Source organism: Sphaeramia orbicularis, chromosome 9 (assembly GCF_902148855.1).
Source record: "Sphaeramia orbicularis chromosome 9, fSphaOr1.1, whole genome shotgun sequence".
Classification (NCBI taxonomy): Eukaryota; Metazoa; Chordata; class Actinopteri; order Kurtiformes; family Apogonidae; genus Sphaeramia; species Sphaeramia orbicularis.
Genome location: NC_043965.1, coordinates 31526726 through 31598814, shown reverse-complemented (window position 1 = coordinate 31598814; position 72089 = coordinate 31526726). Strand labels below are relative to the sequence as shown.

The following is a 72089-nucleotide window of genomic DNA, read 5'->3' as shown; positions in this document are numbered from 1 at the left end:
CACTTCTCACCTGTCACCCCCTCACCTCACAACCAAACACCTTCCATCCTTTTTGGGAAAAAATGAAATAATTTTGTTGTGGGGTCCCGGGGTGGTTTTGTAATTTCATGCCTGTGTATGATAATTTTATGCTGTCCTGCGTCGCGTAACTCAGGGCTGCCAAATGCTGACAGGTGATAAATACGATCTTTTCCGCCCCGTGTGCAACAGACCTGAAAAAAAAAAAAAAGACAGACAGGAGGTGGTCTGGGGTTTGGGAGCTGAGGGTTTGTAGAGGGGGGTTCCTTCTGCAGGAGACTGGATGAGGCCTTGGAGAAAGCAATGCACACACACGGTCACCAACGCTGGAGCAATTTCACGGCATGCCCACCCTACCCCACCATACTTCCACTCACTTACAACCTTCACATACAAAATCTCCCTTATCTCCCTTTCACTTTCCCCCTCTTTCCCCCACATCTTTTTCCATCTCTGTTATGCCTGTCTTTCCCCCTCCCTCTGTCCTCCTCTGCCCAGGAGAGACGGAAAGGACAAGAACCTTCAGGTAGCCTTGAACAGCAGGGATAGTGATCAGTGCATTTTTGCTCTGAGTCACAGGAAATAAACAAGCGGATAGTTTGCAGAGGGGCAGTTTTCCATGTCGTCAAGGAGACATTTATGTGGCAAAGGGGTGGAAGAACAGCGAGAGAGGGAGAGGGGGAAGACGGAGGACAAGGAAGTGACCCAACCGTGGAGGACTGATGGTTTTCTGAGTGACGTAATTATTCGCCTCCTTGCTTCTTGCAGTTAGAATGATGATATCCAGAGAAGGAAAGTCTGGTCTGTGCACACATGTCACATGTACACAGAGTACACTGTGACCTTCACATTATATCTGCATGTCATGTGCATTATACTTTATAGGTTGTGGCAAACACAGCCCAAAGATAGGCCTGTTATACGCTGTATGGTCAGTGCTATCCACAGCAAAACACTGAAGTTCACCTTTTGATATAAATTCATAATTGCGCCACTGTTTTCTTTTTTTGCAGGTATCGGATCCTGATGGAATTTAGACGTAGTAGTAATATGAAAATTGAATCTAATCATTCCTCACAGCATATCTGTAGATTCTGCACCATGTCCAAGAAATCCACTCAATCAATCTGGAGATGTGGGGAAGGGGAGGGGTGTCTGCACCACTGAGGTTCCAAGTCATTAAGCAGCCAGAAATTAATTGACTTCACGGTGCTTATACGGCTGAGCGTGGGTTTAACCCAGGCACAGCAGCCTCTATTAGTATTGTACTGCATGTTCCTAGAGCTGCAAAATTGGAGGAACACAGCCTGTTTCAAGTCAGCAAAAACGTGTCCTGATGTCCCATATAGTATGATTAATAAGGTGATCACATGGTGATAAAGTGGCTCAATGATACATTGTAAACGAAAGGTTAATAATGTACATGCACGCGTTTGATCTGCGCTCATTATACTGTATCGGTATATATGTCGATAAATTTCAATATTACCTGCAATGAAGGCTGTAGTTCGAAAGATACTCACTAGACGGAAATCTCCGTGAAGATTTGGAAAGGTGTTCTTTTTCCTGTCAAGGTGTACATGAATTGACCATGGGCAGCTCGTGGCAGCACACACACATATACAGACACACACACACACACACACACCACACATAAACATGGCCGTCCTCAAGGCTCTCTTTGACCTCTATGTTCGATCTCTCTTTCAGAATCCAATCAGGCTGAAGTCTCCAGAGGCAGAACAGAAAAGAGGAGGAGGAGGAATTGGAGTTAGGTGCACAGAGTCAGAGAGCAACATGCAGCGAACACATACTGTGTATGTTCACATGGGGCATTGGAAAACCAAGCTCAGGGGCAGTGGGTGCTCACCATAGCGTGCTTCATGTTGTGCAGAGTGCCTCAAGGATCAGGACAGTTCACTGAAAAGAGATTTTCTGTTTAGATTTGATGTGGTTTGTTTTTTTCATGCCACTTAGGGAAGGGGACGTGAGACTCAGCTAAGCTCAACAATTTATGAATGAGTAATGAATGGGTGGATGCACTGAAAAGCAGACAGACAGCCGAAAACAAACGGTCAACAAAGAGGAAGACTTTAAAATAGATGTTTTCCCCCAGGCAAATTTCAGAGTAGATTCTTTGAGTTCCTGAGTCACTGCTTCATCTGAACTCAGCCAGGACTGACATTTCATGGGGGGCTGTTTTGAGAAGGATGTTTAGTTCAATTTATTTCTGCTCTGTTCTTCTGTATTTAAGACAAGGCACTTCTATATAAGTCTTCAAAATCAGTCTGTCAGGAAAGGCAAAAAAATGTGAAGGAAGCTAATTTTTTTAGATGGATGTTTGTAATGAATTCTAAATACTGTCATAATCAGAACTTAACTAAAACATCTAAACATCTGTTTTGTTGTGGTGATAAAGTTGTTGTGAGATAAAAACTGCGGCAGTTTGATGAAACATCATCTACTGTTAAATGCTGGATTAGTTTTACCAGGGTTTCTTTCTTTTTTTTTTTTTGGTGAGTGTGTGTATGGGGGCTACTATAAAGTCACATACCTGAGATCGATCGGGTCAAGTTTTTGTGACATTTGGATAAAATATTGTGAAGCTGGATGACAGTTGTGTTTAAGATGGAAAAAGGGACAAATGTCTGAAGAATTACAATGATATTTTAAGTTACTTGCTGAATAATTATTTAGTACTTATTGAATTTTGCACATTTTGGGACAATCACAGGATAAAAAAAGACTTTAGGGACTAAATAATCTTAATATTATTACACCTGTTCAATTGTCATGTATTCAGTGTATTTAGTTCATTAGTATGCTCATCAACAAACAAGTAGAAATCAAGGATATTTTGTGCGAGAAGTGTATTGTTTTCTGTGATGACATTGGACTTGAATGTGGCTCCAACAGCAGCAGTATGTTGGACAAATCATTAAAACTATGTCAAGGAAAAATCCCAGAGAGCTTAATAAAACAGTATGATTAAAATTCAAGCAAGGATGGTAGTTATTCCACACACAATGGCTGTCTGCTTAATATACAGCAGTATGCAGGCCCCAGGTCTCCTCGTCCCAGGCCTCAGTGCTTGTAAAGAGCAAGGTCTTTTTACATTTTCACCAGGTCTGAGAAAACATGCTGCTCACACATTCATGCTCCAAAGCAGATCAGAGTTTGGACGGAGGGTAGTTTCACCTCTGACACTCCACATCCTGCCGTCTGCAGCGAATACAGTAGACCTTTCTTTCTTTCTTTCTTTCTTTCTTTCTTACTTTCTTTCTTTCTTTCTTTCTTTCTTTCTTTCTTTTCTCCTTCTGTCCAAGCAGCAGGTTTCATTTTTACAAGAAAGTCAAACAGGTCTCAAAATGTCAAGGACAACAGAAGTCCCTTGAATGTGAAACTTTACTTTTTCATCCTCTTTTTATAATAATAAACCAGAAACTCGCTGACTGAAAGATTCCACGCTTGGAAGCCAGTTGTATGAAGTACACACAGACTCAATATCGTCAGCCTTTTGGTTTGTGATAGGTTTGTGTATGTATGTGTATTCTATATACTATAAGTCTACTCGGTGTGTGTTCATGTGTGTGTGTTCTGTCAGTTCCTACACAAGGGAACTCCTAAACGGATCGGGTCACTGCTGATCACATGGCAGAGATAATGGTCCAAACAACCTTGACGAGAGTGGAAGAGGTCTCTCTATTTAATTAGAAACTTTAATATTTCATTCTCTGCTATGCCTCATTAGAGCCCTTCCATCACACCCTCCCTGGCCCATACGCACTACCACACGGTTTTTCTGTCTCAGAGGATTCTCATTGGCCAGATTTTCTGTTTCAGCACAGAAAATCTTGCTAAAAAAGAATAGAAATGCAGAGCTTTTCTTTTTTTGTACACAGTATGTCAGATGGTGAGTGATTTTGTTTTTTTCTCAGTGTTAGGACAAATTGATTTGTTTCAAAAGTGTTGACTGACTTGCATCAACAGTGAGTTGTGCTTTCATTAGAACTCAGAAAGTAAAAAATGAAAGGCTGTTCTTCAGTGGGGAAATAGACCGGAAGACACTGTAATAAGACTGTGGTTGGAGCTGATATGTCAGAGTAGAAAGTAGAAAAGCCACCTTTGCATGATCTACCTCTGCACTACGGTGGTCAGTCACACACAGTCACCGATCAGGTATTCCACTCAGCAAACAGTTTTATAACCAACTCCACCACGGGACCAATAAAACACATCTATTCTTCCTCCTTTTTATCTTTTCGTCACCGGGTACTCAAGCTTAGTTAGGAGAGGGGAGGCTTTACCCAATCACTTTCCATGGTCCCAGAAGCCCCCCCAGCCTTGGTAATGGGAGGCAGGAATGTGATGACAGGACACTTTAAGGGTGATTCTGTTCAAGGGCACGTCATTCTGTCACTGCCAACACCTTAATCCTGATCAAGGTGTCTGACTGGCCACTGATAGCTGTCTATGCCTCCTCACTATACAGTATATAAAACACACATCCCTCAAGCATAAGAGATACAGTATCCGTGATGTGAATCTAGGCATAGTTTTTGATTATTATAAATAACTAAATGTATTGAAATCACTCTAATCAAAAACTATGATCCAGTAAATGATGACATTACAGCCTTTAATGCATTGATACAAATGAGTATTTTTACTGTTTGTCTGTTTATGTTTCCATGAGTTTCTGTATGTGTGTGACAAAGTGTTGGTATATTACATGTTTGTGTGTAAGCAGGCATGAAGGGGGGCATAAAATATGCAGGATAATTACCAGGAAGAGGTTGGGACGCAGATGAAAGGCCTTGTATTGATTCTTGAAAGGACCTGACAGCTCGCCTGAATGTTTTATTTCCTCCGCATTGTTTGTTTTGCATATAAAGGATTCCATTTTCTTGTGAATTCTGATTGCAGTAAAGGCGGTAGACCCTCTGCCTGCTGGGGAGAAGAGCTGTGTTAACTGTTTAGAGACAGAAATGGGATGTGGGAGGGATGTGACCCCTGCAGTGGGCCTTCTACCTGTCAAACCACAAACAACCAGTTCTAGATGACAGACATACAGTACGGAAAACAAGCTGTGAGGAATTCAGTGTACTGCTACATATTCCCTAACAAAAAAAAAAAAAGTGCCTTTATAGTATCATGATATGGCACAGAATCCTCACACACACATGCATGAATTTAGGTAATGAAAAGTCAAGCGTGAAAACATGGACCCGGATCTGGTGAGCCCACCGTGAGCGCTGGAATGCATCGTCGTGTAGCGTCCCAGCCCAATGTAAACAGCCAGCGCATGTGTGTGGATGCCTCCCTCCTCTAAAGCTGCTTTCCATTTCCCTCTGGTGCCCATTTCTCCTCATTCAGACCTTTGTTCCGCCAGCTACCACAGATGCAATCCCACCGCAGGATTTCATACACAAACACAGCATCCGGATCCCCTGCCTGCAGCTTGTGCCCCTCACAGTCCAGCTGTCCTCGCCATCATTTTCTAAAGTATGCAGTATGAGGTTAAGGTAAATATGGAGTTACAGTTACTAAAAATATTATACTAAAAATAAAACCATCACATCACACCTGAAGACAGAAAATAAAACACCACTGAAATGATTATCTTTAATGTATTTATACCTTTCAGAAGAGTAAATCATATTAACCATCTGCCTTTGTGGATTGTGCTGCTGTCATCAGTTCTTTTCACACAAAGAGGAGAAAAATATTTTTATGTACAAAAATCAACAATATGTCTCTGGACATGCAAACAGTTTTGGTTTAACTTAGGTTAAAATATTAGCACAATAAAGTTGAATACATAAAAAACCCACACATTTTCCACAGATTTATCTTGAGGACAAAGTGAAAATTATTTTACTTCTTAAATTGTAGCAGAATAAAAACTAACTCATTTTAAATCGAATCTACAATGCAAAGCTACAAATTCATGGTAAAACGCTTGCCTCATTTACTGAATTTCAAGGTAACTCGTTCATGTACTAGAGATGCTAACTGGGCTGAAATAACAAGAGTTAGCCGAGGGAATGGAAAAGCGTCTGCTTCGATTGGTCACCTGCTAATTTAAAACATTACCTGATAAGCATAAATCACATTTTATTGAAGAGGACAGACATCACTATAGTGCTTTATTGTGTTATATTTATAGATCTAAACCTGTTTTATTTATATCTAATCTCCTTTGGCTCCTGATCATTTCCAGATTGAATTTAAAGTCCTTTGAACCATAATAAATATGCAATACTGTATTGATCTTTAAAGGAAATTCTCCTTCTGCTTGTGCAGCAAGGCCAAAGGTCAGGGTCAGTCACAGCACATCGCCTCTGGAGCCAGTGCACATTCGCTCGGTCTCTCAAAGCCTTCAAACACTATGTTTTGCAGTATTGGACCTTATACGGCTAATCTGGATGAATGATAGTCTCTTTGTTCACCAGGACAGGCTGCTTCATCGTCATCATTTCATCAGTGAATGCAAAGGCTGTTCTCAATGGCTTTAGATGATGTTAGAAAATTATACCAATTTATCTTGGGTCTGTGGAGAATTATTACTAGGTTCTGGATAAAGTGAAGCAAACAGTGTAATCTAACCAGATACCTACTATCGAACTTTCTCAAACTGAACATTTTGCAGCTGCCATGAATGCATATCTTTAAAGCTTTGGTATGAATTCAGCATTTATACCTGTTATTTAACCTTCAAACTAAATCACAGTTTGGTGCAAAATATAGGTTTTAAATATGTTTCATTTTTATGTACTTACAAAATATTTGAATGATCAAATAAAAAAAAAAAACAAACCTTTTCAACAGCTTAAAAAAACTAAGCTTAGACATAAGCATTACTGCTGTTCCACAAGCCAACATTAAGTTGGTAAAACACAAGAACACACTGTATGACATCCTCTTTATTTAGCCTGATCCTCGCCTGAAGGATACCTGTGTAATGTTGATACACTCCTCTTTGCTTACATGTACATTTTCATGTTCCCTCACCCTTCCTGATTTCTCTTCAACCTTGCATATAGTTAAATTCCTAACACACCCTTAACCAACAGTTCCACCATCTAAAATGTCACTCTTCATTCCACTGTCACCCCCATTTCAAACCATCACCCCCATCAATGCCATTTTGCTCCTGGGCTGAAAAGCAATTGAAACAATTTTCTTGCAGAGAATTATTGTCCTTAATTGCAATGAAGGGCACGTTTTCCCGTCATTCCTTGGGAGTGTTTTTCTCTCTCTGGGTGGAAATGTAGGCATTGCCACCGAGCGTGGGCTCTCTGAAAGAGGTCATAATTACATCCTTCAGTATGCTCGCCGTTGGCAAGGATTTTACGCCTCATAATTATTAAATGGCAGAATCACTCTGTGCGTGTGTGTGCCTGTGTGTCTGTGTGAGAGAGTGTGTGTGTGTTGAAATGCGGGGTGAAAAGAGTTGAATTTGTTCTCCAGTGAAAGATTGAGAGGAGACTGTTTGTCTATTCTGTGCACACTTGCCAAAAGTTCTCTCTGGTGAAGGAAGTTTAGAGCAGCTCTGCAGTGCTGTTTAGCCGTTTCTGTTTCACTTATGTATGACCAATCACAGTCTTCATTGTGGGCTGCTAATGAAGTAAACAATGCATGAACAGCATCAAACTTATCTGTTTAAAAAAAAGTGCAGCAAATTGGTTTCAAGCTTACAATATTATTAGTGAAAAACAAGAGGAGTTATTTTGTGATCGTTATTGAGACATTAGTAATTGATATTGGCAATGGTAGACAGTGCCATTCTAACAAGATAAGCTGTTCAACTTTCCTCTTTCAGCATCATTTCCATATCATAATTATATTGTCTCATTCACAGCTGAGATAACATCCCACACTCTACATTCCTAATCTCCCTCCCATCGCTCTCCTCTCTACTTCAGCTCCCTCGCTGTCTTGGATTGCTATTACAAACATTTACACCAGCGAAGAAATGCCCATCCCTGTCTACGTGTCTTTTAGTCTTATAACTCTGTTTGAAAATACTTTCTTTTTTTTTTCTGAAAACAAGCCAATGATCCTGCACAGATAATTATTCTCATTTCCTTTTTAATAACCCAAAGTAAGTAGGTTGAAGGCTCTGGTTTTTAAATATGTTACTTAAACATATATTTTTCATGTAATCAAAAGACCTTCAGCAGAGACTTTATTAACTATTCTGATAGATTATCATTTTTAATTGCACATCCACATATTCACATGCCTTATTCAATTTCAGCATTCATCCTGTGCTGCACTTCCCTCATTTAATGCTATAGATAATAACAATGATAATTGATTGGTACTCATCACAGGCCCAGCTTAGGTCCACTCCTCACTTTGCAACTAACTCCTGCAGGAATTCATTATGCAAACAGACCAGTTAGGTGCATCATAATATTTTGCATTATACCCAGCAAGGGAGAAAACAATTAGGCTGCACCATCATACCCCCACTCATGCTAATTGTTTTTTTTTTTTTTTTTTTATTATAACCTATTTATCTGACATAAACATGTATGCATAATGGCAATTCCCATACTCACAACTAATTACTCTTTTCCTATTCAGTTGTTGTATGTCCACTGACTGCGTTTACATGTTCCCCAGTGAGAGCTATTAGAAGCAATTAGAAGGAAACCCTTTACTGGTGTGGGAGATGGGTGTAGTGTGTGTGTTTTTGTTGGTTAGCAGCCACAACATTTTGAGTTAAGTATCATCTGAGTTTATTGGCAAACTTAGAGAAGGTTGTGCATGAAGCTGAGGTCATTCTGCGTCGATTCCTGTATCAGAAGTTAAATAATCGAGCATCCTGATTCAACTTGCAAACAGGAAACAAATTCCATGTAGACAAGTCAATTGAAAATAATAAAATAAGTGTGACTCCTGTGTCTCTGGGGAAAACCAAACATCTCCTGCAACAAATCAAAACTTTCCCTCTCTTCTGCAGAACGAGTGTCGAAAACGCCCTGTTTAGTCTTGTTCTATTTCTTCACAAACATGCATTTTCTGGTGAAAAGGAGGAATCAAGAGTTTTCAGTTGTCTCGCTGGAAACAGACACCTGAGTTGGAAAGTGGGAGAGAAGTTGAGCTGTTAGATCTCAGTAGCATACACTCCCCTGGGGAAAGCCACAGCTCAGGGTACTCATCCTACGCTGCTGTGGAGCTAGCTTAAAATACTGCTGTCACATAGCGATCACAGGCTTCCACTGATGGTACACAAATAGTCCCCTTGCAAAGCTCTTAAAAGCCCATTAGACGTCACCATGCGCTGCACTGAAGATGCCAGTGCTAAGTGCTCCTGATGCCAAAGGGAAAGCATGAAGACAGACCTGATGCAGAACAATTGCTGTTTTCACTTGCCCCCCCCCAAAAAAATCTGAATATGTTTGTTGACTTTGCAGCTCATTTTATGCGGTAAATATCTAAGGGAGTGGCAGCAAAACTCAGATCAGGGTGTGACATTTCTTCGTGTTCATAGTGTGACACAGATGTTTACCTGGTGAAAGCTGACTTCTCTGTAGTACTTTACACTGTGCTGCCTGGTAACATCTCACTGTGTAACGCAGCAGACTGGATCCTGTGGAGGTCAAGCATGACCACTGACTTGAGGGAGGACTCTACCAGTGAAGTTATGCATAAAAGGAAACAACTATTAACATGCCTTATTGAGTTCTTTATCCAGCATGGGAAAGCTAAATAGTGCCATCTGGTGACTTTAAAGAATCAGGTAGCAAACCCTGAGGGTAATTAGAGTGGTAATATTATTTAATAATGCTACTCATAAACATCATTTATACTGGAGCCTTTCTAAAAAGAATTTAGAAAAGACTGCTTATGTACATATTTGTATCATTCATTTAAATCTCCAATTAAGGCAAAGAGGAAATTCAATGTTTCATTTTAAAATGTGTGGTGCATTTAATTATCACAAGTTTTAGACATTATCACTTAAAGGAACATCTTATCATCTTTCCAACTGTTAATGCTGTAATGACTAACAAATTCACTGATTCCAAATGTGAACACTTTACAAGTTGCCAGGTTAGGAGGCACAAGATGAAGCAAGAAGAGGCAGAGGTGAAAATGTGAGAAACCAGAGAATGGCGAGGGGGAAGTAAATAGCATGTGTGTGCTTCATGCTCAGGGAGGTAGGTGAGGATAAATGGAGAGCAGAACTCTGTTTGAGTGTGAGAATGCGTTGGCAGCCTCGGGAGCTCACTGATCACTCCTCCAAACGGTGGCTGTGAGGATTGTGGCTCCTGGAAGTGGAAAAACTAACAAGTTCTAAAGAGGCGCGAGCCCGGAGGGAGGGAAACAGTGCTTACAGCAAAGGATCGGCCAGCCAGTGCCTCTAATTGCACTTCATTATCTCATATTGATTTAATTAGCAGCTGCCTTGCCTTGTGCACTCATGGTTATGGTAGGCCTTTAAACAAAGGGGCCAAAAGATACATGCACCTCCTCTGTATAGGAGCTGACACCATCCTATGCACATCTTTTGACTGGGCTTGGTTGTGTTGCTATAATTACCCTCGTGCTGCTTCCATACAGACACAAATAAATATGTTTCAACCACAGTCCACAAAGCCTGTCTTATGGGTCACTGAGTTGAAACACGTACAGCATAGACCTGCACTGTAAGGCTGCTGTTTACTCTTTCAGTAAATTTGTGTGCCATAAGCATTATTTAAATAGAAAATATCTGAAAGGATGTTTCTTGTTTTTTGTGCTTCAGCGGTCACAGAGTCAACCGTAACGTCATTAAGCCTTTACATATAATTACAGGTTACCTTAAATGCATGCTAAGTGTGTAACTTTCAAATGAAGATGGCAGAACATGAACAAACATACACAAGTGTACATTAGCAAAAAATATTCTCGAACGTCAGAAGGTGAATATATTAAAATAATTGTCTCAATAGATTCTGTTGTTCTGCTCTCCTTTACAGTCACTTCTCTGCTGACCGTACTGGCTTGAGTGTTTACTTCAGAGCTTGCAACAGCATAAAGGGGCACTATTAACACCACAAACAGGTTACACAGAGGCTTGAAGTGGATGAGAGAATGCTGAGAGGACAAACCCAAGCATGTTTGTAAGTGGAAATATTGCAAATGGCACACCTACATGGAAAAACAACAGTTGCGTGTGGTGGCAATAAGGAGGACAAGGCTTGAGTGTGCGAAAGTGGTAGGAAAGCAACAGTTTTTGTATTAACTGGGGATTTTTTTGTAAAAAAACAAAAAAAAAAAAACACCAGAGTATTCAGATGTGGTTGTTTGACACCATAAAGGGACAGCAGCTGCAAAGACACTTATATATGTGTCTCTAGTGATCCAAGCAGCTTTGCATTCAGTCATCTCACTATAAGTCACTCACTCCCATTATAGCAATCTGTACCATATTATAAGAAACAACTGGAGAGGGAGATGTTTTAATCAAAAGGAGACGTCCTAAAGGGGAAGTTAAAGATATGTATTATATATCAAAAAGTTTTGAAAATTCTGGTATCAATTTTAATACCTGCTAAATATCTTAAAGATGTATTTTACTTATCAAACAGAGCAGCCAACAGAGGACAGGAACCTTACAAAGGAACCAAAATTCATTTCATATCCACAGACTTTCCTGATTGTCACAGCCTTTTGAAAAGCCCTCTCTCTGCCTCTTTGACATGGCCCTTTGAAGACTCAAATATACTGTTGGAATGAATGAATAGTTCAAATCAGTAACAGGGTTTAAAAGAGGTTAGCTTTACTTCACCTCACTGCTTTTCATCCAGCAGACATGCAGCCGTTTGACAGCTACGTCCTCCACAAAAACCAAAGCTGCAGCGCCTCCTGTAGTCCTCTACCCTATAACCTCTCACCTCACCGCTGCGTTCTTCAAAAACGACCTCTTCGATTCATCCTTATTTTTCTTATTCTGAAATTGCACAAAACTAAGATGCGCCAATCGAAGAGCAACATGTATTGGAAGTAAATCAGAAAAGGTTGAGGTTCATGGGGGGAAAAAAAAAGGGGAAGGGAGGGAATGAAGGCAGCAAATAAAAAACAGCAATGGTTTGCAGAGAGCACTGGAAGCAATGGAAAGCCCCGGCAGCAATCTGCTAGCACTTAGAGTGAAAGCAGCCTGGGGTCAGTATCTAAAGCCAAAGACTTCGACGCTCAGACAATTTCAGCCACTTGAAATTGTTAAACAAATAACAGTTGTTTAGAAAAGACTGGGAAGGTACGGTTGCTTTTTTTTTTTTTTTTTCCTGTGCATTCCTTCTCCCTGGGCCTATACCTTTCCCATTTTCTTTTCACTTTCTTCACTTTTCTCCACTTGGCATAACTTCTCCTGGAGTGTGTTCCTATCTTCTTTCTCTCTGCTGTCTTGGCATGCTAAGGCAGAGATAGATGGATGGACTTGGCAGGCACACATAGCCAGCCTGGTAATGTGAGAAAATCCGGTGCCAATACAGAGATGGTGCAGATGGACATGACATGTTGCTGTTTTCTGTTTTTGTCTAATATTTCTATATTCTTTCCACGTCTGTCTTCTCACATGTGTTTAAACACATACTCGGATGGTTCTCACAGGGGTCTTTGCTCATAGGCTGAGAATTGGCCATTAGGGTATATGTTCAAAGGACAAATCATCAACGGCTAATTAACAATTATTAACTGTTCTGCTGTGAAAGAAGACAAATTATCATAAATTACTGCCTAATTAAAATGTGATTGCTGGCTCAATAGTTATAAATCATTAATTTTTAACACCCTTATCACATGCGGACGGAACCAATTCAACAAAAGGTCTATTAGACAAAAATGAATTCAGTGGTTTCTTTCAACACACACCCCACTTTCTGTTCCTCTCTCCCACTGCAGTCATTAGCCATAATTACTCTATGTAACAGACTGGCTTTATCCATAGATATTAAAGAACAATTAAACCACAGCCTAATTGCATTAAGTGAAGTCTTGTGTCGTGGCTGCCCAATGTGGAACTCCATGCAATTAGTGTATGAAGATGTGTGGTTATATTGAAGTAACCCAACAGGCAAGTCAAGATAGTAGGAAACTGAAATTATGCACATATTTATTAAAATTTTGATTATAAAAATTGTTTTGTTTTTTTTTCATTCTCCTCTATCACATTTATGTTCAATTGCACCCTCTCTTCTAAAGTCCGGCACACTGTCTACACAGATGTTGTGTATTGTTATCCCAGGGCTCCTGTTTGTAGGATTTTTCTGTCTATTTTCCTTGGCCTTCGATCCCTCCTCCTCTCTCTAACAAGCTAGTTCTCGGCCCAGCGAGGTGAGCAGAGGTGAGGTTGCGGGGGGAGAGGTGTATTGTTTAGAGCTGCTTCCGACTGACATCCAGGTAAATGGGTAAACGTGCACTCTCATCCATATTCCAGCATCCCAGGCAGAGGCATTTGGCCAGAGCATGGCTGGGGCCAGGATATGAAATATTAAAAGGATAAAGTGAAAGGTGGAGTACCCAAAGGGTCTCTGGACAGTTAAACAGCTCTTTGTGTAGACGCATCTTCACTGCCTGTATCCCCACCTGGCATCTCCTTCTCTGAGAGGTTGTGCATTGTGCACCGCAGCCAAGGTCAGCACACACTACACCAAGTTAGCATCAAACTGTGCTCTATGATCAGCTCTTACCATCCTAGAGCACCACTGATGATGGACCATGTTCACAGCTCGCCAGCAAATCAATAACTCTGTGGATTGCATGGCTGGAGAAGAGACAGGGAGATGGGGAAGATGTAAAAAAAAAGTGAAAGATGGAGCTCTTTTCAGTTTTTTCCAGCATCATTTGGCAGGATGAAGCCTAGCCTGCTGTTTGACTGGGAGCACGCCAAGTACGGACTCAGATATATCAGATTTCAATTAACCACAGTTCACGAGGGCCATCCACAGAGGTGACATGGCCCTCACACTCTCCATCCCCTGCTTAGTTGCAGCCCCAGGGAGAAGGTAATGAGATGGCTTTCTATCTAACTCTCCATCTCTTCTCTCTTTCAGGAGCAAGGCTGGCACTCAGGGCCAAAGGGGCCTGTTGACACCTAGGGCAGGTGCTTGGCCCATTTGGCTCTGGCCTGCAGCCTCCAAGCATGTTTGGCTAGCAGTGGCCACACAGTTTGCCCCTCTGGACTGCTCTAGGGGGGTAGATAATGAATAGTCTGAAATGAAGGTGCGTGTGTTTGCAGGTGCAATCGCCTGTGTTTGTGTGTGACAGAAAATATGTGCGTGCTGTGTACATGGTGATGACATGAATCATAAATAGATAATGACTATAAGGGAATGTGTTTTTTTTTTTAAGATTTTCATACAAGAGAACAAATACAGGCTTCTGTAAAAGGTAGTTTACCTCTATCATTCAAGTAAATCTCATATCATATCTGGATTTTGGACAATAACAGAGGGATCCTCAGGTCACATCCATCACAAAGACAAGAGGCCTCCAAACCTGTTGTTCTCTGTTCAATCACATGAGACTAATTTGTATGCTGATTCAATCAAACAAAAGGAAAACAAAGTGAGGTGCAGAAAAATGACAGCTAATCACTCAAAAACAAGACAAGGAGGCTCTCGCAATTCTTGAGGTACATAGTAATAAGTTTTTATGTAAAAAGTGAATCAGTGTTAGCCACTGATAGTGTTGAGAAAGATGCTGGCATGTGGAGAAGTCCCCTCATGACAGAGCAGTGGGGTGTGACGAGGAGAAGTTGGCATTTTGGGTCAAGGGATATAAAAAAGAAAGCATTTTGACCTGAAAAAGAGTATTTTTTTTTCTCCTCTGCGCAAATGCCACTGTTGCCTTTTTACAGGTTTGGTTTAAACTAGAATTCGACCTCAAGCAGAAACTACTGAATAAAAAGACTTGCCCCAGTATTTCCAAGCTATGCCAGCAACATTCATAACCAGAGTGGAGCAGAGAGTTGGGAGGATGCAACAGTGCATCCGTCACCAAGAGGAATGACGGTGTCATCACCAACTGTGGTGTGGAATCACAGGCAGTCGCTCTAAGATACACTTCTTTATGGAGGCACTTTTTACATTCTGCTGAGTAGCCCTGGAAAAATAAAAGCTAAATCTTAGCTGTCACCATAGTGCTTTGGTGCACTATAACACTGTCCAGTGTACGAGCACTCTGCATGTAGCAAACAGAAACATAGGAATTCCACACACTTATTTATGCCGCATGCATCATTCAAGAAAAATGAAATGGCTACTAGACTCTTTATACATTTTTGTGTTTATACATGTGTGAGTGTGTGCTTTTATGTGTGGTGGCAAATAATAGGGATGAGAAGGTCTCGGCGTGGTTGCACAGCAGCCGTTTCAGAAAATCAAATGGCTGAACAGTCAGTAATGAGGCAGACAACAGAGACTCAGCCAGACCCAGAAGATTTGAAGGGCAGACGGACGAGACAAGGGAGGGGGTTGAAGGGATGACAAAAGGGGGAGAAAATTATTGAATTAGTCAGACAGTAATAGCAGAAAGAGATGAGTATAATGTGAACATGCACAAGGGGGAAGGAGGGGTGGGGTTGTGACCCAAAATATGAAATCATGCAAAACAATAGCAGAACTAAATGCAGAGAGGAAAGAGGCAAAGGTGGAAACTAGTTTAGTGTTTGTAGTTGCATTATTTATCAGAGGAGAGGAGAGGAGAGGAGAGGAGAGGAGAGGAGAGGAGAGGAGAGGAGAGGAGAGGAGAGGAGAGGAGAGGAGAGGAGAGGAGAGGAGAGGAGAGGAGAGGAGGAGAGGAGCTCATTTCCATGCTGTTGCTGTTGATCCTCTAAGTGTCACAACTTGCACCGTTTTTCCAGCCTCACACACACACTGACAGATTTGCAACACTGGAGCTATCACTGATAAATAAATGTTGGATACACTTTATGACAGATATCAGCTGTTGCAGTAAATTATCCAAATCGTTTACAATTGAAAAAGCCTGTGCCTTTAGGTCATAGTAATATTTTACTGACCTTCTTTGTGTAGGAGGAACTTTTCTACAGCTTTTCAACTTAAATTTAGGAGAAATGCTTTTGAACATTTTCTGTTAAATAAATACTGTAGAGGAGGGGAAAATTCATTCCATTGCTAAGTTTATAACTCATAATTAAATGAAGCTTCTTGCTTAATATTCTGTATGACATAAAATATTTAAGGTGATGCATGAAAAAGTATAATCTATAGAGTACTTTTAACAGGTAAAGAATGACATCTGTCTCAAGAGGAAGAAGAAACTCACCTGCTTCATCTGTCTGAATTTTGGAGAGATTAAAAAGAAAAAAAAAAGTTCACCAAAGTACCATATAGAGGGGACAGTAAAAGTCAGAGAATTTCTTGTGAATATCAGTAAATAAATAACTCTGTGACTATAATCCTAAAAATATTCTTGGCCTTTTGCACAGAAGAACAATAAAAGAAGAATATGACCAGCCTTGTTTTTGAAAAAGATAATTTTTTTTTTAATAAGAAAATAATACAATAACAAACTGGCAATGCCTCAAATTTGCATTTAAGAATAATACTTAAGGATCAAAGATAATTTCCACTTTAGGATATCAGAAGATGTCAGTGGACAAAGTCCTGTGGAGTACGGTGAATGAGTCTGAGCACAGAGATGAAGCTGGGGGTATTGTGATACTTCCTGTTTTCCATCTCCCAGGGTGCCTGGCTTTCTGGTATTCCTGGAAGGTGGTGATGCAGTGTCGGATTGTCGCTTCCTCTGATCTGCAGTCACACAGCGGATTCCCAGGGAGCGTGTCACTGAGGGCGGGGGGAGAGGGGGCTCAAATGCTCTGCTCGTTACTCTAAACGCTGCCTAATTAATAATGTATCAGAGAGGACGCGCTGAGACACAGCAGGGCTCCTCTGCTTGTCACAAGCACTGACACACGCACACATACACACACATTTTGGAAGAGACTGATCAAGCCCGCCTTGCCCCTCCTCAACAGAAGCCCCCCACCCAAAGCCGGTCTCAATATTCAAATATAGAAGCGAGAGGGAGGAGGAAATAGACACCAGGCTGAGTACATGTACAGTCCGTTGTTGATGAATACTCCATCCCTAAACCCTGTACATGTAGATACTTATACACAGGCTTACAAACAGAAATGCAGCTTAAGTAGATTCTTTTGGGTCTTGTTTTCACTGTATGAATTTTCAGAAGTGAAATTTTTATGTTAAACTGAGCTTTTTACCCGAGTGGATGCAGAGAGGGTGGAATCAGTGACCAGGGTTAGCTCTAAAGGCTCCTATAGATGTAGATACACACATATAGATGCACACCTCCTCACACATCCAACCTGGATACAGTGTGTTTCCTTAAGAGATAATAGGTTGCACTACTAGTTTTTGCTGTAATGGCCTTTATTGTCCAGTTTCTGCGGTTTATTCCACACAGAGGCCTTAAACAACCACAAAGATGTATCTTATATTTCTTAGCAAGATTTTGTCAGTCCATACACCCTCATTGTTGCACAACCATAATCTATTTATAGGGGATCAATTATTGTGTACATATATATGTTTTGAAACTGATAAACATCCAGCTTCTTTAAGCCCCCCCCCCCCCCCCCCCCCCCCCCACACACACACACACACACACACACACTTTCCTCTCTTTCTCCTTCTTTCTACCTCACATTTGATTTATTTGCTTCTTTGTTTGTGTTTGTCATATGGAGATGTAAATTTAGCCACCCCAAGGGAGAGCATCCTCACTCGTGACACAAAAAAGACTGGAAAAAAAATCAGAATAACATAAGCCACAAAAAGTGGGGGGGTGGGAGGAAAAAGTAAAGGAGGGATTGCGGTTTGAGAGATAGGAGGAAAAAAACAGAGAACAAGAGAGGGAGGTTTGAGATGCACAGGACTCTGTAAACAGTCGACGCGGGGGCTGGAAAATTAACGCTGCATAAATTGTGTGAAACATGTCCTATTTTCTCTTCCTTTTTTCCTCTGCACCCTCTTTTAAAAGAGTTCAGGATGCAGGGCTGTCAGATGAACGCCAGACAGGCATTTTCCGACTTCGTTTGATCCCGCTTCTTCTTTTAAAAACACTTCCCAATGACAGAGGGGAGGCAGAAAGCAGGTCGCAGTGTGTGAGGTGCTGGTGGTGAGCGTGGAAGAACAGGAGAGATGAGCCGACAGGAGACACATGTAGACAGACTTTCACAGTTATCACACCCTCATTGACACTGCCTTTATAGTCCCTGCAACCAGCACCTCTCACTGGGAGAGCGACGGGGAGTTTGTGTCTGATAAATGTGTCAGCACCTTACCACATGTGATGGCTGTGTTTAGTGCCACTGTGGACATATAGTGTACAGAGAAGGTCAGATTTTACACCCAGGGAACAGTACAGGTGGACACAAAGAGGAAAAATATATCACCAAAAACTGCACGGAGTCTCCAGGATATATAAAAAACCTTGTTTATGTTTTCCATGTTAGGCCAGGTGTGTAGGGTTTAGATATAATAATTCACATAAATGATGATGGCTGGAGATTACTTTCTGTGTTAAGTCAAATAACTGTGTCCCTTTTGTTCCTTTGCATGAAACAACCCAGTGTTTAAGGCCATTCTGTCCAAAACAATAACCCAAAGTTCTTTTGTCCTGCTGCTATCAACTTCCACCGTTGTGTCAGAATACATCTGCCCGCGCCTGCTTCAGCTGCTAATGAATTCCAGTATAAAAAAAAAAAAAAATCTCATTGCGCTTTCTCTCTCGATCACAACAATACCATTTCCATTTATAATTTCGATTGTTAATTTGCATGAGAAAAATTAGTTGGGTGACATGCATGATGTTTTTCCCCCTTTTCTTTTCTGCTTAATTTTCCCACTAATTATAAGCAGCAATGGCACATTATTTACATAAATAATTGTTGTTCCTTCTGTTCACTCATATTTTCCTCCTTTCTTTCTTTGTCAGAGTTGTTTTGGCATTTGTCGTCCGCAGGGGCAAATCTCCTCTGAGAACATTTTCTCATCTCTCCTGACTGAAATATCTTGGATCTTGAGTGTTTTCGCCTGATGTTTGTTGTGGTGTTTTGCTGTCCTTTGTTCAATAAATAGATTCATCCTACATTTTTACTTCCCCTCAAAACTTCTAAACTCTCATAAATAAATATGTCAGGCGAGAAACACTCCTCCACTATTTTTACATCAAGACAGAACACTGATTCACTTCCCCATCAGTGAGGAGGTTATGCTATAAGGGATCAAACACAGAGCCTGGATGTCAGCGGAGTCAAGGAAGTTCTTGTTTTTTTATTGTCACCATTTTGTTACAGCTGGTATTGTTCTTGTGAGAGCATCAGGGGTAGATTTCGGGGTAATAATGTCTTTTGTGTATCACAGGTTGAGCTGTAAACTAGTCCCCTGCTGCTCAGGGAGCTTTTACAGTTCATAAAGTACAGAAAAGCCAGGCAATTGGGCCTGTTCTTTAGACCACAATTCACATGTAATGCACCATGCACCAATAAAACCTGGTAATTGATATGGGTGTAAAAATGATTCCCAGTGGCTGAATTAATGCAGCTTTTTGCTGTTAGTTAAGGGAGGCTTTTTATCAATTATTCCTAAAAGTGAAAAAAATAAATATTTAATATTCACTTGTATTGACTGAAATTCCTAAGAGGCACAATTCAGAGCAATAAGTATACACAACCATTTACGAGGTTGAAAAGTGGAATTTCCTAAAAGTGTTTCTGAGGGGCTTTTCATCATTAGCTGTTTAGAGAAAAACAACAAAATAATACTGCACATGAAGGGAAAATTAGCAATCGAAATGGAAGGATAAAGCTAACAATCCTACAGTTAATGCTGTGGCACTCGGCTGTGAGCGCTTTGCCTCCTTACGCCACAAATATGTAACACATACACATATATTTTAATATCCTGCTGTAGCTTGTACTCACACAGGTGTAACAAGTGTATTAGCTGGAAATGATATTCAATTATAGACCAATGTTGCGCCCACACAAATGTTGATATTTTGCAAAGTAGATATTTTTCTCTATATTTTGCCCTCTCGTCCACACATGAATGGCATTTTAGGTAACAAAAACAGAGATTAAAAAAAATAAAATAAAAAAAAAATCCAGATTGTGTGCACACATGTGGACAGAGAAATGGAGAAATTGTAAAATGATGTCGTCCCACCCCATTCTGCACATCCCTGTTTTTGTATTGAACACCAACGCACCTTGAAACATCAAATCCAGGTCAACATGGACACCTTTGAGAGATGGACCATACTGACCTCACGACAAAATCCACATACTGTAAAGAAGGCTTTTATATTGTTTGTTTGTACTGTTTTTTATGCTGTTTATACAATTGTTGCTGTTTATAACCAGGGACAGGAGTTGCAAATTACCTAAATGTTATATCCTCTTTGTGCACAACATATGTTTTACTGCATTATCCCTGATAAACAAATGAATAAATAAAACAAAAATAATACACTTTGACATCCTGAGCCAACACTTAAAGCTATTTAATTTTATGTCTTAAATTCTCACTTTTACTCATGTTCAGTTCAGTAAAAACAATGAATAATGAGAACATGCTTTGTCCAAGTATTTGTACAAGTTTGTCGTTGTTTATTTGTGTTGTTGTGTGGAGATATTTTGTAAAATGAAGGTTGTGTTTGAATCTTTTTAGAATAATATCCATGTTAGTGTGGACAGGGTGTAATACTGATTTGGTCATATTACCTGAATTTGAAACCCATAACACAACCATTTTATTGCAAGGGATTGCACCAAGTACAACAGTGTAGCTCACTGGTGTGATTAATGTTTTTTTTAACAACACCAGAATGCTATGGCACACTTTTGCACACTTCTTCTTCTCATGGGAATGTTTTTCGGCCGTGGCAGAGGCAGATACCCCTGCTGAGGATCCAAAACACCCCATATTTCAATGTTAGAAAAAGTACAAAAAGATTTTCCACATTTTTTTCATGTATTTTCGGCAAAATTAAATGGCTTATTCCTTCCTATACCAGTCCTCCAAGTTTCATTAATGTCAAGTTAATCCAGACAAACAAACCAAAACATGCAAGTGAACACCTGACCTCCTTGCAGGGGTAAAAATATCTCTCCATCCTTGTCTTTTTAGTGTAATTAATGACAATCACTACACACAGACTGGTGGATTGTGAAACACCCCCTGCCTTTAGTTTTTTTTTTTTTTTTGTCCTTTTCCCTTGTTGGACTCTGGTGTCAGGGCCCAGTTTGTTCTGGGTAACAAGGGGAGCAAGAAACCACAGGGAAAGAAGAGCGAGGGCTACGTGTGGGGCGCACACTTTTAATTGAGGGGGAAAAATGTGCATCAGTAGTGTTGTGAGGGGTGGAGGGCGATCTTCAGAGGCCAATTAATTTGGAATACAAAGCAGCGGTGCAATCTGCTCAGGTTTCTGTCTGGGTGCATGGCTAACTGTCTCTGAGGTATCCAAGATCAAATTAATTTAAACACTCCTCCACCTGCCCCCAAGTCTCCAACCTCTCAGCTGAACATCGTCTTTCATCGTCCCCACCCCCATTATTACCCTCAACTCCCCCTAAAAAAAAAAATCTCTCCCCACAGTACAAATTCACACACAAAAATCACCATGTACACCCACACACTTTTTCTCTCTCCATACCTGCTTCTCCCAGTGCAACCCACAGAGAGGAGTCTCTAAACTCAGCCAAAAATAGCAAGACTTTCCTCCTCCGACTGCTGTCTGTGTGCCCAAAAGAGAGACACGCTAAAATGGTCAAAGCTCAGCCACCCATTCCTGGCTTTGGTCCGCTAATTCTATACAGAGACGTACAAAGGGAAAGAGGCCACATGTGCTCTCAGCGGTGCAATCTCGTTGTACCTGTTAGCAAGTTTTTTATTCTCTGAGGGTCTTTCAACAGCAGAGGAAGCCAAAGGTTGACATGACGAGGTTAATTGTGTATGACGTGTGAATTACATCTGGCGATATAAATAAGATTAATGGTCTGCGCCACAGTCAGTGTCTTCTTTTAAGTCTCATTGGAAAACTCACTTCTATTATATGCCTTTTTTTCTTTTTTTTTTTTTTTTTTGCTATTTTCGGTGTTTAAAAGAAGTTCATTAATTATGTTATTTTTATCTAGCATTTATTCATTTTATTGCTGTTTTTAGTGTCAAGCACGTAACAACTTCGTCTTGAAAGATGCTATATAAATTAGGTAGGGCTGTCAAACGATTAAAATTTTTAATCGGATTAATCACAGGGTTGTCGTGGATTAATTTCAATTAATCATGATTGAATATCATTTATTTTTAATCTATATTAATCGTGTTTCATTTTGCATGGGCAAACAGACTCAAGAAAAAAGGGAATATACAGTATATGCACTTAACGTGTTTGTAGCAAGCTGGGCGACACGTTAGCCACAGTGCTAGCAGAATCCCGACTAACATATGATTCAGGTTAATGTGGTATTTGAAGCTGGAAGCGCTTCGGGGAAAAGAAAACACCTTCCTGCAGAGTGTGCATAATACTTTATGTCGGTCGGCTGTTCTGGGTCAAGCATCTTCCATCTTTATGGGTTGGTTCTGCTGCCTGTCACTACTGGATCAACTGCCCATTTGTGAATGTGCGATGCTAACTTTACTCAAACTGCCCAAAATGCATTGGCAGAGACATTCAGAGTCCTTCTCTGATGCAAATGGAATAATAGCGTTAAAATTTTTCATCAGATCAATCATGATGATGGATTAATCAGAGTTAATGTGTTAATTTTGACTGCCCTAAGTTATGTACGATGCCTTTGTTCATACCTCTTCAAATGTATATTCCAGGAGATTTCTACAGTTGTAGCAACAACCCAGAGTAGAATCTTACACAAACTGGTGATGGATGCTGGACACTCATCAGGATGAAGGTCTGAATGAGAATGGAATGAAAAGGCAAATCCTGATATATGTCTGCACTGATGACGGCCTGAGTAAAAGCAAAGAGATAAGGAGGGCTTACAAAGACGAGAAACCTAATTGTGGAAGCGAGAGAGGGATGCTGGATTGAGCTGCTCTGTGAGATGGTTAATTTATAAGACCTGCAGCTGAGGTAACGTGACAGGCCAAGTAATGGTAAGGAATAGTTTGAAAGATTCCTTTGTCTCTCAGGTCAGACATCCATTCACGTCACTCCTTTCCCTCTTCTATCTTCCTTTTCTTGCTCCTCTTTTTTCTCTCTTCCTTAGTGGACACTGTGGTATCCCCATTTCTCGCAGAAGTAATCAATCTTAATCACAGTATGAATGAAATATTTGCCTTGGCTGAGTCAGAAAGCAGCATCTCATGGCCGCGTTGACTTCTGTCCTGTTTACACTGGAGGTACTTTTTCTCACAGTGGGATGAGGGACGCTATGTTGGTGTTTTAGAAAACGACACACTTCACCATTCTGTTTTATGTTGATGCTTTTATTTTCTATTTAACCTGCATTTTTATTCATGATCAATGTGGCGGTGAATCCTCTGTCTCTCCTCCTTCAATCTGCCCCTTGAAGTGGTGTCACCTATCTCGCTCAGTCGCCCTTGCTCTCTCCCTGTCTGACTCTTCGTCTCTCGCCCTCCCTCTTCCCTCCACCTCTCTATCTGTACCTCATTGCCAATGCAGGGAGCATAGCGGCAGCCATAGACCTCTGCGTGGAAACACCCAGCAGACAAGAAAAATGACGGCCAGCGCAATCTCATTTTCTGAGGGGCTGCAAGTCAGGCAGGAAATGGCTATTATTCCATCGACACTGTCGGTATTAAGTTATTTCCTTCTCTAAATACGAGAATGTTCATGAATATCTATTGAGTTCCAGGTGCGAGAGCAAGAGGTTTTGTCACCACACACTCTGATGATTGCAGCCCTATATTCTGCCTGGTGCACCCTCACTTCTGAGATTGAAGTGAAAGACAATGGTAGTGGAAATTGGCTAATAAATCCAGAGCAGGCAAAGGGCTGTTTGAGCAATACAGCCAGCTCATGCATGCTTTTTAAGAAGAATAAAATCTCCTTGCTTTCCGCAACCTTATGCTTTCGTAAAAGGAGGCGACCTGGCTAAATGGTTAATTCTGTCTGCCAGGCCCGGGCGATGTTCTTAACAGCTTTGCTTATGTTGGTAGGAATACAATTTTGCTGTGTGGTCAGAGGGATGCCACACCATATCTACACATACACAGCATCTATATTTCAAAGCAATGAGATTACACATTTATTGCAATATGCCACAAACACTGAGACAGAGAATGCCGCATGGAAAAAGAAGAAGCTCATGACAGAACTAAGAGCAATTTGCATTTGTTCCGCATGTGCTTCTCTCATTCTGCCGCTGGCTGTGTGCTTTGTTTATCATGAATCAGAGCCATATAGCTGCCAGTCATGAGCAGAACAGGGAGGTGAAAACTGAAGGAGGGTGTAAAGAAAGAGGGCAGGAGAGTGAAGAGTGGGGATGACTGTGGGATGATGACCGGCAGCCAATCTAGGATTTGAGTGACCAGTTACCTCCCACTGCACAGTGACACAGAAGGCAGCAGCAGAGGAAAAAAAGGAGCAGTGGAGCTCCGCTTACATGTGTCCAGTCAGAGGCAGTCCATCGTGGAGAGGAGACGGGGCCAGAATTGATTGAAGGTGGTGGACCATAAATGAAGGTATTGATTTCGAGGTCAGAGTCGCAGGATGAGGTCTTGAAATAAATTGAAATAAACATATCAATACATCAAGTATATTACACCCCGAGCACACACATACACTTTCATAGATATATTATAAGCCTTGTTTGGGTTAATACATGTTTGATTAATGCACATGTAATTGTTTTTATAGATAGTTGGATGAAATCGGAAACACTAGCCAACTAGTGTCTGGTTATGATTGTGTTTTATTATCAGCTCATTAGGTTCTTTATGCAAAATCACATTTCACTTTGACAAATTAAGAACTTAAGATGAAAACGAGGGGATAATGTATGCACAGAGCACTTTATATAGATAAAATGCATTCAAATTGATAGTGTTAGTAACAGCAGCAAGATAAATGAACATTATTTCTTGTTGTCAGTGAAACTTCTAACAAAATACTGAGAATAAAAAGAATTTAACAAAAGGCAAATGTGAGTGATACAGACACTTTCTGAAATTTGAAAATCCACTTAATCTGTATAATAAAAAAATGAAGAGCACACTATAAAGTGAGCACTCAAGAAAGGTTAAAACACTTCCAATTTATGGGTCAGAGGGAGACTCTTAGCTGGAAGAGGGGGAGAAATTACTTGGCTGGAAGACCAACAGAATCTCAGTGTAAAGACGTGGCAGCCAATTAAGAGAAAGGTCAGACTATAAAAGAATAAGCAGCACACAAGACAAGTAGCTCCTCCTTTTCAACTATTTCTCGCTCTACAATCTATCTGCTGCACACAAAATGACTTGATGCCTTTTATAATGACAATTTGTTTTATGAGACACGTTTCACAGATGATTATTCAGATGAATAAAAGTTTATGTCCAGCTGCAGGGAAAATGGCAGCTCAGTGTTAGAGCTTTACGGTATTACTTCAATCAAACAAAAAAACTTGAGGTGGAATTAAACTGACATGCTGTACACAAAAGGTCTGTAAAATGGTCTAAACCAACACAACTGATGATCACTCAAATGCCTGTAGCTGTAAAAAAGCTGCAAATAAAATGCTTGAAACTATTTGCCTAGTCTAAAATCAATAAGATCAACAAGTCATCTTTTCTCTTCTTTGTTTAAATATGTTTTATTACATAAGTACTTCTCAGTCGTTCCTCACTAGAGCCCCTTAATGCCACAAAATCCTACTTAAAAGTCAAAAATAAATATTTGAGAAAAAAAGGTTAACCACATCACCACAGTCATAACATGTCCTCTTTCTGACATATCATTGGCAACAAATACATATTTTCTCTCATGTTATCATTTCAAAATAACATCCATTTTTTTCACTTATGCTACCTACTCTCAATATTAAAACCACATGATGAAATAACCCTTTTTTTCTATTGCTCATCAAATGCTCTACACTTGCCATGGAAGCAAATACATCCTCATTATAGCAGGCTGATACTGTTTTTCATTCAGTGCTAATCGTAATTGTAAGTTGGGAATTAAACTGTCATCACAATAATTGCAACTGCAGCCATTAACTTTATTTTTTTCTTCATAAACGTGCCTCACTAGGCCGCAAGCCAGCAAAAAATATTTAATCATGTGCGAAAAACCCTAGTAGATACATGCGCTCACATAGAATCTGACTTTGATTTAAGACGATAAACCTAGTGAGATTAAGTAACTCTGAAGTGTTATTGTATGAAATTAAATATTATTTGGTTTCTCATCTGCATGCATTTGTGTGACTGCATGTATTTTTTTTATTTCATCTCCTTCACATCAGAGCACTGACCTCCTGATCCTCCAGGGGCTCGAGGCCAGATTCTCAGCTTCAGTAACAACATGAGAGGTCGCGCCACAAGACCTGCCCAGCAGGAAGTGAGATCATCATGGCCATGAAACCGTCTCATTTTGAGAGGCTTTCGGTTCTTTTCTTCCCTCTCCCCTGGCCTTCGCTTTCACCTTAGGACCAGTCAACCATGGCCCCCGTTCCCTGCCTCATTTGCCGAATATAGTTTCTGCCTTGTCCAAGTGGTGGCAGGTGGGGGTGGAGGAGTTGTCAAGTCCGGCTATTCTAAGAAAGAAAGAAGCCAACTAGCACAGAAATACAACCACGGGGAACATATAAGCTCGAAAGGATGTGGGTCTTTTGGAGTCCTAGATTACATTTGCCAAGGTAATGAGACAGAACAAAAGCTGTCTAATATCAAGCTGTTCAAATGTATTCTTCATGTACTTAACATTGCTTATTGCAGAGGTTCTTGCCCAGAGGCTGAGAACAGACAATGATTCTATTTTTCACTTGTGAGAAACACGGGAAAATGTGAAATTTCTGAGCTGTCTACCAAAATGAAAACTCCACGGCTTGGAAAAATGATATGAATAGACATGAGTTGCACACACTTTTTTTTTGGTAACAAATTCTATCTTGACTATACATGATTACTTTTGGAGGCCTGTGCTGTGTGTCAGGAAGCTGGGAAATGTGTCAAATCGATATAGTTATTTAGATATTTGTTTGTTACAGTAACCGGCATTAATAATTATTAATGTTTAATGAGGCAGTCCCTTTGAAATCAGATTGTTCATAACACTGACACTGGAGTGACATCAGTGCAAGGGAACAGTGACACTTTGCCCCGTCCTCACTTTCCACACCTTTCTGAGCAGGTGGCCAGGCACACGGGCATAGGAGCGTGACATGAGGAATGACATGTGTAATGGGAAGTGGCGTGACAATTAGAGTGCTTATGTGTTACTGGAGGTGGGCTGGGTGTGGAAGGGCAGCCAGGAAAGCTGCTGCTCAACAATCACATAATGTTGATGTTTGGAGAGACACAATTATCTCTATGTAAAGCTCTAAAAAAAAAAGAAACAGTGGTTTGGTTACAATATCTGTCCTGTTCTAGATTCTATTTTTGGTTTACAACACTAATCATTACCTGCAGTTACTTCCACTGTTACATTATTGACTTATTGGTTGCACTTGTCACCTTCATATACGTCACAAATCTCACATTTTTCCCTTTGTTTTTATTAATTTTTAATCTATCATTTTGTTATCACTTTAGCACAAGTCTACATCTGATTCTCTGTTTTCATTCTTTTTTTTGCTCTATTTTTTACTTCACATTTTGACTTTTTAGCATCACAGAAAACAAACACAGGCAGATTCTAACCAACAAACAAACAGAGCATCCAGGTCAAACAGAAGTATTTCACAGCAATGAAGGTATGAGGCGTTTAAGTGGCAATAATAGTTGTAATAAGTGCTCTTTGTTTTAGGTAACAATTCCAGTTTCTCTTACATTCTTCACAGTCTTTAGTAAAAAAAAGTCAGATGCTGTATGATGTAAAGTTCTTTAAATCTAATAATCTAATATCTAATCTATCTAACAAGTGGTGACAGGCACAACAAACCCCGCCCCTCACTTGGCATCGATCCAGCTGATGTCATCATGTCTATGCGTACGCTAATGTTAGCTTCTATATATACGCCTCTATATATGTGCCAAGTTTGAAGTCAACTGAAACAAAGTTGATGCTTTTCTAGACATAAGAAATAAGATTATAAAATTAATAAAAAATGTAAACTTTGACCAACTTTTCCCAAAATGTAATGACATCTATTTTGGGTCACTGGCGATCTATAAACCCAATTTGGTATGAATTCAACAAATGGTTTTGCTGCTACAGACATTTGAAATTTCGCCCATTATAAGTAAACAGGGGAAAAAAAAGATTAAAAAATGTATAAAAATGTTTTAACTTTGAACCTATTTTTCCCAAAATGGAATGGGATCTATTCTCGGTCAGTGGCAATCTATAAACCAAATTTGGTATGAATTCAACCAAAAGTTTTGCTGCTATAGACATTTGAAATTTCACCCATTATAAGTAAATGTGCATTTTTTTTTTTTTTAAAGAAGTCATAAAAAATGTGAACTTTGACCTACTGTTCCCAGCATGTAATGGGATCTATTCTGGGTCACTGGCAATCTGTAAACCCAATTTGGTATGAATTCAACCAATAGTTTTGCTGCTAAAGTGTTAACAAACAAACTGAACCAAAAACAATACCCGTTACCTCCCCTTAGGGGGGCAGGAAAATAATATCTTTGAAGTCTGAAATTACTGGTGGTCAGTGTTTTTATTATCATTCTATCTGTGCATCATTCTACTGTGTGTTCATACATGCTTGGCTATTAAACTGCCTCTCATTCTGATTTAAGTGATGTTCCTTCTTACCAAAAAGACAAGGCAATGAAAATAATGAGGAGATCCATATGAAATATAGAAAAATCTCAGGCTAAAATCCCCCAGACTTGTATGTTATTTCTCCTGAAGGGTCTAACAACTCACGGTGACTCTTTGACCTCTGCAATTCACCTTCCTTTCTCTACTGCAAGAGAGTCCTGATCCTGGGAGACGACAGTAAACTGATGCCCTGTCACCTCCCAGACCTCTCTCCCCCGTTGTATGTTTCCCATCTTTAAGCCTCCAGTGCTGAGGGGACAATAACTAGTACTGTTCTCTCTGATGCCATTGTCTGTTTACTTTCCCTCCATGCACCACAGTTACCACTTAGAGTGTCACCTGCTGCAGTGATGTTTGGCCTGTTTTTATCAGCAGGCACTGGTCAAGCTGAAAATGATCATGAATAAGATAATTTTTCTGTAACAAATTCAGACTTTGTACCATAAATGTTTTCCCTTGTAGAGTAATTTGACACTAGACTCGACTTTATTTACCTGTGAACAGACTAAAACAAATATTTGTGCTGCTAAAAGATCAAATCTGCATGCACATACCTGGAGGAACTCTAAAAGGCCTCAGTAATATAACAGAGACTCATCTTATTTATATACTGCTGCATTATCTTGTGGAAATGTAACATCTCTGTTTACTATACAAAAAGATTTTATATCTTGAGCATGTCCTTTAACCCTTTCAAACCTAGAAATATTTCTATGGTGTCTTCCAAATATTTTTTTTCTTGACATTAAACCTTTCCTGACCGATTTATCATAATTTATTATAATATTGTACTTTGCATGTTACATTTTTCAGTAGAAAGAAGGTATTTTCCCATTTTCACTGACCATGTAGATCGGAGTAAATTCTAAGCTTATTATATCAAAACAGAGAAAGCTGAAAAAAATAATTATTTTCTGCAAAATATACCATTAGCTGAACATAAAAACAAGTACCTACAAGCACTGCCGTTTGTCAAACAGGATGAATCAGTGACAATGTTTCCACATTCGTTATGGAGTCTCTGAACGGCCAAACAGGTCATATCTGATGTCATTAGTCATTTTACGTGAAATATTTACATGTATTGATAGGATTAGTTACTCAGAAGTCATTAAATACTTTTATCAGTAGAGGTTTCAAGTTTCCATTGACTGTTTAGGTATTTGAGGGTTCACACCAGCTGCATGTTATGAAAACATACTGTTAAAAGAGCATTTGTTCTGCGCCAAATCATACAAATCTGTCTGTAAAAACCTCTTGTTATGAAATGACATGCTCAGGTATGTTGAATGTCATGGTTGATGGGTAAACGTCAGGTTTAGTGGTAGTTTTCTGTCTGCGCCGTACAGCAGTTTTTTCTGTGTTAGGACTGTACTGTAAGGGGGCCATGCTGTTCTTTGGAGAACAGAACAGAATGGGAGGCTACGGTACAGAGGCCTCACTCTGGGGGTCTAGGGTTTTGGCAGCAGAATTTGTTTACATTGTAATTAGGACTTAATTGTCCTAATTAGAATCCCCAAACCCTGATTACTCAAAGCCTTACAACCTGCTGAGCCAAACGACCTGACTATGCTTCAGTCATCAACCTAGACACCCTGCATAATGATTGTTCCAAAGGCATGGTGTAATATTCATATAATTTTCCAAAAGGTTCTGATGACTATGAAGGGAGTACTCAAAACTGCCCTGGGAGGATTGAGAAAAATGGATTTCCAAGAAATGTGTTTCTTGCCTAAGGCTGGGAATGTGTTAGCAGAGGAAATCATATGCACAGGCCTTGTATACAGTGGGGAGGCCTTTGTCACAAACTGCATCCTACAGGAATCCTTTATTGACTTTTATTGAACAGATTTTTATGAGATCAATTTTCATAGCGTCATGTCACATTTTACTTTCTCTCGTTCCATTCCTGGTCCCACTTTTTTATTCTCCATCTCCACCTTCTGCAAAATCAATGTTATGGACATCTGTCTTGGCCTCGGCGGGGGAAAAAGGGGGAGTAGGAGGGGGGGGCAACAAGTGGAACATAAACACACCTGTCTCCTTCACCCTCTCTACCTGCCCTCATGGGGCTGCTGGGCAGAAGGCCTATCAGTGGTCCATCTGAGCCCTGTAGCCACCACTGCCAAGCCCAGCTCCCAGCAGAGCACAGTGGGCTGACACTCCAAAAGGTATGTGGGAAGGCTGGGCAGGACGGCAGGACGGCTGGCTTGTGTGCGTCGCAGAGAAGTGTGGAGCATGTCAAACCACAGCCAGTCTCTCTCAGGAATCCACATGGTTGAATGGGCCTGACGCTCTCGGGCACAGGGGGCCGCATCGATCCGCAGCCAAGTCATGAGAGGCCACCACACATCAATGATAGCAAGGTAGGAGGATAGCACAATGTGCTCAGTGCCGTTAAACTGGGATTTTGGACAAATAACTCCATGTCTGACCTCTTTTCTATGCTTTTACTTTTTTGTCCACCTATTGTTTCACTTTTGAAAAAATGTTTTTTGTCATATGTCATTGTTTCACAATTTACAAAATGTGGATAGACATCATTTGGATATTAAAGGTTCTTTGTGTAATGCTTTGTGGCATCTAGCAGCAAAACTGAAGAATGCAAGCAACTACATTGCCCTCACCTATGGCAGATGCTAAAAATAGCTGTTTTAAGGCCACAGTTTTGTCCATACAGAACCTTTTAGTTTAGGAGATTATAACTCTCGTCCACACTCAAACTTTATGGTGAAAGTCATTGCTGGAGGCCATCTGTCACAAAGCTATGTGTGTAATGTGTAATGTATTTATATGATTAGCACAATTAATGAAGTTTTGGTATATGGTTTGTTTGGAATTAAATGTGGAGTGCATTATTTTCAGTCACAGACACATTTTCCTACGGGGACAATAAAGTGTATCATATGATATAAGCCAGGGAAAAAAAGTCTTATCTAAAACATGTAAACACAACATGCCAGAGTGTGAATGAGACCCTGCTGGAGATTATACAGTAATTAAACCACAGTTAGGAATGTTATACTCTATTTCTGCAAATAGATCCCCCTGGATCCTACACATTGGTCCATTTACATTTGAAGCATTTTTTTTCCATATGTGTAAAAAGATCATAACATACCTTAAGAACTTTGCATCATCCTCTACTGCAGGGGAGTCAAACATACAGCTTGTGGGCCAAACGTGTCTTTTTGTTTTTGTGTAAAAAAGGAAAATAACATGAAAATGTTTACTTTTTCAAACTGTCTTCAAAAATGTGAATAACCTGAACAAATATAAAGAACATGAAATGTCTTAAGAGAAGTAAAAGCAATTTTACCAATATTATGCCTGTTATTGAATGTTTTGTGAGTTTGATCTACTGCAGTCTGTAATGTACATGTGTAAATGATAAGCTGAGGCATAATATTGTTAAAATTGTATTTATTTTTCTTATGAATTTTCAGGTTGTTTGTGGTTGTGTCACATTTGTTGAAGGATACTTTGTAGGTGTAAACATTTTCTTGATGTAATTTTACTTTTTTAACTGTTATTATTTTACTAGTCTGGTCCACTTGAGATCATTTTGGGCTATATGTAGCCCCTGATTTAAAATGTTTGACACCCCTACTCTTCTGTATTGGTTGCCTACATCTACAACACTCATTTCTATGTAAAGCTTTCAAACTAAAAATTCTTCCTTTCGCTCCTAAGTGCCACAAGCTCCACTAGCCACTGTTAGCTTAGCAATGCAGTCTGCTTACATCAACAAATGACTAGATGTGTGCACATGACAGACTCCAACTCAAACATCACGTTAGTGCATGAGTATCTTCATGCAGAAACATCTACATGTATCTCAGACCAATTAACCACAGCATCAATTGAGATCACAGTCCATTTGGAGCAGGTGTGTGGAAATCAAAACATGTTTGTTTCCCTTTTAGTGTTTCACCAACTGTTATTTTTCCTTTAGTTAAACAGGAAGCTTAAATTAATAGAGGAAAAACAGGGACAGCAGTCTCTCTGTGTGTGATCTATGCTTAGCCCACACTGCATTTAATGAACCAAGTCTTCTCACTAATGAGACCAGCAAAGGACTCCAGGGTCAAGTTCTTCTTCTCTCACACACATGCACTTTGTCTCCACTTATACTCATTTTTTGAAGCTCTGTATGAAAAGTGCAGGGGTAAAATTTAGAGGCTTTTAGTTAATTAGTGAGGACAGGTCAGAGTCTCTTCATTAAAATTAAGTTCATTAACCCTCGACACCAAAGGATGACAGGGTGCCTCTTTCAAACCCCATCACTGTTGATATTCACATCTTAATAATGTTAAAATATTCACCTGCCATTTTAACATTACCTAGTATACAATGGTTACGCACTAGGATAGTTAATAATGAAGGGTGATTAGTTGAAGGATGTGTGAAACTGTCCTCAAATTAGGTTTTTCCAGACGTTGATCCGACTGCTAGCAAATGTTATATCGGCAACCTGTCCAACAATTAGGTTATAATACCTCAGGGAGGATCTTATGATTATCATTAGACAAGAGTATGAGAGGATCTTTGTAATTCTGAGGATGATCATTATAAATTTAAAGTAACAGATTCATAGCTGTTACTGTACAATGTGACTGACAATAGTGATTAATCCTGTACTGGTACATCTAATGGCATCTTTCACTGAGAGGGATATACATTTACAGGAAAATACTCCCTACACACAGACACACACACAATATCAGACTGTGTGTCTCTGCAGGTGCTGTCATGGGCCCACTCTTCAGCCTCCCATCTCTTCCCCAGCTCTCCTCTCCTTCCTTTGTTCCCAGACTGCACACCGTCATGTCCAGGTCTTGCCTCTGGGGAGTTAAGCCTGGCAGGAGGCTTGTTTTCAGAGCTTTGCTCTTTTTTCCCTTCCTCTTCTTCTCCTTTCTCCTTCTTGGGTTTTTCGTCTGTACCGGTGCTGGCTAATTACCGGCGCATTCTCCCCCTGCCAACAGTGTGCTGCTGCTGTCGAGCGCCTTACCACCTCCTACCCCCCCCCCCACCACCACCACCACGTCCTCCCCCTCTCCTCTGTTTCTCTCTTCCTCCTCACTAGCAGAGGCAGGCAGTGGAGGGGAGGGCCGGGGTACAGATGTGTATTAACGAAGCAGTGAAGGGCAGGGGGTGACTCATAGAGAGCGAGTGAGAGGGAGGGAAAGAGGAGCAAGAGGCTATTTGAATGCAGAAACAACGAGATTCACCACTTCCACAGCGCCTTTTTCTCTCTCCCTCACCCTCTCTCTCACTCTCTCTCTCTGTGTCTCTTCCTCCACATCCTTTTCCCATCATCCTGCATTCTCTTACTTTCAACCTCTCTCACTCTTCCTCCCTCTCTCCTCTACCTCCCTACCTCTCTCCTTTGCTCTCCGGCTTGCTGCCACTGCTGATTTGAATAATTCAGCACAAGCCGGTATTCTCCAGGGCCCCATTGTCTGTGCGCGGCAGGAGAATGAGAAGGAGAGAGATAGGGAGGGGGGGGGGGGGGAGGGGGGGGTACAGGGCAGTGTGTGTTTGAGTGCGTGTGTGTGTGTGTGTGTGTGTGTGCGTAAATGGTGGTGGGGAGGTGGGAGGTCCATCCTGCTTGCCTTCACCTAGATGTGGCGTAAATCAGCGCTAATGAGGTAGAGGAGGAATACCTAGGCCTCGTAACGGACTACAAAAGCCTTCGCTTGTGTGCACACCCCTGCGCACAAGTAGACACACATTTAAAAGTCTACATGCATACAACACCTCTATAACCTTCACTGCTCTGCTGTGTTTTGGTTATTGACTTGTTGCTAACCCTCTCTCCCATGTGTGTTCAACTCAGCGTATGTTCAATGTCATTCTGCAGGAAGGAGGATATTGGCAAAAAGAACACTGGCTTCAACTAATACAGGAAAAACAATCAGTGTAACTAATCAATAACACTATTGTTAAGGTCACCACGATTGGTCAGTAAACACTTATATGACTTGCAGTCATCACTGCAGATTCATAATGCAAACTGAGATCAAAAAATTTAAATGGCACTTACCAGATTCCTGATTGCTGGCATGGAAAACAAAAACTTTCTTTCTTTTTCAGCTTTCAAGGACCAAGATATTTCTTCATATGGCAAATTTGTATAAAAAATGAATATACAGCTAGTCAGTAATGCAGTCATAATCCAAAAGCCACCCTAGCATGCGCTCAGGGAATGTGTGTCTCATCTCTGGGGATTTTCTGATGTAATACATTTGTCATATGTTGTGACCATTTGTGGTTTTTGCATGACGGACAGTAAGAATTGCATGTTAATTTGTTTGCATATCCCAGGCCGTAATTTGACTTTCCACTCTTTCCAGAAATAGATCATCAAATAGATTGAAAGACTGGGGGCAAAATCTAAACTGCTGACTGTACAAGACACAACAGATGCTCTCTCATTCTGTCCCTTCAGTTCTCTTTGACTTGTGCACCTTGTCTTTTTTCTGACTGTCTGTGATCTTCACCTTACATCTTATGTCCTGTCACCCCAACCCCTGATCACTCAAGCCTCCTCCTCACCATCTATGCTCTGACTTGTACAAATAGGGATCTGAAAACTGGCCCGTTCACGCATGGGAACTTCCCAGTACGACAGGCAATACAAACTGGACTCAGATCAGATGAAAGTGACAAAACTCCAGAGACTGTGGTCTATGCTGCAGTTTCTCCACACCCTGGTGGTGATTTGTTCCCATAAGAAAATATGTCAGTAAAAGCTACACCTTCATGAATATGGACCAATGTGGAAGCATTGTACTGTCTACACAGTGACTTCAGTCAAGTACCTCTCTCTTAGGAGATGACATACTAGCCTGTCAGATGTAGAAAAAAAGAAAGAGAAAAGAAACATATAATGTCTAGACATCAAACGAATGATGCAAATGTTGTGAAAGGGCTTTCTTTTGTACATCTTGTGAACTCGCTGTCAGGCATGGGTAAAACGTGCATTTTAAAACGTTTGGGAGTGTAGATTCAAAACTAAGTATTGCAGATTATTTCTATCAGTGCAGCTTTAGTTCTATATTTGGCTCCTGTGGGCGAAGAACTCAATAAAAAACAATGAGTATGGGGGAGGCATGATCATGAGTTTTTTATATAGAGGAGCTGATTCCCTGGGCACATTTTACAACTGTAATAATGTAATCTGGGGAACATTTATTGGGTTGTTTATCTGAAATAACAAGCTAATAACGTGTTAGATAGGCTCAATTAACCTGCAAATCACTAAACTTGTGTAATGTCGGGGCCGCTTCTAAATTCTCTCTTTTTTTCAGAATCCATGATTTTCTGCCTCCTGTCTCCACCCCCAGCTGGTTAATACGTCTAAAAAAGCCTAGTTGTCAGAAAAAGAGAAAACTATACTGCACACTATCAGGCTTCAAATCATGAATGAATCCATATGGGTTAAACAGTCATTTAATCATTTCAGGAATTTGGTTAATAAAATCAACTCTCTGGAGTAATTTAAGTCAATGAGAGAAAAACCAGAGACTAACTTTTTTACTCTTTGCAGTGTGGGTCCTCTCACTGTGTCTGCGGCCACCCATCACTCGCCTTTGTCTGACTAGAGTACGGTGGAATTCCCAAATGCGAGTAGCACATTTGAAGGAGTGATTTGGTGAAATTAACACAGGACAAAACAACTTTAATAAAGGTAACTTATAACCAGTATGACAACAGTGGTTTGTAACTCAACTGTGTAGTCGATGTCATCATCATGTACAGTGCATCAGTGATTTAAACAGATAAGAAAGAAAGAACATCAGAAAAAAAGAAGGAGAAAGAAAGAGATTTGACATCTGTTATGCAGCTGGGAGGATTTCTGAGGGACGCCAGGAGAAAAAGGAATTAAACACAAGGAGGAGGAGGGGATGCTTCGAGACGCTGTGAGAGAAAAGAAACACGGGATCCAAAATGGCTGGACTGGATTAAAATGGCAGTTGTGAAGGAACACCTTTCTCATTTTTATTCGCTTGGTTTTATATCATACAGATATCTTCCCTATCCCACTGCTGACTTTGGAAGTCACATGAAAGTCTGGTTTCCAATTAGGTGTAACACCTCTTCTTACTGTAAAAGGTGAGGCAACAATTTGCACCTTGCGTAAATTTTAAGTGGTAAATTTACACCATGTCAGGGTTAATGTAACAGCAATCAGGAGCTGCTGAATTCAGCAGAATCAAAGCTCTCATACTCTTCTTGATAACAGCTTCTCAACAGCTGTAAAGTGGCAGTGAAAATGGGGCCACACACACACACACAATGTGCTGTGTGACGGAGTGGGGACCCAGCTCCAAGCTTGGCCGAGCTGCGTCACTGCTACAGGCCCTGACAGTAATCAGGAGGAGAAGTGAGTGCTGAGGAAGTGTCAACAGAAACAAACCCTGTGCTTCGTTTAGGCCAGATTGAACTGATAGCTCATTGCCAGTGACATAATTTAGATGAATGGTGGGTGCAATCCATCAGAAGAGTATCGCTGGTGAGAGTGTGAGTGTGGGGAAGAGGAGGGGTGCGACCCTCTCTGTGCCTGGCTGCCAGTGGGGATCCCATTACCCTACACCTGTTAACAACACCAATCCCCTTGTATAAACAGTAAAGTGATCCTTTTATCGAAGGTAGAGGGATGGAAAAAGACAGAGGGAGAGGGCGAGACAGAAAGAGAATGTGGAGAATGTGAGAGAAAGAAAGAAAGAGCAGAGAACAGACATGAAGCAGACGAATAAAGAAATGTTTTCTTGTTTGGTTTTAAAGAGACTTGCACCTCTGGACATGATGGATGAACCCTGGGTCTGGAGAGACAAGTCATGGACAGATGGCTCAGATACACACTCCAGTCACAACATGGCAGCATCCAGACTAAAGCAAGAGAGACATCTAGTGGTTGAGAACATAACCTCAGCACAACTCACTGCAAAACTCAGCCCCTGTGTTCAACTGGGGGACGTTTGATCCAAAAATGAAGAGCAAAGCATATATATTTCAGGGGAGTTTTTTTTTTTTTTTTTTTTTTGTAGCTTTCCTTATCTTATAACTGTACTAAAAAGTACTGACACAAGCTATCAGTAAAACATTTCTGATTTAAACTAAGATTTAATAAAAAATCTAAAACTGTAACAACATAAAAATATGATTTTGATTTATATGTTTCCTATTTTAAACAGAATACCAGTTGCAGAATTTGATTTTAACTCATATTCAAAATAATTTTCTCATAATTTATACGAACATTGTGCGATCGTGTTACACTGGGGTCAGTTTTAGATTTATGATGAACAGAATGCACACACACTCATACATAAGAAAGATAGTACTGTTTTATGTGTTGATTTCAGTCTCCCAGGTCACAATGAGATAATATATAAGATGAACAAGCAACTGTTTTTAATTAATATATGTTTGTAAAGTTGGCATGAGTATCTCTAAAGAAAAGCTCTTACAGAAAAACTGTGGGAACAAAAAAGGTTAAAAACAATTGCTTCATGCAGTCGACTAATTGCCCCTTTTAGATGGAAAATAATAGGCTAAAATGTGACTAAATTATCCTCCTATAGCTGGAAAGAAGGTTTATATTCATCACTGAATAATAATAAGAGTCAGAGAAACACTGAGCAGTGACCTGGCAGGTTTTAAGGCAACCATTAATGCTTCCATAGCTTTAGGGGCCACGAGTGTCTGCATGCTTTTGTCATTACTGTTAAGTTTTCACTGTCAGCTTGATTTATTTTAGAGGAAGCGAACAGGAGGGATGGCTGTTTTTAGATCTGTGCAGCTACAGTTTTACACAACTTTCGACTGAACCAGGTGAGGAGGGATGCGACAGCACTCCAAGGCTTTAGGATGGAATAGAGATGTGAGTGTTTTGTTAAACTGCTCAGGACTTCAGTTCATTTGTAAACACATCAGACATTTGGAATCGGATGTGATACATGTGTTCAGAATTTGAACGAACTGGGCTAACTATTACTTGCATGTATAAACCGGTGGGAGCAATAAAGCCTGTGTAAGAACTCACTCAGGAGTGTGTGACTTTCTAAATGAGGTATTGCATATTTTCACAATGCTAATGACAGTGCAGATAATTCCCTTCATTTGCATCTCATCACTCCACAGCATCACTTATCAATGAGTTTGTGTAAATTGCAGTGTCTGGGAGCACAAGCACTGCAGTCCAACTAACAGCATTCATCCTCAGAAGGCCTGAGTTGCTCTTCCTCCCTTCCCCCATCCCTTACTATCCTCTTCCTCCCTCTCTTTTCACTCTCATATTGTGTCTCTAACGAGTCACGTCCATCTAGCAATTATTATGAAATTAAAGCTATTTTCCATGGCCGATGTTTGCCCCGGTAATAACCACACCGAGATAGGCTTCATTCATTTAGCATTTTAGTTCAGCTCAATTCCTGTCGCATTAGCAAGAGGAGCAAAATCAGAGTGTCACTCAGATATTCTGCTTAATGGTTTGGCGATGGCCTGGCCTTTTTTTCTCTTTTTCCTTTCGCGATCCTCCTAACCCTATCTCCCTGCCAATTACGCTGTTTAATCTATATGTAGATAATGGTGTCCAGGACCTCCCTGTTGAAATGTCAGGTGTGAAGAGGTTATTAGCTAACTTTTAATTACTGTCCATCATTCACCAGCCAGTAGGACAGATTGGCCCTCTACGACTGTCCGCTTATCTAGTCACTGAATGTTGGCTGCAGGCAGGAAAAAGAAAGACATTTAGGAGGCACCAGGTCTCCGACTTAATATCACAATTTTCACACTATTAACAGAACTTAGTGTATGAAATGAGACGGAATGGACGTCGAAATGATGTGGCCAAGTGGATCATGTGTCAAATATCTAAATGGAAACAGATCATGTGTTGAAAACTTTAATGAAGGACGATTCAGAAGTTTAGAAGCAGACAAAAAAGGATGAAGTCAGGAAAAGAGAGAGGTGGTGGGATAACCAAACAGCATTGCCTACTAGTCATTTTGCAGCAACATTTAAGCAGAAAAACAATTTGTGCTTTCAGAATTTTCCAAAATGCTCGAGCCACATCATGTTTTGTGGTTCTGCAGACACTGAGTCACGTCATTGCCTCAGTGTTCGGTTGATCTCAACAACCTGCAGCCTGGTTTAGACAGAGATTGCCCTGTTTGAACGGATTAGCTAGATTTTTCCTCCTCATCAAATGTTTTAAAAGTCTGCAAACCATTTTCGTGAACTCCCCCTGCCCTTGTGTTAAAGCCCCTATTGTACATTTAAAGACCTGCAACCCCTGACCCAAATTCTGCAGCTCTGTGCTACCATTCCTACTCCCCTATACTTGTCTTGGGGCCCAAAAAAATATAAGTGCTGGCCACAGTCACAGCGAGTTATGCCTGTATCTGTGATGTAGTAAAATACTTAGACTTTATGATACACTTTAAAAAAGGACAGAGAGAAAAAGGCCAGAAAATCCAAATGAAAGGCATTTTTTACAAACCAAGAAGACACGATTGGGTTTTGTCCCATTATGAATCACTTTTTGTAGCTTAATAAGTAGTTGGTGCATTTACAAACAATTATTTTTGCCCAACAGAAATATTGGCTCATGTATCTATGTATATTATGGACAGTATTTGGTGTTTAAGCTTGGAAAATACATATAGCAACACTACACAAACAGCAGGCCTAAACAAGACTCATACCCTAAAAATAGAAAAGCTCAAGAATGTTAGAACCAGTCTTGCACATCTTTATTCCAACTACAAGCACAGACACACATACAAACACACATACCTGCAGGGAGAGCAATCTCTATTCAGCCCTTGAACTGTCTTTGAGCGGATTTACTATTTTAAACTCCGCAGGGCCAAGTACTGCTGATTACAGAACCACAGAGAGAAATACTTCCAGAGTGTACTTTTCTTCTTCTTCTCCCTCGCCATCTTTTACAGCTTACAGACAAATTCCGTTGGAGGCAGTGAGCTGTTATTCCAGCAGACATCCTCCCTGTGATGGAGGCTCTGGTTACAAAGAACTGCTCCTGGGTCACACACATACACAAAGACACACACACACACACAAGCATACATATGCACTGAGCACACACATTCCTTATTTTACTCAGGGAGAGAGTAAAACGGAAATAGATAATTGGTAAAATCTCCAGAAATTCTAAAACGATGAGATAATTGTGGAATTATTCCTCTCCAGTCCACCATGTTTCTTCTCTATAGCTCTCTCTGGACCACAAATGCATCTGTGGCACCCGAGTATCTGTAAACCTGAGCATTAGTAGATTATTAAAGGCTGGCAAAAGTAACAATTCACTGGAGAACATCATTAAGTCGATTAATGTTTTTCAACCCAACATACCTGCCTTTGAACCAGAGTTTGTGTGATATTTAAGACTTTAAGTGGAGGCTGGCTGTTATGTGAGGGGTTGTGTGTGTTCAGACTCTGCTCTCTGAGCTCTGTGGTGAATTACAGCTGACCCATGAAGACCCCGGGCCCCGCTGCTCCTACCTTTGGAAACCCCTGTCATCTGGATCACATCGGGCTCTAATGGGGGGCAGAGTCCCCTCGGTCTGACACAAACCGAGAAGACGCTGGAATGAAGGTCCACCAATGTGTGTGTGTCTGTGTGCAGGACCGCTCAGTCTGTGTGGTTTTCTCACACATAAGACATCAAATACTTATGGCACACGACACAGTAGACAAAATAAGCATGCGTTTTACTTAATAAGTAAACACATGAATCAATAAATGCATACATTTATTGATGATTTAATTTAGTGAATCAAGTTTCATTTCTTATTTTTGCGGCAGACACATTTTTAAGTAAAATTTAAAAAAAAAAAATATGATGTTTGATTGTTTAATATCCTCCAATAAGCAGCGGCTGATAACAGTTTCTTCTGACAGCAATGCTTTTCTGAATATGTGTATGTATAAAACTGTTCCCATCCTGAAATAATTAATGCTGAAATGACCTGGTCTAAGTTTGTTTATACAAATTGTTCAACCAAACACTTTTCCAAACATCTGTAAATATGAACAGAACATCCTTTCATCCAGGGACACAGTATCCAGTCCACCAAGGATCAGTTGTTCTAAATTAGTGAATTGCTGCCCCCTGCTGTAACAGTGCAGCTATGAAAACCTGGTATGAATAAGCCTTAAATACACAAACCTTATAAAGCTTTAGAAACATTACATGTCTTTACCTTAAAAAAGATGATAAAATGTTGTGAATACACACTACCACTACTCTATAAAGAAAATAACATCATCTCATCTTGGATTAAACCCCTCATTAAGTCATCGCTCAACCTCAGAGTTTACATTTCTCTAAATAATTTCAATATATAGTCAAACACAAAGGAATATAATCAGTTTTACATATTTAGTATTGCAAAACACATATGCATTCATTCTGGGTGAGTTGGGGATTGGGATGTGGTTGGTCACAGATGTTACAATCACATACAGGACCCTGAATGTGCTGAATTATATTTCACAATGGCAGATGTTAACAGACTAAACATATTATTTAGGATAACAGTACAATACTGTGTAACCATAGCAATAAAATACCGTGTGATCTTCTGATAGTACCCTGGCTGTGGTAGAAGTATTCTGATATTTTATTCCAGTAAAAATAACACTCCACTACATGTAAAAATACTGCACTCACAACCTTATTAAAGTGAGTTAAAATGTGTGTTCAGGGTGATGAGAAAATGTAGTGATTTGGCACTAAAATTGTCTTAGTTTCTTAGAGTAGTAGTGCAGCATTATTGTGTTTGTTACATTTTACTGCTGTACTACTATTTTTAATGTTGAGCTGATCTTTAACAGTTATTTATTTTGTGGTTTGCATCATATTCTATAAAATCACTGTGTTAAGAACCACGTATGTATCCACCACCAGCTTTACATGAGTTCGAAAACAGGCCTGTTTTCAGCTTTGTGACAATTGATTTTCCACAATTTTTTAAAAAAAGTTTATTTATCTTAAGAATTTGCACAATTTTAAACTCAACCAATAATAATAAACAATCAACATAAACATTAAAATTGAATACATTTGGAGATTCTTGGTTTTCACTAAATAGAACAGGAATAAAAAATATAATCTGAAAAGTAACAAAAGCTGTCAGAAAATTGCAGTGGAGGAAAATCTAGTGTTTGCCTCTGAAATACAGTTGAGGTATAAATATAAAGGAAGAGTTCTGTACAATGGAAATACTCCATTGAAGGACAAGGACATCAATATTTGTACTTAAGTATTTCAATAAAATCACTCAGTTAGAATGCATCACTATGGTGGTGTACCTTTGTACACCACCATAGTGACAGACACCATCTTACCTGCTGACTGTTACAGTTTGTGGTTTGTAATTCAAGTTTAGAGACAGCAAAATTAAATATCTTAGAGTAAAAAGTGATTTTTATTACAAAAAAAATGCAAAAATAGTGGTGTACAATCTTTTCTTTTTTTTTTTTTTATTTTCATGAATGACACTTCATCATTGAATAACAGTCATCTTTTGTGTTAGATCAGGAACCTGATCCTCAGCAGAGTTTCATTATTACATTTGGACTAGGTCACTCCCATAAACTCAGATGCACTTCAATGCCAAATGATTGTTTTTCAGAATCAGGTCACAGCTTGAAAGATTTATTTCCTCACACCCACACAAACACACACTCGTTCACACATAATGTACAAGCATATTATTTTCCTTTTTTTAAACAGAGATTTACTCTGATAACACATTCATTAACTGATCCAATAACTCAGACTGAGGTTACTTCACAGATTCTACAAAGTTAGTGATTTCAGTTAGTTTGTTAGATCATACTTTTATTAGTAGGTTAGTTTGTTAGTTTGTAAAGAGCCACTGGCAGCTCTTTGGGTTAGTATGTGTTAATTAAACTCAAGGAGATGTTAGTAGTTTGCAAGGCACAGAACAGTGTAATTTATGCATTTTCTTTGTATCTACTGATAGAGCAGGTCACAAACACATTCTAAGATACTCTTAGAGCTATGAGGCTTCACTCAGAGTATAGAAGAACACACTCAAGGCACGAGAAAATACATTAGTTAAAAGTTTTAGAATCTTCCATTGTATTTTGCCACAGGGCATGTGTTGATAAGGAGTACAAAATCTCTAAGATAATTAGGTTGCAGATTGAGACAACAATCAGGTATTAGTTGAAAAGAGTACAGAAATGTTAGTCAGAGCAACAGGTGGATGCTTGCACTGTTAGTAACAACTCATCAGTTAGTAGTGGAGTTTGGGTTTGCTTGGCTTGTAGTTTACTACATTCCCTGTGTTGACAACAAGCCAGACACTCACCTGCAGAGGTTGACCACACAGTGCACAGAACCATCATAATGGAAGTCCCAGAAGACAGGAATTTACACTGTGTCATCTGAAAACATAATAATTGGAATCTGATGATAAGACTTTATGTGAATTCTCTAAAGAAACCTGTGTGGTCAACCCAGATTGATAGTAACAGCAGTTTCTGCTCTTTTTGAATCTTGTAACATTCTCCTTTCCAAATCCTGAAACCTTCCATAACATGCACACTTTAACATTTTCACTGATTCCTTCTCAAACACTTCTACTGAATAGTTCATTTATAGACCAAAAAGGGCTGCAGGATGATGGAAAAGGAGTATGTGCATCAGACTGCGAGCATAAAGCAGAGAGTTAGTTGGAGGGTTAGGAACAAGGCCAGCCATTAGCACAGTAATTAGCAAGGATAGGTTAGTAATCATCTGACTGTTAGCAGACATTAGTACTGTTAGATATTAGTGAGATTCTGTTAGTACAATCCAGACCTGGGTAAAAGGTTATTTGCATGTAATTATTAGCATTCTGTGTAATTTCCTTAAACATAAGATGATGGGCTTTATGGCACCAGGCTGATTTAATGAAAGCCACTGGGCATCATTTAGAAAAATACAAACCATTAATCTTCAGTGACATTCTTCTCATTATCTATACCACAAAAATTCTAACGTAACTGGCATTTCATTGACTTTTGAGTAAATGCTAATAATCATTTGTAAATATCTTATCCCTTGTCTGGAACATTTAGAGGCTAAAAGAACAGCTTCAGGCATTTTAACAGTTTGCAGCTTTGAGAAAATCACTGAAAAGCAGCTTATAGCTCAGGCCCATAACAAATAGGTTTGGTAGACAAACAGGAATTACACATGCACACATACAGGAGTAAACACGCACACAGTTGCAGCACATGCACACAAACACATGCACTCACACAAGAACACACACCCACACAGCAGTAATGTACACACAGTAGAAAATAGTTGGCACCACAGCTGATTTGGGAGATTTCAGTGTAAACAAAGAACATGTAGAGTTAATTATGGGATTTTTTTTCAAAATGGAAACATAATATACAGTATCAATGTGGTTTTTTTACAGGCTTAAAATGTCAGTGTTTTCCAGTTGTGGGTCTAGGATAGAGAGTAAAGTGCCAGGCTAACAGACACCACAGCGTCCTTGTGAATTGTAAATGTCTTCTATGTGGAAAAAGCAGAGTAACCAAGGTAACACAGAGAAGAGGTGTCCGCAATCATCAGCTGAAAAATGTGTGAGGGGTGTCCGTTGGACATTGTGTCACTGTTTTTGATTAATCAAAAACAGCGGAGGAGTGGATGAAGCAATAAAAATATTACTCACACCCAAAGAAAACACACAAACAACCAAGAGGGAACAGAATACCCTACAACAGCGAATTATTCTTGGCTCAATAAACCACCTTATAAAAACATATTACACTGACGCTGACCACAATCCATTGGTGGTGTATTGAACTTAATCACACACAAAGGTCAGAGGTCATCTCTGTAGTCCATCAGTCAGGAAAGTCTGAGCCTGGATCATCTTCATCTACAGGAGCAGGACAGCAGTGATGGCATCAAACACTGTAGGACAAATGACATCAGCTGTTTTAGTTGACGTGGAAAATGATTATAATGTTAGCGCACATTTTTCTAATTCGTAACACTGTGAATATATCCCTGCTGACCTTCTTTACATGCCTTTAAAAACATATTCCTGCCTTCATAACTGGTCAAACATGACAAATGCAAACAGGTTTTTTTAAAGATAATCCTGCATAATGTTGAATAATGAATGAGAAAAGCAGATTATGCTAATCTGATTTGATCATGGTCTCCACTTTCACGTTGGTTTATCTCCCCTCTCCACTATAATCCTGGAGAGAAGAGTAGCATATAGCAGGAAATATGGCAGTGATTTAACACAACTAATCTCTCATGTTCTATCTGTTCCACATTTATCTGCACACCCTGCCAGCGTAGAGGCTTAACACACAGACACACACATACTGTTTGTTGGCAAAAGCAGGATTGACTGTAAAAAGCAGCACAGTGATTTAAATTCATCTAGACCTACATAACAAGTCACAGTGCAGAGTGTAAACTGAATATGAGGGAAATAAACGTCACATGCAGAGTAAATCATCGGAGAGATCCTGTACCAGTCTATTAGAGGCAGTATACAGTGGATGTTGGAGCGACGCCGCCGGGAGGACAATGAGGTCCAGTGTGAGTCCCAGTCTGCTTTCACATCAGTGTAACTGGAGAAGAACACATGAAACAAAGCAGCAGAAAAGTGGGACGCAACCCAACTGTCCACCCAAAGCTATGCAGGGATTGCTCTTTATTTCCCTTAATTATTTCTACTCATACATCTTTTATTCAGCCTGATGCAAACGAGAGTGAAACACACTAGTATAAGACATGAACCTCTAGAGACAGCCTTTCTTTACAACACTGAAAAACTCTCAGGCTATATTTAAATTCCCCTGCTGTATTTTCTCTCATATTATGTGATGATGAGAATTAACCTCCTTCCTGATTTTAGAAAAGATAATTCATCATGTACACATAACCTGTCCTGCTGTGGGTCCCATGTGGATCCTCCCAGTGTCCTGACAGCAGCTGGATCCAGGGCAAAGTCCAAGCCTCATGACCATAGGGTTACCTAGAGAACAAAAAACACATAAATATATAAATAAGTCTAACCCTGGAAGTGTATCTTTCTGTCTTAATGTCACAATATCCTAAAATGCTAAAGAAATACATGGAACCAGGAGGATTTCACACAGCTAAGGCTTAAATTTAAATGATTTATCTGGACAGAAACATAGGAGCTGCACTCCAAACTATTGTAATAATAAGGAATGGTAATGCCAAAGATTTAACCCTTTATCAGGCAAGTGACTATTTCTGGTAATTTCCACATACATTACAAGATAGTGACAGCAACAGTTCCAGTGAGGACAGTGAGTCAACAATGTCAGGTTAAATGTGGTCTACAGGGTCTGTAAGGTCCACCTCTGCATGAACAGTGAGTGTACCTGCTTTGTTAGGTACCATGAAGTAATGGTACTAATATAAGGAATGATGTTCAAAGGGATAATGTGGGTGTTGATAAGTGTCTGGATGAGCACTTATGTTGGTCTAATGTTCTAAAATGCATGTTCCTTTCACATTACATGTTTGTTTGTTTTATATATATATATATATATATATATATATATATATATATATATATATATGTATATATATATATATATATATATATATATATATGTACTTCTTTTTTTTGCCACTTATAGACAAGGAACCAAATATGGTAAGTTAATTAACCTTGATTTTGTACATAACAATAAAAAAATTTCACAATCACTAAGGTTGAAATGAGTGCCCTATAAAGGGTTAATAAACCTCGTATTTTGCATGCAATACGTCCAAAATAAATGGCATAATGTCATGGCTATTAATAAATAAATGTATATATAGATCAACCCTGCATGGATGTGACAGACATGCTCTATAATGGGCCCTCCTCTGCAACACATTCCAAAAAAAATCGATGTTTAATATACCAGAACTGACAACAATAAATCAGATTGAACTGGTTTGATTGGCGAGACAGCACGCTGATTAGACAAACACAAAGGAATAAAAAAAAGGGAATAAAAAAGATCCTTTTACGCACCACAGACCTCCAGCTTCCACACGCACCTGTCCCGCAGTATCAAACGGTGCGACGTCGTCAGCGCATCGTCTTCCTCCTTCTCCATGCTCAGATTAAACTTCCTACTGTATGTGTGATAAAGCAGGTCTGTGTGGTTTCGCCTGCAGTAAAAAGGCTGCTCTCCCTCTGGACCTGGAGCTTCGTCTACCAAAGGATCCGCGGCTGAACGTCGTCTTTATGGCTGCCGACCTGAGACACAAGCAGATGTGGGAGTGCCAACAACAGCTGCGCACTGACTGGAGTCCAGTCCGGGGAAAACAGGATGAAGAAGAAACGGAAGCCCCGGGACAAAGAAAATAGATGGAAGGTATTAAACACAACGCCGATGTCTTTGACTGAGCGAGGAGGCACAGACGGGAATTAATCGGCGGTCTCGGTCTCCAGCTGCTGCCACAGGTTTATGGTCTTTTGTATGCGCGCTTCATCCACCATCTGTGTTTCCCCGGCAACCGAGGACTGCCTGCAGGCATCACCGCCACCAGCTAATGCACCTCTTGGGGAAAAGGAGGAAAAACCTACAGTAGACTGCTCAACTCTAATACTACTGATATTTTCTACCTATTATCTTAGTATCTTTACGCATAATGATAATGTGTGAAAACTATAAAAAATAATTTCATTTGAATTATAGGAAGCTGTGTTTATTGTGTAGCCACATGGGCAGATCTATGAGGTTTTACTGTAACACTGGTCTACAAGGAAAATGCCTCCAGAATAAAAGTAATGAAATTTTACCACATGAGAGTCACTGATAAAGAAAAATCAAGTCAAAAATGCTGGTTGGCTGAACTTTCCAAGATACAGCCTTGGGTCAAAATGTGAAATTTAAGAATTAAGGAGAGAATGGGTTTGACTCAAAAGGAATATTTGTCTCAGAGCTACAAGATCTACTTCAAAACATTGTCTGCACATTAGAATACATTGACTTCACAGGTTCTATTTAGTGGAAGATTTATAAAACTATTATATAAATGTACATAAACCAATATATATGTGTAATAACACTTAATCATATACCTTGAAAACATCAGCAAACCGGCACTTTTGTCATTTACTTTCCAGTTAATCTTATTAAAATACGTAATATTTAGCACATTTAATATCTGAAGCAAATCATTTCTAAAAAATTGTAGATCAGTGTAATTCATATTGATGTAAAATAATTGTGTTTGTGATGTTTCCAGTGAGTTTAAAAAGACGTCTGTAAACTAAGACAATAAAAGTACAGAGGTCACCACACTGTAAAAAAGGGTTTTGGGGGTTGGTAAATACAAACTATGGAAATCAGTTACATTTGAATCAACAGTAATATTTAGCCACACTGTAGCCCTTGTAGACTTTGTATTCACTAAAATGCTTTAATTACAATGTACTTAAATGATTTAAGTTTTATTGCATTACTATAAAATGTTAAGTATATTCTACTAATTTGTAGACATATTCAAAAGTATAAAAACTGTTTAAGTTGAATGGATTTAAATCATTAAATTTTAGTCATGACCACACCTTTTTTTTAATCTCTGCATTGCATTGTGGGTATTGGGCATGTTGTTGAAAATGTGTTATTTTTCTGTGCAGGAGTTCAGCAGGGTGGTAGTGTTAGTGTTAATTTTGACTTAATGTGTGTATGGCAATGTTTATTGGCCTTTTTGTGTTTGTTTTTGTATTTTTGTGGAGCTGCATCATGAGTGAGAGCCGTAGGCCCAACAATAAATTTCCTGTTTGTCTTCAGTTACTACTGAACAGTGTAAATCTTTATGCTTTTCCAATTCAAAAGAACTTCCCGTACTAGATAGTCATTAAAACTTGGCTCCTTGCTCATTTTCAATCCATGCAACAATGTATTGAGTTTAATAATTTTGCAAAAAACAATTTAAATTACAGAAGATTTTAATTAAATCAACTTGGAATTGAGTGCAATGAACTGATGATATTAAGTTATAGATTATACAAAGCAATTTGGCATTTAGTGTGTTGGACTTAAAATAGCAGTTCCATTCAAATCAAGCATTTAAGTTTGATACACTCAAGTTTTCATTACTAATTACTTAAATTTTTTAAGGCAACGGGTTTAGAGTTACATTACTTAAAAATTTCGATGTAATCAGTTTCAACTATTTTTTTGAGTTAAATTAACTTACTGGGGTTTACAGTGCAGTGAAATCTATTGGGACTGGTTAAATTCTCCCTATTTATTAACAGTAACAATTGCTACTTAAAATATTATAATAAAATGTACCCCATAATATTGTGGTGTGTTGGAAGAGCAGCTGGGAGGAGTTTTCCAGCATGCATTGGGACAAACTAGTTGGGACAGTTTTTATGTGTTAAACAGTGTTCTGAGTTGATAAGGAGTGGTGTTGTTTTTTTTTTTTTTTTAAATACATAGCGCAGTTATGGTGTGTTTTACTGTTTTGATTAGTTATTTATTTGTTGAATGAATATTTCTGTTGAGTTGCATATTCCTGCACCATGAGCTAACTTGCTCCTTTGTTTCATTATTCTCTGTAATGGTATTGTATATAGGAGTGGCAGCTTTTCAAGTAAAACTATCCTTCCTTGAATAAGTATTAGTTAGATAGATACACTGATTAGTTGTTAATAATAACAATTAAATAAAGGGTGGGCGATACTGGGGACTTTGGTATCGATCTGATACCAATACACACACACACCTTAGTATCGACACTACCAATATTTAGACTGATATTCCCTGCCCTAAATTACGTAGATGAACATATTCCTATTAACAACTGAGAGTTAATCTTACTCACTTTTTATTAATAATTTGTTGATAATCTATTGGGATATGAAAGGTGGATTTTACCTCATTTCTTTTAGTGTGTTATAGCTGTTCAATTTAATCACATTTTACTCAAAATATTGGGTAAAATCTACTCAACCAAAATGAGTGCAAATTGTTCCCTCACTTTTATTGAGTACATTCTAAACATTTGTTTTTACAGTGCACAATTATTAGAACACATGATAGATCTGAGAGTACTGACCTTTTATTATTTTTTTGTCTCCAAAACATGATTTCACGTCATAATGTTCATGAAACATGCAGATGGTTGCTCTGAGCACAGCAAATATTGCATGAAATGAGCCTGTTTTAATCCACTTTTAACTTTAATATTTACATTGCAAAAATTTCAATCTTATCTAGTATATTTTCTCATTTCGAGTCAAAATATCTCCTCACACTTAAAATAAGACATAATCACCTAAATTGTAACTTTTCAGTAAGATATAAGAACTTATTTTTAAACAAGAGATCTTGAAAATCTTATATCAGGGAATCTTTCCAAGATAATTTTCAATTGTTCCATTGGCAGATTTTTTTTGCTTGAATTAAGCAAAAAAATCTTGAATTAAGCAAAAAAAATCTGCAAATGGAACAAGTGAAAATTATCTTGGTAACATTTTGAAAATATATAACATTTCAGGTATTTCTCTTTTTTTTTGCATGCAACTACAGCCTTTTTATTTCCCTTGAATGGCACCATAATTTCAATATTTTTCAATTTTCAACCGAATAATGTTCTTCTTAACATAACTTTTTTGAAAAAGACCAAAGACTTTCCTACAAAATATGTTTCAGATGATTTAAATTTAGCGGCCATGTTGAAAAAGACCCCCCAAAAAAAGCCTTTCCACTGGCTGCAGTGGGATGATAATCCACCAGGGGACAGAAAACCCATATCAGGTCATATACAACAGGTTTTTAAAGGAGTGATATTTTTCTTTTTCGAATGGAATTATGCATTTTAAAACATTTCCCTGTGGTCTACATAAACTGTAAATGCTCTGCTTGGGTCTGGATTCTTCATTAATTTAACGCCACAGGTCCATCTTCAACCCTATTCCTGAGTAATGACACCAGAAAGGTCTTCACGCCCCACCCCCTCCAGGTTGCTGACTGTGCTGCTCTGTCCCGTTCAGCCACTTGTGTTCGTTAATACAACCAACAACTGAACATTTTAGGTAACTGGCTTGAAGTTTGGACATATTTTCAGTATGAACTACAACTGCTGCAGCTGATAAACAATTATGTCGTACTCAGAGAAATGTTCTTCTGAAGTCTTGACCTTATTTGTGCAAATGCTGTGACGTAATTAGATACAAAACATAACAAATTAAACAGGAATTGAAACTGGTCGGAGAAATCCACTTGATTTTTGTCAAAAGGAATATAAAGATAGCTTTGCAGCACCTGGGGGGTTCAAATTCAAACTTTATGAACTATTTGGGTCCAAATACACAAATAAATGTACCAAAAAGTCATAAAAGTGGGTTTAGCAAAATATGACCCCTTTAAGGAAAGTATTTATCTTGTTGATAGGATAAAGGTCTCAGAACCTGGTGTAGCAAATACGATACAAATGGTTTTATAGGGTTAAATTTGTCAAGTTTTCTAAAAATTTTGGCAATCATTTTATGTTAATAACAAATACAGCTATGAGCCCTTAAAAAGTAACAAATCAATGTTTATCATAAATGCACCAATGTCTTTGGAAAGGAATCAGTAAAAACACATTAAATGTTTGAGTTACAACAACATTAAACTATTTTTTTAAATAGCGGGTCGTACTGTATAAACTGACAACATCTGACGATGAAAAACAATCTGTAAATATCTAATATTACAAGAACAGATTATCAACTGTCATGTTAAAAGGTTAGAGAACTGCACACTAATGGCACTGGTCTACAAATATGAAACTAGAATAAAAATATTGAAATTTAACCATGTTTGAGTCACCAATAAAGACAAATTAGGTCAGGATATAGATACAGTCTTGGGTCAAAATATGGAATTCTGACAATTAAAGAGAGAATGGGTGTTGCTCAAAACGAATGTTTGTCTCAGAGCTACCAGAGCTACTTCAAAGCACTGTCTGCATAGTCAAGTACATTCATTTTTCAGGTTCTTTGAAGTGGAAGATTTATAAATCTATTGTACACTGTTGCCCATAAAGTTGGAATAATTTTGTTTTCAGACACATTCCTCTTTTAATTCCTATTTATATACATGAAGAATAAATCACAGTGTCACCATCATTTCATGAGAAGAGGTAGAAGTAGTTTATTCCAAAATTTATGGGCAACAGTGTGTAAATGTACATAAACTAATATGTGCAATAACACTTTATCATGAAAATATCAGCTGATCAGCATTTTTGTAATTTCTTTTTCAATTCATTTTATTAATAATTTCTGAGGCAGAAAATTTCTTTTTAAAAAATGCAGATCGGTGTAATACTTTCAAAGTCATCAAAGGAGTGTCAAACTCATTTTTCTTTCATGGGCCACATACAGCCCAATTTGATCTCAGCAGTGTTGGACCAGTAGAATACTAGCATAACAGCCTATAAACAATGACTCAAAACTGTTCACTTTGTTTTAGTACAAAAGACAAATTGCAATTATGAATATGTTCACATTTATAAACTATCCTTTCACCAAAAAATTTGAATAACCTGAAAAAACTCAAATTCCTTAAGAAAAATAAATGGAATTTTAACAATATTATGCCTCAACTTATCAGTTTTATATCTGCAGTACAGATCAGACCTACAAAGCTACAAAACATTTGGTAACAGACATAATACAGTTAAAATTGTAATAACTAATTAGTTCGTCGGATAAACACAAAAGACTCAATTCTCAAAGATCGGTATTTAACCCAAAGCAATGTAGGCTGCAGACAAGTCACTAATGATTACATCCCTGGAATGGCTTCAGGTATAGTTAGTGAACACTAGCCCACTACCTAGACTTGTTATGGCTAGAGACTAGCAAGATAAAGTCTTCAACCAGCTCCGGTTATAGGCTATCAAACTAGCGTTGTATGTATTAGTTCCAGTCAACGATAGGTAACGTTAGTCTGGTGGCCTAATAAACAGATGAAAGCGCTATAATTACGGCAACATTATCTAACTAGCTAGTCGGCTAAAGTAATCACAACACATAGGCTGTCTTAAGATAGGTTTACATCATGTTACCAGTGCCCACAGCTACCCTGTTTGCCCGAAATGTACTGCGCCATGGGATTTTGGCTATTTTTTCTCCATATTCAATTTTTGTTACATAAATGGCACGCTACGTTTCAACCAAATGAGGCTGCCCAGCATCCGAAGTCTCAGCCATGCTCCTCAGTGTTTTCCTCTGTTATATGGCATGCCAGCATGTGAGCATGCCTTAATACTAATGTGCTCATGACCCAATGAATCGACTCCCAAATTCATTGCCAACTCTTTCAAGAATCGATTTGGATTGATTGGTTATTGCAGTACTACAGTTAACCTATTAGTACATGTCTTTGGATGGTGGAAGGAGGCTGGAGTACCCTGAGAGAACCCACGCAAACATAGAGAGAACATGCAAAATCCACGCAGAAAGGTCTTGGTGTTGGAATGGAACCCAAGACCTACTTGCTGTGAGGTGACAGTGCTAACCACTACATCACATGGTGCCTCTGTTACATTTCAGCTTATTATCAACATAATTTACAGATCACAGTGGACCTACAAATGAACAACACATTTAGCTGTTATATTGTTAGAATTGAAATGAATTTTCTTGAGACTTTTCAGGTTACTCATATTTATGTGGGTTATTCATATTTTATTGTAAAAGGATAGTTTGCAAATGTAAATATTTTCATAATGTATTTACTTTTTCACTTTAAACCAAGAGGAAATTTTGGAGTTGTCATTATTTATAGGTTATTAAGCTATTGTTTTACTTGAGATCACATTGGGCTGTATGTGGCCCCTGAACTAAAACACGTCTGACACCCTTGACTGTTAATATCTTCCTTGTAATTTTTGCAGTTCGCAAATTCATTCTGTGAACTGGATTGGAACCTTTGGTGGGCCAGTTTTAGGCCTGCGAGCCATATGTTTGACACCCCTGGTTTATGTGGAACCCCTTCTAGCCGGGGGGGATAGAGTGCGCATCTGCAGGCTATTAAATTGTCCTTGCTGCGTTGCCATAGCGCTGGTCCAAGCAGTACATACCATGTGAAAGGACCTCTCAGTAGTAATGTAAACACAATAAAAATGCAGAGCATGTCAGTATGAAATGTAACAAGTATAATGCAATGAGGGAGGAATTATGTGATAGGATTCATAAAATAGAGTGGAGATGGAGTTTAAAAGGAATATTAAGAAAAAATTATAAAATAGGAGAGTGCTATAAGGCTCTATGCATTTTTCTGAAGGAAAGAGGAATTCATTCATTCATTTATTCATTCATTCATTTCATTTTTTTTGTTCATGGTTGTGCATTTCATCAGCAGACATTCAATAATTATCAAGTGAACAAACATGTACACACGAATGCTTGAAAAGGAGCAGGATGAAGAAAATCTTATATTTCTTGCCCTTTTCTAAATAATAATAGCCTTAATGGTTAGCAATACACAACTAGTTATAAAGTCATACTGTATAAAGTCAGTCAAACCAAACAAAATACATCCAAAGATAATACAAAATGAATACAAAACCAAGTGCAAAACTACATATCTAGAAGTACAAAACAAACAAAACATAGGTAAATATATACCTGATGAAATGATGCAAAACAATTACGATACCTGACCAAAATAGGTAAATAAATATGTCACAAGATGCAAAAAAAAAAAAAAAAAAAACGAAGCAAAATGTAAAAAAAAAAAGTTTAAAAAATTATATTTTATAATCTTTTGTGAAGCACTTTGTGACTTCTCTTGTCTGTGAAAGGTGCTAAATAAATAAACTTTGCTTGCTTGCTTGCTAAAAACTTACGTTAATAGATAAGATATAAATTCTAATGTATGTAGTATTATGTTGATACTGATATTGTTTATAGTTCTACCTCTATATTTAGTAATAATAATAATAATAATAATAATAATAATAATTATTATTATTATTATTATTATTATTATTATTATTATTATTATTTTTATCATTATTACTTACATCAGGGGTTTCAAACATGTGGTCCGGAGGCCAAATGTGGCCTGCCAAAGGTTCCAATCCGGCCCATGGGGTGAATTTGCAAAGTGCAAAAATTCTACAGTCAAGGCTGTCGATCTCATTTTCCACATACAGACCAATTTTATCTCAAGTAAAATAATAACCTACAAAAACTAATGACTCCATATTTTCTTCACAGTTTGATGTGAAAAAAAAAACCCCAAAAACATTATGCCTATAAATAATGACAACTTAAATGTGTTTTCTTTGTTTTAGTGCAAAAAATAATATTAAATTGTGAAAATATTTACATTTACACACTATCCTGTAACAATAAAATGTGAATAACCTGAACAAATATGAACCTGAAATGTCTAAAGAAAATTAAGCACAATTTTAACCATTTTCTGACTGTTACTAAGTCTTCAGTGTCTTTGTAGATCTGTTCCAAAATGCACATGTAGAAATGATAAGTTGAGGCATAATATTGTTAAAATTGCACTTATTTTTCTTAAGAAATTTCATTTTTTTCAGGTTATTCACATCTTTTTTGTTTGGATAGTTTATAAAAGTAAGTATTTTCATAATATAATGGGAGGTTTTTGCACTAAAACCGAGAAAAAAATTTGGAGTTATCATTATTTATAGGTTATTATGCTATTATTTTACTGGTCCGGCCCACTGGAGATCAAATTGGGCTGAATGTGACCCCTGAAAGAAAATGAGTTTGGGACCCCTGCTCTAGACTGTGACCTGTTGTACCTTACTGTGGTATTGCACACTCCGGTACAGTAGGTGGCGGTATACCCCTTTGACTGTTGGTTGTAATCCGCCATTTAAATAAGAGAAGAAGAAGAGGAGACCGTAAACACAGCTTCCATGCAGACCCGGGTCCCTGCGGGTCTGTCTGGCCTCTGCCGTGTCACCGACCACCTTTACCTCAGTAACGGAAGAGCTGCCGGTGACCCCTCCCAGGTGACCCGCTCCAACATAACCTGCATCATCTGTGTCACTGAGACCAAGGGGGTGGGATCCTCCGGGGTGGAATACGTCCACATCCCCGTCGCAGACTCCCCTCTGTCTGCTCTGAACTGTCACTTCGATGAGGTTGCAGATAAGATCCGGTCCGTGTCGGAGGGTGGGGGACGCACACTGGTGCACTGTAACGCCGGTGTGAGCCGCTCCGCCGCCCTGTGCATGGCCTACCTGGTGAAACACCGGGGGGTCAGTCTGCTGGAGGCGCACAGGTGGCTGAAGACCTGCCGGCCCATGGTGAGGCCGAACAGCGGCTTCTGGAAGCAGCTGATCCAGTATGAGACGGAGCTCCGAGGGTGCGCGTCCGTCCACATGGTGTCCTCATCCATGGGAGAAATACCAGACATTTATGAAGCAGAGACCACAAACATGACCCCTCTGTGACAGACTGCACTGGGTGGACTTTACAGGACCCTGAAGCACCGGGAGGTCACCTGGACACATTTAGAAGAACTTCTAGCGTTGTTTCTTTTGCACATGTTAAGTCCTGTTTACATTTTCTGACCTGAATATGAGTTTGTTAGTGAAACACTGTGGGTGTCAAGGAAGTCAGTTACACATCAACAAAAAGTAGAAAAAGGATTTATTTTTAGAAGCAGTACCAGATCGATTATATGTCATACATTTGTGTAATGTTACAGGAATAGGGCAGTTTTTGTTGCGTTTAGGTCTCAATTCCTAGCAAAATAAAAACCTCACTTAGAAGGACAGTAGAAGTGCTGTTCATGATGTCTTTTAGTTATTTTTCAATTTTGCATCAAATGTAGACAGACTGCCACAAAGCATGACTGTGGTTATTTTAAACATCACATTAAAACAGGTTTTAAACAATAAAAATAGAAGTTTATCTCCTCTAAAAACAGCCTATTTATTTGTGTACATGCAGAAAGGGCTCTCCAAACCCCATATTATGAACACAGCACATTAACATGTCATGTTTTTTTTTTTTTTTTTTTTTTTTTTTAAATGGAGGCACAAAACAAGAGTTACACATAGAATCACAGTAAAACATTGATAGTTTGGCACAGGTCTCTCATCTTAATATAAACACACACAATCCAGAAGAATTACTTTGTTTTAATCTAGGTAAACCTGTCACACATCCTTTCATTTTCTTCCAAAGTGCAACTTCAATGTCCTATTACAACACAGCTTAAGTTTGAACAACTGGCTGAAAAAGTGAAATGATGTTGGTGTTGCACACCACCTAGAACAGCAGTGAAAGAAATCTTTCAGTGGTTTAGTGGTGCTTTTCCACTTCAGCGTGTTAAAAGCCTTTAGCAATTAAAGTGGATGAGCACTGTGTCTGCATGGCATTAGGAAAATAAAGGTTATTCTTACATTCATCTGGCCAACACTATGGCTGCGAACACACACAGACATGCCCACACTTTTGCACATCTAAACTGGATCTGGACATATTTAAAATATTTAATCTGATAGACATTTAGGACATCCTCAATAAATGTACACACCCAATATTTTACAAAGATTCAGATGGCTTGTTTTGGAACACAGTGCAATAACTAATGTTCTCTACATAGAAGGCTGGGTTCCAAACTGCTAATTTCCCACTACTACTGAAATATCCTGAGAAGGGACCTTTAAATCAGGTCAAAGATTGCCTAAAAGTGGAATAGCACAAGTGCAAAACCAGCATGTTCATTTTACCTTCACTGCATTTCACATAATTCCCTCACTAAGGCAAAAGTGTCATCTGCATAGTCATGCAATAAGCATCTAGATTTACAAAATAGAATAATGTCCATTTAACACATATACACAAAAAAAAGCCAAAATCCACTCTTCCTCCAACTATATCCACAGTGTATTCAGCTGCTCAAGGCAACAGGTTCATGGGAGTGAAGAGATCACATCTGGAAGAACAAATAAAGGCAATTCAGCACTCACAAAATATTAAATCATTTCTGTTTTTGTCACACAGAAATAGTTCAGAAAATGCCGTTCTCTGCATGAATAACTTACATGCTGTTCCAACTTTTGATAGTCCGTGGATTTAGGTCGACGTGTAGTTCTTGATCTCTTTCCTTCCAAGACGAAGGCAATTATCTATAGTAAAAAATTAAATGAAGCTGTTACAAATTTAAGTTAGACAGCTTGTGGTTGGAAACCTGACCTAGAAAACATGCATGGAAATAAAATAAACTCAAAACCACCCACACTACACATTACAGAGAACCTGTATGACTGTACAGGACAGTTTACTTAAAAACAGCACACAAAAACTGTCTTTGGCTGAGTCTTTCAGTTATTTGCTGAATGCAAACTGAGAGGAAGCGACATATTTTTAGGGGGCAAATGACAATGAGTTATTCATGCCTTTATTCTGCCTGCACTGGAGTGTCAGGAAGAGGAAGCCGATAAAGGGGTCAAACATAATACAAATGTGTCAACTAGACCACACTCTACTCACATTACACTATTTGATCTGAAATACATGTAGTTCAGTAACTTCTTAACTTATGATGTTCTGTCATGTGTTCAGACAGATGGAAAATGTGGCTGACAGATAAACATTTGCAAATTTGGTTCAAGGAAATGACAGAAAGTAAATCCCCAGAGTTGTGTGTGAAGTACCTTGCGCTTGTTGTGATAGGCAATGTAAAGCACTGCAACAAAAACCACTAAGAAAACAAGGTAGGAGAAAAAATGGCTATTTTCCGCTTCACTGTCTGCAGCAGGTTGGTGTTGAGTGTTCCCTCCAGGCTTCCCATCTTCATTGGCGCCCTTATTCTTCTCATCTTCACTGGTGCCCTTATTCTTCTCATCTTCATTGGTGCCCTTATTCTTCTCATTTTCCTTGTTGGCCTTATTCTTCTCATCTCCATTGGTAGCCTTATTCTTCTCATCTTCATTGGTGCCCTTATTCTTCTCATTTTCATTGGTGGCCTTATTCTTCTCATTTTCATTGGTGGCCTTATTCTTCTCATTTTCATTGGTGGCCTTATTCTTCTCATCTTCATTGGTGCCCTTATTCTTCTCATCTTCATTGGTGCCCTTATTCTTCTCATTTTCATTGGTGGCCTTATTCTTCTCATTTTCATTGGTGGCCTTATTCTTCTCATTTTCATTGGTGCCCTTATTCATCTCATTTTCATTGGTGCCCTTATTCTTCTCATTTTCATTGGTGCCCTTATTCATCTCATTTTCATTCGTGCCCTTATTCTTCTCACCTTCATTAGTGCCCTTATTCTTCTCATCTTCATTTGTGTCCTTATTCTTCTCATCTTCATTAGTGCCCTTATTCTTCTCACCTTCATTAGTGCCCTTATTCTTCTCATCATCGTTTGTATCCTTATTCTTCTCACCGTCATTAGTGTCCTTATTCTTCTCACCGTCATTAGTGTCCTTATTCTTCTCATCATCATTTGTGTCCTTATTCTTCTCATCATCATTTGTGTCCTTATTCTTCCCATCTTCATTTGTGTTCTTATTCTCCCCATCTTCATGTGAGTCATTATCCTCCCGTTCTTTTACATTCTCCACAGGACCTGGGCCATTATTACCAGCATCACCATGGGCTTTTGTCATGGCTGATTTCTGCTGGTCACCTTTGTCTTCACTGCTTGTTTTTACTGCAGACTTAGCTGGTGTGCCATCTGCATTTCCATTATCTGCTCCAGAATTGTTATCAGGTACCCCTTTATCTGTTACGGATTTACTAGGTTTTGTATTTGTCACTTCACTGCCCTCTTCAGACGGATTGTTATTAGCAACATTTCCATGCGCCTTCTTCATTTCGTCACCTGTACCAGATCCTGGTGCTTGAACATTCTGATTGTCAAGGACTGGTGCTCCTGCAGAAAAGAAAAATAAGAGTTTAATCAGTATATCACAGGGTGTAATTTGAAACATCAGGTTTTTGTAGTCTGGTTTGAGGTGTTATCTTGTGAGGAACAAAGAAGTGAAAGTGATCTTGTCCTTCTCATTATTTCACAACACATGCCAGGCTACCTTGCCAACCTAAACTGGATTTTTTTTTTCCCAGGTACAATACTTTGCTTGTACTGCTCATAGATTCATTTTCTGAACCGCTTAATCCTTGAGAGGGCTGCAGGGGTGCTGGAGCCAATCCCAGCTACCATCAGGCAAAGGCACAGTACGCCCTGGATGTGTCGCCATGTCATCGCAGAGCTGACATATAAAGACAAACAACCATTTACACCTATGAGCAATGTAGATTGACCGATTAAGGTGGTCTTTGGATGGTGGGACGAACCCAGAGAGAACCCACACAGATATGGGAGAACATGGAAACTCTACAGAGAGGTCACCCCCATCAGCAGGTGTTGGACCCAGGAGTTCTTGCTGTGCACCACCATGTCCAAGGGTCAGTGGGTATTGGACATTTGATTGTTTGCTTGTTTGTTTGGCCACTGTGCAGTGTTGGGCAATCTGTAAGTTTTCACATTCTGCTTTTAGGTAATAGTTCTGTTTTTGATAAAACACTACCTGGATTTAACTAAACAACTACCTAAGAGCCCACCATTGGATAAATATTGCAGAGATTAATGTGTTTCAGCTGTGAACAAGTTAATTAATCCCAACTGATGCAGTTTGCTAGAAGTATAAAGACTGGACAATGCCAAAAATCATCAGGCTTATGAAAGAGTGGCTCAAGGACCATGAGACATGAACCTCACTGAGAATCTAATGGAAGTGTTGGAGAAAACTTGCTGCAGCAGTCTGATTCCTCCATCCTTAATACAAGATCTTGGCAATAAATTTATGCAAATATGTATGTAAAAAATGTTGTGACACAGACTGACACTACATAAGCAGTGCGTGGCATAAAGGATGCCACAGTGAATGTGTCCTATACTGAAAGCTATAGGTAGTCAGATGAAATATTGCATATGTGACCTTTTTTTTTTGGTGGTGGTGGTGGTGGTGGTGGGGGGGGGGCAGAGTGTATTGTGCTCCCATCATTCATACATGTATTTATTAATAATAAAAAAAGCAATGACATCTATCTGTGGTCGAATCACTTTTCAAAACATCGTGTAATGTCTGACTTTACAACAATTGCAGACACATGCCAGACAGATAAACTCAGATAGCTCACGTCAGTAAACAAGCCTGACAAGGCTGAGCATTCTTATTACTCTTATTATTATATTGTCAATTAAATGTCAGTGGACACTAATAAAAAAAAAGCTATCACTATTCCCCAGATATCAGTCATGTGTATTCTGCTGTGTCTCCTCCATGCAAGTACTGACACAACAGGAAAGACCTGATAATAGACAGACAGTTGAACTATTCACCTACGGGAGTTGGACAGTCAGTTTTGGTCTTTTAACTAATCAGGTCATGCATCTTAAAGACATACCAACAAAAGATTGTTTGTTTGTTCTTTGTGTGAGCATACTTTTTTATTTGATATTTTATGATGGAAACCACAACCAGATCTGTAGCTCAAGCTTCCTGGTACATGTCTATGCACACAAATTACAGTCAGTTTAGTTATTGTTGGAAAAACAACATGAACCCTAATTTTCATATTTCACATATTCAAATTATTGTGAATGTAAAAATGCTAAATTCATTAACCTGTTTAAAAGCAAACATTTAATTTATTTAATTTTCACATAGTAAAAAATACACACATAAATACATGTTGGTTAAAAATTGTGATGGATGGTCACCAAAAACCCTTAAGGGGCTTAACAAGTGGTAACCTCCAGATTTCAAAGATTATATTAAAAATATAGAAAAATATTTGCAAGCTGGACAAAAGTACATTTTCAACAAATAGAAATTCTACGATATACCAAGCTTAGAAATGTATCCCACGAGGAAAACTACAACCAGAGGCAGAGTTTTCACAACTGTTTTAAAGTGAATTTGAGGAAGCTCCATCAGGACAATTGGCAGATTATTCCATATTTTGGGTCCTCAGTACAGAACACTGAAGTGAGCCTGAAAAAAATATTATTGAAATGTTGAGGCAGTAGCTTTGTAACAGAGCCATAAATAAATTGTCCAGTTTTATAACCTTTATAATATATAACATTAGCATAATTGCTTAATTTCGTTTATATAGGAGGCAGACGCGTTATTTTGTACCCAGGTAAACAGGTGACCGACTCACAAGATGAATTAGCCGAGGATTTAAGGATTAGTCGGACAACAAAAAACAATGTACACGGTAAACAGCGACAGGAAACCAAACTTCCCATACCTCTGACCGAGCAGCAGGACAGAAGTAAAGTGAGCAGAAGAAACGCCGTCCTCATGGCGCCAACACTTGTATAAAGAAAAAAACTAATCTTCAGACCGGGTCCCTCCTTTCTGTTAACACCGCTAAATCTGTAGTAACAGATGATGGGAGGGTTTGTTTGACAAGTCCTGTTCCTGCTTCCGCGTACGGGCCACGTTCTTCTTCTGCTGACGAGGCTCCACGTGGACACCTAGTGGTCTGAGCTCACTGCTGCCACCTGTAGGTCAAAGACGGAAATGTACCGTAATCTGTAATCCGTGAACTGTATTCACTGTGTATATTGTAGAGATGGATTGCAATTCAATTTTCTTATATAACGAATAAGTTTTGCTTCTTGAGTTTTTCCAAAATGATTATCATGACACTTATTTTATGAATGAATAAATTAATGTTTTATTTCGAGCATATAAGAAGCACAAAACAACTACCAACAAAAGCAAAGGCCCAGAGCGAACTATCAACATAATAACCAAAACAAAAATAAAAATGTATACTGTTATACAAAAGAAATACCTAATCTAATTTTGGTCTTATTTACACATCTGTAAAGGTATGCGAAAAAGTAAACACTTATTTAATTCCAACCCTTTCTTAAAATACAACACACAAACCATATCAATCTAATAAATTAGGCATATGCGTCTAAATCAAGTAATATAATAATTATCATATCTATAATTCTGCATCATAACCCATGACAATTGCACTAAATATAAACCAATATAAATCAACATATATAGACAAACACATTTAATATGTAGGGGCTCTTGCTGGGTGGGGATACAAAACAATAATCACAAATGCTTTTATATTGTATTGATTGTTTCATGGAAAAGATGAAAACCGTCATGATAAAATTACATTTCCAAATAAAGAAATATAGAGGAAAAAATATTGAAGGAGATGGGTCTAATATTCACAGGAAATCACCATTCAGCAGGGTTTTCTGGTCTTATTATTCTTTTGTTTTGTTTTCTTTGTTACACATCATCAGAAACACTTCTGTACCTGTAAGGTTATGATAGGTTTGGATTTTTCATTGTAGTTTAGTTTTATTTAGTGGTTTTTTTTTTTGTTTTTTTTTTTACTTTTTTCCCTGTCATTCAGTTAGTTTTAATTTGTTTTCAGGGCAGGTTTGCTAGTTTTTATTAGTTTTCTTTTTTCTTTTTTTTTTCTTTTTTTTTTAAATGCTTAGTTTTTGTTTAGTTTTAGTTTTTTCATATCTTTTATCTTCCTTGCCATCATATTCAAACCAACCCCATACAGGACTCTGCTGCTTTCTCCCAACTTTAGTCTCCATGTTGCCAGGTAGAGTGGGGACGAGAAGTGTCAAGCCTCTAAATGATGAGTGATGAGAAGTGATGGAGTGTGAAGTGCCGTATGGTGCCATCAGCTAAAACTGCTTGAGCAAAATATAACAATTTCATATCAATCCGACATTGATAGATGAAAACGAAGGGAATTTTATACATAATTTTTATACATTTTAGTTAGTTTTGTAGGCACACAATACAGTTTCAGTTATGTTTTTTTCTTTTAATTATAGTTTTTATTTATTTCAGTTAACGAAAATGTTTTTTCAATTCTAGTTTTCATCATTTCGGTAGTTTTCATGAGCAATAATAATCTTGGTGTGTGAGAAATATCTAAATCACTGGTTCCAAAGTTTTTCCATGTTACCACCTCAAAGATGGATGTTGCATCTCCTCAAGATCCAAATGCATAAAAGTCCATCATAAATTACATTTTTTACATTATTTTCATTTTGTTGCATCATTTATAGTACTTGTGTTTTTATGTTATTTTTTGTGTTGTTGCATCATTTATGTTCATTTTCATCACTGCGTCATGGATGGACAAAATTATTATTATTTTTTTTGCAAGAATTACAAAATTCTCAAAAGTGAAGTTCCTATGACATGTTCATCCTAAAATTTTTTCAGTGTATACCTTAACCTCCTAAAACCCAGCTATGGGTTTTCTGTCCACATTTATGGACAAGAGTTTCACAACTTTATACAAAAAAAAAAAGAAAAGAAAACTGTCCACCACAAAGGACATTCCATAAAAATTTTAAAAACTGCATCTGAAAAAACTGTTGCATCATGATGTTTCCAGTATAGGCACTTATTTAATTAAAAAAAAAAAGAAAAGCTTTTACTTTGCTGACATTTCCTGGGTCTTAGGAGGTTAAACCGTTCATTTTACAACCTAATAATTGGTTAGAGAAAAAAAATATTTTATCATACCTTAATAGCAAGAGTTTTGAAAAATGGCAGCATCATGGATGGAGAACAAAAGTAAATATCAAAATAAACATTTTTTATTTAAATTATCAATATCATAACCTTTTTTTTTTTTTTTTAACAATATTCACAACTGACAATGGATAAAAATAGTGCCATTGTATAGTCTTTAAATGTGGACGGTGCAGAGAAGTGTTTTTTGAAGTTCTACCGCAGAAAAAAAAAAAAACTCTCTTTAATCAAGAGGCTGAATGCTGACAACATGTTCTTCTTTTACCAAAGTTTGGTTCTCTTCCACAACTGTCACATTTATTTTAAAAATGCTATTTATTTAATAAATGATGAAGAAATACTCTGCCCAGGAGTTGACAGAGACAACACATACAAAAGAAGACAGTGAAAATATAAGAGTCAACCAGAAGTAAGACAAAATATGCTAGTACATGTACTGTTTGCTATTGCCACCTATGGTGATGTTGAACACATGTAGTCTTGATAACATGTTGATGTAGAGTTCATAGGTTATCGCTAGCCTCAGAGCATAATTGTCTAAGTCAAATTCCAATGGTCAAAAGTATTGGGACATGTTGAATTAAGGTGTTTCTTTTCAAACAGCGGTCTGGGACACAAAACAATAATGACAAATACCATAATATATTTTTATATTGTGATAAATATCATTGAATTGGTTAATGTGGTTTAAATTGTTGTCTTTGCTTCCAAAATGTCTCAGAGATGGTTTTTATTTAATTTCTCTCAACATTGATTTTTTTCCCCCCATAACTATGATTGTAGATGTTCTACGGCTAAATTTCTATTATATTTTTCATGCTCTGACTGTAAATAATAATTTTCTACAACACCTAACCATCTACTCTCTTCACATCTCACTTACGAAAAAGTCTCCCATTAAACTTCATGGAAATATTGATGTTTATAAATTACATGGACAGAAATATTGGGACAAGTCATGTCATACAGCTGTAAGATGTCCTGTTCATGCCGATTTAACATCATCAATATTAATAATCAATATGATATTTATCACAATATAAAACTATATTAGGACATTTGTCATTACTGTTTTGTATGCCAGACCCCTGTTAGAAAAGAAACACCTGAGTTCAATGTGTCCCAATACTTTTGTCCATATAATGTATGAGTTAGACATTTGTGCTATGAGGCTAATGTAGTGTAATGGATCAGGTATTCCTAAAAGACTAACGCTGTTTCTCAAGTCAAATTCCATTGGCATATATACACTAACCAGCACTGGCTTTCTACAACTTAGCAACTTCAGGAGTCTGGGTCTGCTCGATGTTTCCGCCTGTTAAAGGGAAGTTTTTCCTCGCCACTGTCACCAGTCACAAGTGTTTGCTCCTGGAGGATTCTGTTGGGTTTCTGTAAATTGGCTTAGAGTCTGGTTTTGACCAACTCTATACGTAAAGTGTCATGAGATAACTTTTGTTATGATTTGGCGCTATATAAATAAAATTTGATTGATTGTCTGAAATCAGTATGTACATACCAGAACCCAAAAAGATGAGTTCTTCTTCACTGCTTTTTAGTGGTTAATCAGCAGAGCAGTGGATTATCTGCTATTGAACTTAGCCCATAAAGACCCAGAGCTACTTTTGTGGCAGTTCCCAAATAAAATGTTCTCTCTATTTAACCTTTCTTATGCAATTTATCAACATTTATTATCATGTTATAACCTGTATTTTGCATTTTTCCACTGTAAATCATGTATTTTCCTATATTTCCTTTCGATGTTCATGAAAACTCAGAGTAAACTTAAAGGTTATCATATCAAAACAGAGAAAACTGAAGAAAAAGGGATGTCTTCGGCAAAGATCAGACTCAGTTTTATTGTTATTCGATCAATGTTTGATGATAGAATAAAATGTAGTTACCCAGGTCTCAGTTTGTAGAGTAAGAGGGCAAGGACACATTTCATGTACAAGACAATTCAAAGTGATTTACATAAAACATTTAAAGTATTACAGCAAGGAAACAATAAAAAGTATAGGCATGAGAAAAAAAGAAGAAAAGAAAAAAAAAACAAACAAAAAAGATAAAAACTTTAAGCTTAAAAGAAATTGTGCAGATCTGAACTGATGAATAAAAACTCTATTCAAATGTATCTGAGAACAGGTGGGTCTTAAACCTGGATTTAAATAAACTGAGTGTTTCAGCTGATCTGAGGCTTTCTGGAAGTTTGTTCCAGACACGTGGAGTATAGAAGCTGAACGCAGCTTCTCCATGTCTGGTTCTGACTCTGGGAACTGACAACAGACTGGATCCAGATGACCTGATGGGTCTGGTGGGTTCATACTGAGTCAGGAGGTCACTAAACCATTCAGAGCTTTATAGACTAGCAACAGAACTTTAAAGTCTAACTTCTGACGGACAGGCAGCCAGTGTAAGGACCTCAGAGTTGGACTAATATGGTCCACTTATTTGGTCTTAGTGAGGACTCTAGCAGCAGAATTCTGGATGAGCTGCAGTTGTCTTACTGATTTTTTAGGTTTAGGTTTAGATTTTTTAAGAAGATGAAGAATAAAATCTAAAATAGAATATATAAACAGTAAGTAGGGTAGACTAAAACTACCATAAAAAATATGCAACAAAAACCAAACAAACAACAAAGCAATGAAAGATATAATTGAGTCAAGTTTTATAGCTAATATTATGGGGGCAACATCTTAGAGAAGGTACAGGAGGGGGGCTGGTGGACAGTATGTGTATGTGTTTATGTATTTGCTGTGGGTGTATGTATACATGTGTACAAGAATTGTGGAGGTGCTGGGGAGGGGGTCTTGGCAGCTGCCTTTTTAAGTTGTTGGTTGTTTTGTTTTTTGTTTTCTTTATTTGTTTGTTCATTTTGTCCTTTCCTTTTTGCAACTGACTGAAAACATTTGAAAACCAATGAAAATTTAAGTGACAACAAAAGAAACAGATATCATTAACTGAACATAAATCAAGTGTGTCCATCCATTATCAGTGATCCAACTCCATGGGTTTTACTGGTGAATCAATGTTGTAGAAGATGATGGTGTTTCCACATTCCCTACGGAGCCTCTGAACATCCAAATGGGTCATATCTGATGACCATGAAAAGATGAAAAACTGTATTTTACACCAATTATTTACATGAATTAATAGGATTAGTGGGTCAACAGGTATTAAATAGTTTAGATTAGTAGATGCTTTTGTTCTTTATGGGTTAACTTTCCATTTGCAACCAAATTGTTCACTAACTTTTACTTCTATTTGCATAATAACATTTTTTCAATTGAGGTTGTTAATACTGATTTTAATGCTTAATGATGACCATAAGTTTTCTTTTCCTGGCTCCTCACAACTGTTAGTTTGTCAGACACCTGTGTCCTTCAAAACATGAATGTTTCTCTCAGTCAGCTTCTCAATTCTGCATATTGTAAGCTACTTTATCTCTAAAGATAGCACAACTTACAGTTTGACCTTTTAGCCCATAGCAGAGCATGAGCTCTCTCAGTTCTGGAATTCAACAAAAAGTTACTTTCCCCAACTTCCCAGAATGACTCCAAGGTCTTACATTCTGTCCTGTGTCCATCTGACATTCTTTCTTTTACTTAGTAACAGCATCATACGTCATATTTTATATTAACCAATCCCATGTAAGCTTAGCACAGCCTCTATAAGTTAGACTGATTTTCTGTATTAGGTAGAACTGACTTCTGACAGAGGGCGAAGCTTCGTTTGTCAGTTTCTCACTTGTGCACAATAAAGGAAGGCCTGACTGACAACCAATCCATTCTCCACAAATTTCTTTGTCGTTTACGCCTCCACGACAAGGTAATTCTGTGTAGGGTGGCTGCTGGTGTGATCACACCTTCCTCCTTTGCAGTTTCAGATGTTTTGTACTACATTGCCAAGATGGTGATCTTTGAGGGAGAGACGTGTCCAGCGTTGCACACTCTTTTAAACCATTTTGCGTGTATATCTGTGTACCTTCAGAGCATTGCATTTTATTCTAATAGACAGGGTGAATGGAGTCAGAATCATTTGTGCAGGTATAGACATATGTCAGGTGAGACTCAGCGTGTAACATTTGGCAAACTTGTCAATGTAAGAAACGTAGAGTTTTCCTTAGTTGCCTTTGCTCCAACTGTCAACAGTGTTCTAGCGCAGGCTTTCTCAAATGGGGGTATGCGTAGCCCCAGGGGTACTTGGAAGAAGCCCAGGGAGAAACATATATTAAATAAGTCATCATGTACTGAATACAAAATAAACAAGTGGTCCCAGGCACAACAAACCCCGCCCCTCGCATTGTAGCTTATTTTGGCATCGATCCAGCTGATGTCATCATGTCTATGCGTGTGCTGATGTCAGCATATCAATTGCCTCTGCATATGTGCCAAGTTTGAAGTAAATTGAAACTAAATTGATGTTTTTATAGACATTTGAAATGTAATCATAAGTAAATGGGAGAAGAAAAAAAGTTTTTAAAAAAATGAATTAAAATTTGAACTTTGACCTACTTTTCCTAAAATGTAATCACATCTATACTGCATCACTGGCAATCTATAAACCCAATTTGGTATGAATTCAACCAATAGTTTTGCTGCTAGTGTTAACATACAAACAAACTGAACCAAAAACATTACCCCTTGCCTCTCCTTCGGGGGAACGGGTACTAATGAGAATTAATGCTGAAATATAAAACACAATTAATACATTCATATAATATAATTGACACTCCTGACCTTACTTCATTTCAATATTTTTATTTTTTATACTATTAAAGTCAGTCATGTTGTTTAAGATTTGGTAACATTTTAACACACACAGACACACCCCCCAATGTAACAGCATTGCTTGACTTTTATAGTGTTTACAGCTGCCGGGTTTCTTTTCTTCAGCGTTTTCTTGTTTCAGTTACATAATTTAATTATTTCTTGTTCGAGTTTAATATCGTTTTGTAGATAGTTAAATCAATCAAACTGTTGGCTCGGTCGGAGTGAAAGGAGCATCTCTTGTTTAAAAAGGCTGAAGTCTTACACCCACAACACAATGGGCCAAGGCAATCTAAGCAGCCTAGCTCTACTGGACATTGAGAGGACACTGGTCCAGTCCCTGGAAAAGACGCCTACTTGGTACGATAAGGTCACTGACCATTTTCTTAAAAAGGAATGGAGGGCTGAATGTACATTTAAATAACCTGACAATTTATTTATTTATGTTTTTTGATGTAAGCCGACAATGAGCTTCCCCTGTCTGAAAGACGAGCAGCCGCCACTGCTGGTGTCACATTCCTCATGATCACATGTCAGATCTTCAACAGCATTGACAGTTTGTAAACCCTCTATTACAGTCACACAGTGACACTTTTCTCCATTAGCCATGTATAAGCCCAAGTTCTTGCCCACAACAGTAAGATCACCATCTCGCCATGCAGCATAGAGGAATTCTGCCAGTGCTGCTTTGTTAGCTCCAACTGACAAAAACTTTTCCCATTGTGTTGGTGTCTTCTGATCTCATTCATGAATTTGCACCTGTTGTGTACCTCCAACAGCGCTTCATGATCATTCTGGATTTTTTGTGCGCATCTCTGGATACTGATCAATCACAAAGTCTATCCTTGAACATTTGTGATGCAGAGCAAGCTTGACCATATACTGTAGTATGGTCTCAGCGAGCTCTCTAAAGGTATTTGGTCTTGATCGGATGGCTTGAATGACCGCCATGCCATCGAAGAGAATAGCTCCATCTGCCGGAACTTTGTCAACCAAGCAGTCTTCACCTTTGGTCTCTAATAATTCCATAAGAGCTGATTTGTCTGTTTTTGCAAGAGAACCGTCAGTACTGGCTAAAGGATATGAAACAGTTCCCAAGGAGTAGGAAAGGAGAACAGCTTCTTGTCCTCATGTAGAATAACATCCTTGCCTGCTGCAGATTTTTTTTTTGCTTTTGCCTGGTCACTGAACGTCTTCAGTTTTTGCCATCATCAACCGCAATGTTGACAGGTGAAGCTGCCAGTCTGACTCTCGTGTTGCTCTCACAAACAGGAGTATTTGCACCATGTCAATGTATGAACTCCAGAAGGCAAACGTTGGGTTTCCAGCATTTCTTCTTTCAACAAAGTCTGTGTGTTTTGAACACATTTTGGCAAATTTCTCATTGGTGCACAAAGTATCCATTGCTCTCTCTGGGAATGCACTTTAGATCTCATTTATGACATCCATATACTGATCTCTCTCCTCTGGTGGCAAAAAGTCTAAGAATAATTTAAATCTGATGCCTTGTAGACTCTCATACATCAGTTTGTGTGCCCTCATGCTGCGGTTGTAGTGATGACCACTCATGACACCTGTGAGTGTGGCGTATAACTCACTAGCCATGAACCTTGGAGTTCTTCTGTACGTGATACGTATCAGTAAACAAAGGGTCTGGAATCCAACTTTCCTGTTTGCGGTCTTTACTTAAAACTTAGATTAATACAAACAAAAGATGAATTTCTAAATTA

At 38.6% G+C, this 72089-nt stretch overlaps 2 protein-coding genes and 1 long non-coding RNA gene across 4 annotated transcripts; 1 reads left to right on the top strand and 2 right to left on the bottom strand.

The window, feature by feature from the left end:
- Window positions 1-43489: 43489 nt before the first annotated feature.
- LOC115425731 (uncharacterized) lies at window positions 43490-48698 on the bottom strand. The gene is made up of 3 exons (XR_003936267.1): window positions 48051-48698; window positions 46525-47030; window positions 43490-45946 (listed from the first exon to the last, which is right to left on the bottom strand). It is a non-coding gene; the product is annotated as an uncharacterized LOC115425731 (long non-coding RNA).
- A 6391-nt stretch (window positions 48699-55089) lies between these two features.
- Window positions 55090-58031, top strand: LOC115425862 (dual specificity protein phosphatase 18-like). 2 transcript variants are annotated; one of them, XM_030143681.1, is made up of 2 exons: window positions 55090-55140; window positions 56920-58031. In XM_030143681.1, exon 2 carries the CDS (start codon window positions 56936-56938, stop codon window positions 57473-57475), a length of 540 nt encoding a protein of 179 aa, XP_029999541.1. In that variant the 5' UTR covers window positions 55090-55140; window positions 56920-56935; the 3' UTR covers window positions 57476-58031. The 2 variants fall into 2 exon arrangements, with proteins under 2 accessions (XP_029999541.1, XP_029999542.1); XM_030143682.1 differs by having other exon boundaries at window positions 55120-55136; window positions 56918-58031.
- Window positions 57842-63495, bottom strand: tgoln2 (trans-golgi network protein 2). Its single transcript, XM_030143680.1, has 4 exons — window positions 63297-63495; window positions 59690-60909; window positions 59078-59161; window positions 57842-58968 (listed from the first exon to the last, which is right to left on the bottom strand). Exons 1-4 carry the CDS (start codon window positions 63349-63351, stop codon window positions 58963-58965), a joined length of 1365 nt encoding a protein of 454 aa, XP_029999540.1. The 5' UTR covers window positions 63352-63495; the 3' UTR covers window positions 57842-58962.
- Between the last annotated feature and the right edge of the window lie 8594 nt (window positions 63496-72089).

What these genes read in the sequence shown, in the direction of transcription:
- tgoln2 (XM_030143680.1), bottom strand. Translation starts at nt 63,351, where the DNA reads ATGAGGACGGCGTTTCTTCTGCTCACTTTACTTCTGTCCTGCTGCTCG. An exon ending in GTCCTGCTGCTCGGTCAGAG is followed by an intron (nt 60,910 to 63,296) that starts GTATGGGAAGTT and finishes TCTTTTCTGCAG; the next exon opens with GAGCACCAGTCCTTGACAAT. An exon ending in CCTATCACAACAAGCGCAAG is followed by an intron (nt 59,162 to 59,689) that starts GTACTTCACACA and finishes TTTTTACTATAG; the next exon opens with ATAATTGCCTTCGTCTTGGA.
- LOC115425862 (XM_030143681.1), top strand. Translation starts at nt 56,936, where the DNA reads ATGCAGACCCGGGTCCCTGCGGGTCTGTCTGGCCTCTGCCGTGTCACC.